Raw genomic sequence first — 68,657 nt, forward strand, 5'->3', positions numbered from 1 at the left:
CCTCATACAACTGAACAGAAATGCAGCAGAATCACAGGCCAAGCCAACACTGTCAGTCACCAGCCTTGATTTGTCAAGGGTTGGGGGGAGGGCTGGATGATCTTGGGATCCTTATACACTTCCTTATTTACTTTCTCCACGCCAGTCACGATTTTATAGACCTCTATCATGTCCCCCCTTAGTCATCTCTTTTCCAAGATGAAAAGCCTGTTTTATTAATCTCTCCTCATATGGAAGCTTTTCCATACCCCTAATCATTTTAGTTGCCCCTTTTTGTGCCTTTTCCAATTCCAATATATCTTTTTTGAGATGGGGCAACCAGATCTGCACGCAGTATTCAAGATGCGGGCATACCATGAATTTATAAAGAAGCAATATGATATTTTCTGTCTTATTTTTTATCCCTTTCCTAATGATCCCCAACATCCTGTTAGATTTTTTGACTGCTGCTGCACATGGAGTGAATGTTTTCAGAGAACTATCCACAATGACTCCAAGATCTCTTTCTTGAATGGTAACAGCTAATTTAGACCCCATCATTTTATATGTGTGGTTGGGATTATGTTTTCCAATGCGTATTACTTTGCATTTATCACCATTGAATTTCATCTGCCATTTTGTTGCCAAGTCACCCAGTTTTGTGAGATCCCTTTGTAACTTTTCACAGGCTGCTTTGGACTTAACTATCCTGAGTATTTTTGTATCTCATTGTTTACCCCTCTTTCCAGATCATTTAGGAATATGTTGAACAGTACTGGTCCCAGTAGAGATCCCTGGGGGACAATGCTATTTACCTCTCTCCATACTGAAAACTGACCATTTATTCCTATCCTTTGTTTCCTATCTTTTAACCAGTTACTGATCCATGAGAGGACCTTGCCTCTTAATCCCATGACATCTTACTTTGCTTAAGAGTCTTTGGTGAGAGACCTTGTCAAAGACTTTCTGAAAATCTAAGTACATTATATCCACTTGATCACCCTTGTCCACATGCTTGTTGACCCCCTTAAAAAATTTTAGTAGATTGGCGAGGCACGATTTCCCATTACAAAAACCATGTTGACTCTTCCCCAACAAGTCATATTAATTTATGTGTCTGGTAATTCTGTTCTTTACTATAGTTTCAACCAATTTTCCTGGTACTGAAGTTAGGCTTACCAGCCTGTAATTGCCAGGATCACCTCTGGAGCCTTTTTTAAAAAATTGGTGTCACATTAGCTATTCTTCAGTTGTCTGGTACAGAAGCTGATTTAAATGATAGGTTACATACCACAATTAGTAGTTCTGCAATTTCACATTTGAGTTCCTTCAGAACTCTTGGGTGGATATCATCTGGTCCTGGTGACTTATTACTGTTTAATTTATCAATGTGTTCCAAAACCTCCTCTACTGACACCTCAAGCTAGGACAGCTCCTCAGATTTGTCACCTAAAAAGAATGGCTCAGATCTGGGAATCTCCCTCACATCCTCAGCCATGAAGACCTATGCAAAGAATTCATTTAGTTTCTCCACAATAGCCTTATTGTCCTTGAATGTTCCTTTAGCTTCTCAATCATCCAGTGGCCCCACTGGTTGTTTAGCAGGCTTCCTGCTTCTGATGTACTTCACGTTTTTTTTTTTGCTGTTACTTTTTGAGTTTTTGGCTAGCTGTTCTTCAAATTCTTTTTTGGCCTTCCTAATTATATGTTTACACTTCACTTGCCCGAGTTTATGCTTCTGTCTATTTTCCTCGATAGGATTTAACTTCCACTTTTTAAAGGATGCCTTTTTGCTTCTAACTTCTTCTTTTACTTTGTTGTTTAGCCACGGAGGCACTTTTTAGTCCTCTTAGTATGTTTTTTAATTTGGGATATACATTTAAATTGAGCATCTATTATGGTGTCTTTAAAAAGTTTCCATGCAGCTTGCAGGGATTTCACTTTTGGCACTGTACCTTTTAATTTCTGTTTAACTAATTTCCTCATTTTTATATAGTTCCCCTTTCTGAAATTAAATGCTACCATGGTGGGCTGCTTTGGTGTCTCCCCCCCGCCCCCAAGGATGTTAAATTTAGCATGTTATGGTCACTACTACCAAGTAGTTCAGCTACATTCACCTCTTGGACCAGATCCTGTGCTCCACTAAATCAAGAATTTCCTCTCCTTTTGTGGGTTCCAGGACTAGCTTCTCCAAGAAGCAGTCATTTCAGGTACCAAGAAACTTTATTTCTGCATCCTATCCTGATGTGACATGTACCCAATCAATATGGGGATAGTTAAACTCCCCCATTATTATTGGAGTATTTTATTTTTGTAGCCTCTCTACTCTCCCTGATCATTTCACAGTCACCATCACCATCCTGGTCAGGAGGTCAGTAGTACTGTACATCCCTACCGCTATATTCTTATTATTCAGTTATGGAATTACTATCCCTAGAGATTCTAAGGCATAGTCTGGTTCATTTATTTTTTATTTCATTTGATTCTTTGCTTTCTTTCCATATAGTGCAACTCCCCCACCAGTACGACCTATTCTGTCCTTCTGAAGTATTTTGTACCCTGGTATTACTGTGTTCCATTGATTATCCTCATTCCACCAAGTTTCTGTGATGTCTATTATATAATATCCTCATTTAGTGAGAGGCACTCAAGTTCACCCATGTTAGTATTTAGACTTCTAGCATTTGCATTTAAGCACTTAAAAATTGTCACTTTTTAGCTGTCTGCCATTATGTGGTGTAATTGAATGGGACTCTTTTTCATTTGACTATTTCTCATCAGCTCCTACCCATATTTTATCCTTTTCCATCCTCTCCTCCTTACTAGGATATAGATAATCTCCATTAATAGATCCTCTCCTAAGGGATGTCTCTGTCCGAATCACATGCTCCTCCACATCTGTTGGCTTTCCCCCAGCCCTTAGTTTAAAAACTGCTCTACAAACATTTTGAATTTTACGTGCCAGCAAGCAGGTTCCATTTTGGCTTAGGTGGAGTCCATCCTTCCTGTATAGGTTCCCCCTTTCCCAAAAGGTTCCCCAGTTCCTAATAAATCTAAACCCCTCCTCCCTACACCATCATTTCATCCATGGACACATTGAGACCCTGCAGTTCTGCCTGTCTAACTAGTCCTGCACATGGAACTGGAAACATTTCAGAGAATGCTACCATGGAGGTCCTGGACTTCAATCTCTTATCTAGCAGCCTAAATTTAGCCTCCAGAACCTCTCTCCTATCCTTCCCTATGTCGCTGATACCTACATGTACCACGACAACCGGCTCCTCCCCAGCACTACACAAGTCTGTCTAGATGTCTCGAGAGATCTGCAAACTTCACATCAAGCAGGCAAGTCACCATGAGGTTCTCCAGATCTTCACAAACCCAGCTATCTATGTTTCTAATGATCGAGTCCCCCATTACTATTACCTGTCTTTTCCTAATAACTGGAGTTCCCTCCCCCATAGAGGTATCCTCAGTGTGAGATGATACCATGACATCATCTGGAAGGAGGGTCCCAACCATGGGGTCGTTACCCTTTTCTCCAGTTTGATGTTCTCCTCTGAGACTTTCATCCTCCTCAACAGCACAGAGGCTGTCATGCCAGGGGTGGGACCATTTCAGTGTGTCCCGGAAAGTCTCATTTGTGTACCTCTGTCTCAATTAGCTCCTCCAGTTCAGCTACCCTGGTCTCCAAAGCCCATATGCAGTCTCTGAGGACCCGGAGCTCCTTGCCCCGAATGCACACATACACCACCCGCCCATAGAGCAGATAATCATACATGTTGCATTCAGCACAAAAAACTGGATAGCCCCCACTCTGTTGCTGGACTTCTGCCTGCATTCTTTTTTTACTCCTTCAGCTCTTTCTTTTGTTCTTGTTTACTTTTTTATTGGGGGGGTATTGTCTTTAGTTTACAGAATGTTAATGAAGTGTATCTGCCCCCCCACCAGTCTTCCACGCCCCCTCTAAACTTCCTTGAAAGCTCCCCTGTTAGCTGCCTCTGGTCGCTTAGGAGTGGGCTTTTTAAGCCTGGTTCTCCATGAGTAGCCCTGCCCCCTGGTTAAGGGTTGATGGATGCTAACCAGAAGTCTACAACAAGATCTACTTGCCTCTACCCTGTTCTAAACCCACACAATTTTGTGGAACATGAAATTGACATGTGGTGGGTTTTTTTTTCTAAATGCCCCTCACTCTTTGGGCCCTTCCACCAGATTGCAACCAGTTTGTAAGCTGTTGGGCTTTCCCACGTGGCCATGAAACTGACTGATCAAGTGGAAGACTGAAGTCCCTGCTGAAGTTTCCACAGAAGGCCAATGGACTTTTTATAGGTGCTAATTGATACTGACCTGTGTGCCTTCTGGGTCTATTGTTCAAGAAGGATGTACTTGTTATGGAGTAACTCACCCATTTGCAGACCCAAAGAGCCAAACTACCTGGAGTAAGCAGGTGAAACTCCCAGTGGTCTCATTCATCCCAGTAAGATTTTGAAGTAAATGAATAAAGTCCAGTCTCCAGCTGTACACTGGTGTAACTGAACAGAATTTGGCCCATTGACCATCATTATCCTCAGACATAACCAGTGTACAATGAGTAATTCTGCTGACTTCAGTAAAGTTACTCTTGATTTACAGCAGTGTAAAATCACACCCACTGACTTCAGTGAGAGTTACACTTGTAGGGACCAAATTCATCCCCCTGGTGTACAACACACCAGATGGTGTAAGTCAGTGGTGCTCCACTAGAGATACACATACCCCTGGGGGTACACAAAGGTCTTCCAGGGGGTACATCAACTCATCTAGATATTAGCCTAGTTTTACAACAGTCTACATAAAAAGCACTAGTGAAGTCAGTACAAACTAAAATTTCATACAGACAATGATTTGTTTATACTGCTCTATATACTGTACTCTGAAATATAAGTACAATATTTATACTACAATTGATTTATTTTATAATTATATGGTAAAAATGAGAAAGTCAGCAATTTTTCAGTTATGTGTTGTGACACTTTTGTATTTTTATGTCTAATTTTGTAAGGAAGTATTTTTTTAAGTGAGGTGGAACTTAGGGGTACACAAGAAAAAACAGACTCCTGAAAGGGGTACAATAGTCTGGAAAGGTTGAGAACAATTGGTGTAAATTACTCATTTTGCACATTCACAAGATGCCAAAGTGATGCAAGTTTCACAGTTTTATTGCTTACAACACAAATTTACATCACTGTTGAATTTGGCCCAGGGATCTCTGCCACAGCAATATTTCCTGAAACAATTACGTCACTTCCACAGCCAGTCGCAGGCACCAGGCTTGTTGGCTTGGAAGCCAGAAAGGAAGAACACATATTTCTTCCGCACAGTACCAGCACATCACTGCTGTAAACCAGGACTAATGCAATTTAAGTCCATTGAACCCATAGAGGGTAAGCCCATGTCTACACTACAGACTTCTGCCGGCATAGCTAGGTTTTTCAGAGATGTGAACATATGTGATCCCTTCAGTATTCAAGCCCCAATCCCAAAGGACAAGTCACTTACAGGTCAGCTACACCTTAGATCTCACACTAAAAATGACACTTGTAGCCAATCCTAAAATAAATTATATACAGATTTATTAAGTAGGAAAAGGAAACAAGAGTTATTTACAAGGTTAAAACAGGTAAACAAATACACAAATAAGTTACAATCTCACATTTCAAAAGGTAATAGAAGCTTCTATAATAAGCAAGCTCTTTATGTCCTTTAGGGCTAACTCAGGCTAAGCAACTGGGTATCCCTTGCTTATGCCTACAGTACCTTGGCCCCAATCAAGGGTCCAATCAATAGAGATACAGTTCCTTCGTTTTTAAGGGTTTTTATTCCCTTCCCCACTGCTGCAAACTCAGAAGATAGAAGGAATCCACTTGCATGACTCATCTTCGTGGGGAAAGCAGAGCAACAAAATCTTTTGTCCTTTTTGAAGTTCCACAATAAGTCCATCTGGTGTCAATGGGCCTTCCTTGCTGGCCAGGACACAAACACATGCCATGGGAGATCAGCACTTTATACTAGCTAATATCTCTCTCTTACGTGATGATTTTCAATGTCACTGAGGCTTACAATAGAAATTCTTAAATATTATCTTACAATAGGAGATACAGATGCTACAAGAAAGATTAATGCACATAGCACTGACCGGCATTCAATAAAGTCTAAACACTAAACACCCTCTTGTAATTCCAATACCTATTTTAACAATAGTAACACACAGGTGAGCCTTCCTGATTGCAGCTATGTTTGTCAATGTTCAGCTGAGACATGGGGCCTTACCATGAACTGATACCAACTCCGCCAGTGTCACAAAAGCAAAGACCTGTAGACTCGCTGTCCCCCACAAACCTTAGTTCATTTCTTGTTTTTCCATCTCCTCTCCAGTCCAAATAGTACGTTCCCCTCATATGGCTGGCACCAAGACAGCTTCCTCCTGCAGGGCCCCCAGGCCGGGAGCCTGAGAGTGACAACGAGTTTGCATGAAATGAGGCAGATTGTTGCCTCCTTCATGTGGGCATGGCTGCAGGCCATGGCTACTACAGAACCCAACATACAGCGCTGTGGCTTGATCTAAGCACGGGCTGCTTAGATCAGAGGAGATGCAGTGTCCAGCGTTCTGCAGAGGCAGCACTGGAGAGCTGAATGCCCATATGTCTCTTAGACCATAGCCTGCACTAGTGCTGGCCAGAGAAACTGCAACAGAACCTAGTGCATCAGAATATGTAGTTCCACCAAAATGCTTCATTAAATTAGGTCCATTTTGCCAGAATTTTGTTTTGGAAGGAAAACATGGGGGGAGGGGGAGAGAGAACGTGTTCTGACAATGTCAAAAACCTCCCTTTTGACATTTTTGCAACAAAATGTTTTGATTTTTCATTTAGAAATGACTTTTCACTTCAAGTTGTTGAAAATGTTGTATGATAATGTGTTGTTATAATACAATACAAAATAAAAGTCAAAATAAAAACAAACATTTTAGATCAACTTCAAATGATTTCTTTCCCCAGCGATTTTCCTTTGTCGAGAATTTTGGAATTTGGGGAGCTTGTTCTGATTAAGAATGAAGCCAAACTTGGAAGAAAAAAAAAAATCTCAAAATCCATTGCAAAATAGAACTTTCATCCTCCACAGAGCTCTGCTTTGGACACCTCCAATATAGATAAACCTCATAGAAATGTAGGGCTGGAAGGGAACTTGAGAATTCATCAAGTCCAGCCCCCTGTGCTGAGGCAGGACCAAGTAAACCTGACAGGTGTTTATCCAACCTGTTCTTCCAAACCTTCAGTTATGGGGATTTCACAACTTCCCTTGGAAGCCTGTCCCAGAGTTTAGCTATTCTTACAGATGGAAAGTTTTTCCTAATATCTAACCTCAATCTCCATTGCTTCAGATTAAGCCCATTATGTCTTGTCCTCTTTCCAGAGGACATAGAAAGCAACTGATCACCATAACAGCCCTTAACACACTTGAGAAGACGGGGTTGGGATGGAACCTGACAACAGTCTTCAGGACTAAACATGCCCTGTTTTTTGTTTTTGTTTTTTTTTAAAACTTTTCTTCATAGAAAACCTGACCTAAACCTTTTATCAATTTTGTTGCTCTCCTGGACTCTCTGCAATTTGTCCACATCTTTCCTAAAGTGAGGCAACCAGACTTGCGGCCTCACCAGTGCTGAGTAGAGTGGACAATTCCCTTCCGTGCCTTACATTCAACATTCCTATTAATACATCCCAGACTGATATTAGCAAAGGCAGATCCCACACAGGGCATTTTTAAAGAGACAGACAATTAAATAACCTTTTCTGCTGTCTGAAAGCTAATGCGTCTCCCTCCCAGTGGGGTGTTAGACCCATAGATTCCTCCTCGTTAGGTTCACCTTCAAAGAGCGTGAAACAGAAAAAATGATCTATGCTTTCCTTGCCTGCATCTATACATTAAGATTTCTCCTTGCTCTTCAAATAGATTGGCAAAAGCTCTTCATTATGAAAGAAAATTGCAGCCACTACTTTTCCTCTTCCACCTCTCTCCCTTGTGCACTGACATGAGCAGACAAACCACAAGCCAGAGTGTTCTCCTCTCTCGCCAGTAAATTGCAGATTTGTCGTCACAACCCTTTCAGCCCATGAATCCGAAGGGCAGCTCATATTTCTGAACTGCGCGCCTTGCCGAGTAACAGAGCAACAGTGCAGATACCCACAATGCACTGGATTGAGAGACTGCAGAGGAAGAAAGTTCATCGAGCCTAAACTCTAGGACATCTTAAGACACGATGATCTTCTCCGGATTCCAGGCTAGTGTGTCTGGAGTTTGTTGGAGAAGGGCCCTAAAGCTACAACATACAGATTTTGAACACTCTCAAGTTTGAGGATGTTTGGAGCCAGGATTTTGACTCAGGCTGCTACAGAGATAGATTTGCAAAATGCAGGCCCAGGTTCAGACTGAGTCTAGAATATGGGGGGAAGGTCTGAGCTGGAGATCCTTGCTGAGGCAAAACCTCCTGCTAAAGCAAACAGGAGCTTTGCTCTATCAGGCCCTTCTGCAGGCCCACTCCTTCCCTCTTTCCTTGAGGCTTATGTTTTCCATAATACCAGCCTCACCCACCTGCATAGCCAGAGACTTCACAGAGAACATAACTCCTTATCTAGCTACTTAACTGTGTGCTCTCCTGAAGTATAGATTGCCCAGCCAGGGGCCCATGCAGCTTTGTCTCTGACCCATTCAGAAGCACCATAGAACACCATCTTTCCGTGACCATATGTCAAAGGAGGGGTAGCTTACCTCAAGGAGGAAATACCTTTTGGGTCCATGTTGGCTGGGGGTTGGATATCATTTGGGGTCTGCTTCCTGGCTTGTCCATCCTTCCTTGTTTCACTCTCACACTCCTAAACTGCTTTACTTCACCCTAAAAAGAGTTTCCATTGAGAGCATTAAGGTCACTGCAGTGGGACTCCAGGAGCCAGAGGAACACAGAGAAGCTGAGCATGCCCAGAAGCTGCTAAATGGAGTTCAGTGGGAATGCTGGGAGGAGGCAGAAAGGGGGTTCTGTGAATACAGTGCCTCCCTAGCAAGGGAAGGATGTTTTTCTGCTTGCTGACTTGCTTGGCAATTTAGCAGCAATCATATCTTTATTCTGCTTCCTTATCATCCCTTTCCAGTTTTTTGCTCCTAAATCTGCTTTCCACTGACTGAACTGTAAATAGAACCACCCCCTTTTGGGTCTGGCCTCCTATATCTGGAGTCTCTTTCTTTGCTTAGCAAATCTCCAGACGGATGGCACAACCTGGGACAGTTTCAGTTCCTCCCCAGTGCTTGTTCCCAGAGCTCCATTGGGGATGTAAAGACACCTGTCCTGAGGAGGAGACGCTGAGAGCAGAAGCCACAAAGGGACTTTGGTGTCACAACATGGGACACCTAACTTTTAGGCACCTAAAAAAATCACAGGAACATCAAGATCCACAAAGCCTCAGACAGGTGCCTAGGTTCCAGGCCCTATACAAGGAATGGGAGACACAGGCACCTTAGCCTGCCATTCACAAAGCCATCAGGCTAGACAGAGAGATGCTAGTGAGAAGGGTGTGTGCTAAACCCCACCCCTCCCTCAGAGATAGGCACCTTGTTCTGCTAGTGATCCACGAATTGGGGCAGATTGGCACTCAGGACCTGAACCAAAACAGCTGCAGGGGAGAGCTCATTAGTGTTCTCACCAAGTATGTGGGTGACTCCCAGTCAAGTCCCTCCGTTTCCTGAGTGGGGGGAGTAGGGATTGCACAAAGAAGTGCCTGAACCATTGGGCTATAAGTCATTCCACCACTGTCTCTGGTCCAATTAATGTAAGTGTTTAATTGTTTAATTAAAGTGGAACAGCTTCAACAGGAGAGATTGAGGGATCCCTTGGGCACTCATCTGGGAAGCAGCTGATCCTTGTACAAATCTCTTTGCCAGCTGTGGAGGAATTGACCAGGGCTAAGTGTGCTCCTCCCCTATGTACTTCTCTGAGGGGCTAGATTTGGGAAGCAAGCTTAGAGGCTATCTACCAGATTGGGCCCCTGCCCATGACTTGGGCAGCTGAACATCTAGCTTTCCCCTTTGGTGAATCACTCTCTCCCTACCATTAATAACTACCATCAAATGTTTTTAGACCTTATGTCTCGCCCTTTATTATTGCTTTGCACTAATGGGCACATTCACCCCTTAAGTCACTCCCTTCCCCCAGTCACTTTTCTGAAGTCCCCGCAGATCATCAGTATCGTCCTGGTAATATGGTGGCCAGAAGTAAACGCAGCTTTCCAGGTGCACTCATCCCTGATCCCTTTAAGGAGGGACTGCCAGCTTCCTGCTCTGGTGTCAATGCCTCTCTTTAGCAGCCCAAGACAACGTCAGCCTCACTGCATTTCATACTCACGGCTGATTTACTGCCCACTCTCACACTCAGATCTCTGTCATGCAGGCCTGCTTTCCAGAGTTCTCCGGCCCACTGAGTCCCCTTAGTTTGTGTTGTTTCCCCCTGTGACGTATGAGGTCATTTTTTCACCAATGAATCTCACCTTACTGGTTTCGCTCAGTTTCTAGTCCCTCTCAGCCTCTTTCTGTTACTCCTCTGTCCTCTCACTGCCTTTCACGATTCCTCCCTATTTAGGATCACCTGCGAAGTTCATTCAGGTGCTGTGTGCTCCATCTTCCAGAACAACATTGGACTGCCCGCTGGTCTTTGTGGCCCCTGCTGGACACCATGCCCAACTTGAGAAGCTCCATTTGGCATCTCTTTTGTTTATTGTCCTTTGACAGTTTTCAGTCCATACAACAGGGTTTCTGCCCCAGTCATTTTCATCACATTTCTGAAGTGAGATCTTGTGAGCTACAGTATCAACACTTTAATAAAACCCAAGTATGTGGCTTCACTGAATCCCCTTCTCCGCTTGGTTTGCATTTCTGTTGAAAAGAAGAGCAACAGTTTGTCTGCCAGGACTGATTCTTCCATCTGTCAGCCACTCCCAGCCTCCGTTACCCTCTAGATGTCCTGAGGACAGAAGTTACATTTGTCAGATACCAATGGCCAGGATTGCGCTTGGTCCCTTTTTCGAAAGGCTCTTGAGAGGCGGTGCTAGCCCATCCCTCCCCACCCCCAACACACCCCCAACACATAATAAAAAGTGACTGGGGGGCTCCCTTGAGCTGCTCGGGGCCCAAAGCAATTGCTTATGCCTAGCACCAGCTCTGGGCTCTTGCAGTGGCAGGCTGCGGAGGATAATGAAAGTTGGATGCAGAGGCATCATAGCTCATCCCCTGCCGGTGCCACAACCTCCCCTCGGGCCACCAAAGGTAGGAGCCAGAACCCACTGCCACCTTGCTGTCCAACAGCATGTTCACTCCTGGAGGGGCAGCTCAGCAGCAGCGGATGCTGGTGCTTCCAGGAACGGCACCGGGGAGAGAACGGTGGCATGGCTTCCCTTCTCCTCCTTCCCACCCTGCATGGGGCATGCGACTGTTTTGTCTCATCTACACTGGGCGAGGTCTGTTTTCCTGAGCTTGTGCAGCACCAGCACAAGGCTGTCCGGTCCTAATCAGGGCCTCCGGGCTCTATGATAATTGCATCGATAGTGCATGGCAGGAAGGGGAAATCACCGCTCAGAAGCTCTGCCTCCCAGAGGGAGGTGATGGCACAGCGCAGCGTTGCCACTGTCACAGTGCCTTGGAACAATCTGGCCACTGGGTACAGCGTGAGCTCTGGGCATCGCCAACCCAGCAGGCCCCGTGAGCTTCCCGCTCCACGTGTTGCTTTTCACAATGGGGACCCGGAGTTGCACATTATATAATATTCAGTGCCACTCAGAGGGGTGGGAGGGGCAGCTGCCAGCCACACTCCTGCCCTCCCCCACTCCTCCTCCCCAGCTGCGAGAGCAGCTCAGCTCTCTTTCTTTGTTCACCACTGAATTCATCTGACAACTCAAAGAGAGCCAGCGAGAGGAGAGAGACCTCGCAGCCCCAGCGGCCTGTGGTTCCCCAGCTCCCCCTCTGCCCTCATTTGCAATGCTTGAGTGGGGATTTCTCTATTTGCTAAGCTAACAATGCAAGTTCCCAGGGCCTGGGATGATGATGACATCACTGCAATGCTGGATGGGGGGGAGAACAGAGGGAGGCTGGGGGGTGGGAAGGGGGAGGGGGTTGCATAAGGCAGAGGCGGGCGTGGGAAACCGAAGCATCTGCTGTACAAGTCTCTGCCAACTGCTTTCAGCCTCGCTCAAAGGAATCCCAGGGAATCAAATGGGGCAGAGAGTGCAGGGAGGGTCATGTGACCAGAGGAGAACCATAGTTAGCCTCACATCCTCTCCCACCAGCCTAGTAGGGCAGGGGATGGGGGGTGGGTGGGGGGGGGGAAAGGAAATCCAGACCTGCCTCAGCTTTCCTTCCCTTTGGTCTCCTGTACTGCACTTTCCCCCATCTGTGTCTCTACCTCTTCCACCACATCCCTTGTTCTCATCATACGCGCTTTGGGCAAAATCATCCCCTCTACAGCAAAAGAGCCCCAGGAGCCTGCTGGAGTACCTGCTGATCCCCAGCACCCCTCGAACCATGCTCAGGCCCTCGGGTGTGCAAAGAGCAGAGTGTCCTGTGAGTAGCATGCCCCATGCCCAGCAAGTGACACAGGCGCAGGACCAGCTATGGCAGAACGAGCCAGCTCAACACAGGCAGCCACCCCCAGGGCCAGGCGCGATGGAGTGGTTAGGTAGGCAGCAGTTGCGGAGGGGGACTGGTGGGGGAGGAGCTGGGCCAGGAGTGGGCAGGTATAACGGCAGTACAAAGACAGGGGCATTGGAGGTGTAGCAATGATCTCCCGCAGCCTTAGAGAAGGCAGAGGTGTAAGCTGGGGACAACGAAAGCAGCTGGAAGCATTTATGGGACACAAACTGTTTTGGCCATAAAGGTGCCCCCATGACGGTATTGCTGCAGTAGGGCGATAGCCATGCCAGAAAGGTGGTACAGCCAGGACAGACTCACCCTTATGGAGAGTGCGAGCAAACCACATGCTAGGGGCACAGGAAGGGCAAACAACAAGGTCTGGGGATACAATTAGTGCCAGAGAGAAGACTAGCTTTCATGACGAGGACCTGGCCACTGAGACCCTCCCAGCAATTTATTTCAGCCATCGGACGGCAACACCTGCCAGTCCCAATAGGACTCGGCTGAAGGAAAACCAGAGACCTGGGAATAGAAACATTATCCCATCCCTGACCCCCTGGGTGAACTACGCCCCCCAGTATCCCCAATAGCTCCCCTCTACCTGCTCCCAGAACACAGGGAAAGGGGGGCTGGTCTCCGCTGACCAGACGCCAGGTGTGGGCCTGCTAGCTGCTCCTTATAGATACAGCAGCAGCAGATCTTGCCCTTCATGTGCAACTCTAGCAAAGCGTTGCTGTTGGTTGCACCCTGACTCTGACCTGCCCCCGCCCTGGGGCCTGTTCATTACAGGGTTAATGTGGAGGTGGCATTTGCAAATCCCTCAATTACATAGGCCAGAAGGCTGCTCAGGAAGAGGCTTTATTAGCAGTTGCCTTGTTCATTAGCTGCTTCTCCTCCACAGCTGCCTAATTATGGCCTCTATTAAACTTTCACTGTCTCCCCCACCACTGTCCTGACCCTTAAACTCCCCTTCCCCCCCATCCATTGACCTTAATTACACCTTCTTCCTTGGGTGAGCTGTGCACGACCACGGGGAGGCGGGTTGCTAACTGTTAGCTTACCCTGGCCCCAGTAGGGTGCAGGGGGTGGAGAAAGGCAAGCCCCAGCCCCCTGTCTTTCAGCCAGCTGCACGCCCTACACCAGATGTTTGCTGCTGAAAGGCTGAGAGCTGCCCTCTCACTGAGCTAAGAGATGGTAATTAGATCACTAGCAGAGCATTGAGGAATGCAGTGAAAGAGGCTCCCACCTGAGCTGATGGGGCTGGGCTGGGCCTGCATCTGAGCTTGCCAATACATGAGAGACAGAAAGGAAGAACAAGGCCCCATGGCCCAGGGAAGCCGCTGGACAGATTTGCACAGCAAGTGTAAGGTGGGGAACGTGAGCCAGCCCATAAAGCACCAGACTGGGACACAGCTGCTCCAGGTTCTATGCCCAGCTGTGATCTTGGGCAGGTCACCTCACTTTTCTGCTTCCTCTCTCTTGTCCTTTAGGCAGCAAATTCTTCAGGGCAGGCATTGTCTCTTACAGCGTATGTACCGTGCCCAGCACAGCAGAGCCCTGCTCTTGGTTAGAGCCGCGAGGCACTCCTGGAACGGAAATAATACATATACTCAACAGAGCACATATATTCCCCGCTAGTCCAGTCCAATCAAACTGGGGAAGATCTTCATCTGCTGCTTGGACTGGCTTGGAGACGCTTTTACCTGTCAGTTTTCCCTTCCCTACTTTCAGCCATCGCCATCACAAATACAAAGAGCTACAGGGGAGATGCAGACATGGTCAGTGACAACATATAGATGTAACAAGCCTGCCTGAATGGTCCCTTCTTGCTCCACACTGGGGCTGGCTACTCCTTATCGCTGCCTTTCCTCAGTCTCCACTCAAAGACGCCAGCCCTCACAGCCACACGAGAATGCAATTCGCATACTCGCTATTAGTTTTAACGCTCATGCCCTCTACCCTTTCTTTGTCTCTTTGCCTCGTGCGTTTGCCTGACGTGCTGTGTAAGTTCGTCAGGGCAGGGACCCTGCCCTAGTTTCCCCTGTAAAACATCATGCAGAGCTATGATGCTGTCTGGACATTTAATAACAATAACACAATATACAGAAGGAAACCTCGCCCTTCCTCTGAGGAGCCATGCTGAGGGATGAGTTAGTCCCTAAGCAAAGTGTAGTCAATAGCTGGACCATGGGCCAAATCCGGACGGCCACATGCTTTTGAAGAGACTGCGGAATCTCTTTATTTACTTGTTATCATCATTATTATTTGTGTATTATTTTCTCTGGAGTCTGGACCTTGACTATACCTTGACCAAGAAATTTGGACCTTGACAAAAATAATCGATTACCCCTGCTAAGCCATCCTGCTGCTACAAACCAGTATAGCTCAAGGCAGATTTCTAGGCACAGATCCATAAAAGTACTTACTATTAGGTAGCTAGCTCCCATTTATTTCAGCAGAAATTAGGAGCCTGAAAACGGTTAAGGATTGGGGCCCTGGCACTTTACAGCTGCTAGGAAAAATAGCAGTGTGTACCCCCATTACTCTTAGCAGGTGTTGGCAGCTGCAGCCTTCCTACACGGCCATGTCCCATTGGGTTTGGGAAAACTGAGGTGCAAATTAGCAGCATCACCTTGTGCCCCTTAAAATTCCTTTCCAGGTGGTTTCTTCTAAATAACAAACATGGGCCTTGTCCCTTGACAGAGACATCCCTATTCCTAAGCAAGGAACAGGGCACTTCATTTCTTCTCCTCCCTTTTGATGAATGTTGCCACTCAAAGGTCCTCAGCTTTCGGGGCGGAGATTGAAATACACAGTCCTAGAGTCCCCCACAGCACCTCTCCGCCTTGCATTTGAAAGATACCAACTTTTCTCCCCACCTCCCCCTTTGGGAAAACCAAAACCAAAACAAAACAAAGGGTAATAAAGTTCTGATTTCCACCACATTTGCCATTTCCTGGTCTAAGTAAAGAGTGTCATAAGAGTGACAGGCTAAAAGCTGCTGATTACTGTGGATTCATGGCATTTATTCTCCCACTGAAAAGAGCAAACATCAGAAATAATGTGGTCCAGCCTGCCTCAGAGCCTAACCCTGCAATTAATCAGCATTCATGTGAAGAAGGTGCAACAGCATCTGATCTGCACAGGGAAAGCGTAATTAAAGTCGGACGCATTCATTGCTTCTCCGAAGCATGGGAAGAGCCACCACAATCCTGACCAGAGATATAGAGCTCAAAACTCGGCTGGTGCTACATTTCTCATACATAACAAGCTCCTCTCAGCTTGGCAAAGGCCTCTCTGTTGCTGCTCCTGTCTGTTCACCCATCCTAGCTGCTCTCAACAGCTCTGCAGGAGACGGATTCTCCAGCTCTGCCTTTTTGCCCATCTGTCCCCCTCCCCATTAGCATCTTCAGCTTGTTTCTGTATAGCCAGCTCAGCCCCCCCGCACAGTGAAGGTCTGTTCCAAACTATTTTAATCTGGCCCCTTCACCCATCCCAGCCATCCTCAGCCCATCTCAAGGGGAAGGCTTTGTTAGCATAACTCCTGTCCAGCGGGCCCTCTTGTCTTTGGCTTAGAGCGGCTACGCTAGAGAGCTTACAGAGGGGCGGCGGCATCAGTGCAGCTGCGCTGCTGTAAGCTATCTAGAGTAGCCATAGCCTCAGTATGAAGAGCTGATCTTAAACAGATGTTATGTCCTTCCCAAAAGGAAAGGTCCATCAATACCAGATGGACTGCTGTAGGACTTCGCAATTGGAATTTCCCTACATGCCATCAACAAGAGAACAAAAAGCGTTTTGTTGTCCTGCTCTCCTTCCTGTGAAGGGGAGTTATGCAAGTGGACTCCTCCCATCAGCTCAGAGCACAGGGCAGGAGGCAGATAAAAACCCCAAACCAAAGGAACTTAGTATTTCTGTGTTGTTTGGACTCCAGGGTGCAAAGTTTTCTAGGCATAAGCAAGAGATCCCCAATTGTTTAGCCCTAAAGGATATATAGAGCTTGTGGATTATAGAAGCTTCTATTACTGTTTGAAACTTGAGATTGTAACTCATTTGTGTACTTATGTTTACCTGCTTTAACATTGTACATAACTCATTTCCTTTTCCTACTTAATACATCTTTATATAGTTTATTATAGGATTGGCTACAAGTGTGGCCTTTGGTGGGAGATCTAAGGTGCAGTTGACCTGTAAGTGACTTGTCCATTGGGACTGGGAGTAACTTGAATATTGCTATGAGTCTTGGTGTAAGGGACCATCTATCACAAAGGTAGGTTCACCTGGCTGGTGAGACAGATCAGAATACCCAAGGGAGCTGTCTGTGACTCCATATTTAGGCTGTCATAGTGCCTGAGGAGCTTACACTTGATAATCGGCTGCTGAAATAAGTACAGAGCTCTCAACCAGGGACGTGCACAAGGGGGGCAAGCAGGGACATGGGCACAAACCATCCTCCATCAAACGTGCACAACAGGACAAAAACACACATACAGACGTGCACCCAGACACATGCAAAGAAGTGCTCTCACATACGAACACACAGACCCGGGCTGACATGCACAAACAGCTCACACCCTTTAATTGTGCACCCCAGAACCAGCACTAGCGGGTGCCCTTTACTGCATTGCAGCAGCCCTGAGGCTGCACAGCCTGGCTTGGGGGCGGGGGAGGGGAGGGCTGCTCTCTTCCCCTGGCTCGAGTCCTATTCCCCACAGGGAAATGGGCCATTTGTTTAGTGAAGTGAGCGAGAGGATTTGGGGAAGCGCTGTTTAGTTTAGCTTCTGTGTCTTGATGTGTCTCAGGGAGGCAGAAAAGGGAGGAGCCCAAGGGTTTTTCGGGAGTTTTTCTTGTCTTTGGGCTGCCCTGGCCTGGCTCTGGCTCAGGCTCACTCCCTCTTGGGGTTGGGCTGCTGCGCTGGCTGGTTTTGTAGAGACCTTTAATCCCCACGGGATGAGTAAATTAATCCACTAAAGCATGAAGGGTTTGGGCTGTGTTTAATCGCTCCCTTTTGTGTGGGGGAATGGCTAAATGATCAGACAAGAGAAAAACCCACACAAGGGTCAGAGGGGATGCAACCCTCCTGACCCCACGTCAGTCTACAGGGAAGGGTCAGACAAAGGGACCTGACCAGCCGCCACAAAACGATCAGAGAAGAAAAGCTCTGGAGACCAAGATCAGGTGAGATGCAAAAATATACCAATTGGCCCAGCTCAGCAGAGACGTCTACTGGCCCCAGCTTCCTCTGAACTGAGGCTGGGCGGTGGGAGCTCAGTGCCTCGCTCTGCATTGGGGAGCAAAGCCATTAACTCCAGTACTGTCTCTGCCAAGAGGCTTTTTCATCCAGCCAGGCAAACGCTGTTCTGGACCTTCCTGGCGGCAGCTGTTCTCGTTGTAGCCCTGTTCAGTTCTAGGTTGATTCCCTGCCTCCTCGTTTAGCAGGATGTGAGCTATTCACGTGCTGGGGTTTTGCTTGTACATGCAAAATGAAGGCAATTTTTAACACTGGCAATGGTTTGAAGAGCCTGTGTGACATGAGTTCTGGAAAGTCTGACACGTGTTCCTAGTGGACGATCATTATTAGCACCAATTAACCTTCTTATTGACAGCCTCAGCAGAGACGCCAAGGAGTGAATGGGTCACATGGACGCTGACCTCCCATTTCACCCCTAAAGGGGGGGGTCCCTTCAGGCCAGGGGTTGAGGCAATGAAGGGGAAGCTTACATTGTCTCTATTCCAGCTGTGTGGTTAAGCAGAGGGCTTCATTCTTCAGGGCAGCACCATTCGCGAGCAGTAAATTCACAAGCACCCTAAAAAAATAAAACTTTTTAAACAAATGACTCTGCCTCCTCCTCCTCCCCAAATCTTCCTGCTCTCAGACCCCCTCCCCAGCAGGAGCTGCAGCACCAGCCCTCCCTCCCTCTGAGATTCCCTGCTCCCCTCCCCCTCCAATTTTCTTTAAAAGTAGAATAACCTGCGATCATTTTTTTTTTTCCTTTCTGGAAACTAATGGACTCCTTAAATAGCAAAAATTGCACCCTGTAATTAAGATCTTGCTTTTTAAATGATTAATCATTCTAACCCCTTCGAGCAGCATCCCACTTACTGCTCCTCTCACATTGAAATGCAGATCTGAGAGGGAGGGAGTGCAGCAGATCTGCCACAGACTAGAGCAGCAATTAAACCTTCCCAGCTGTCGCTTGTCCACTGTCTCCTTCTGGGAGCTGTGGGTGTTTTCTGCTTAGTGTCCCCCTCTGGATCCTGCTTCTGACCCTGTGACCTGCACCCCAATCCCTGTTTTGTTCCATTTTCATTTTTTGTCCCCTGTCCTCTGTTGATTTCTAGATTCTGTGGCCCCTCCCTCACCTGAGGGGGCGGGCCTTCCATTGCTTTGGGGGCTCCAGCCATCAATCCCAGTTATCCAATAGGCTGTGTCTCCGTCTCTCCCAATGGCCAGTTGTCACAGAGACAGGAGTATGAATTCAGGGCCATGGAAATGTCAGATTAGCCTCTGGTAATGTGTGTGTATGTATTCCACTCAGATATCCATTGCTATCTCATGATGTGTGGAAATTCAAACACCAAACTACTCCTAGCCTTAGTGGAAGTCACCGGCACATACATGTTCCCAGGCACGAGGTCTAAAGAACATAAACCCTTAGGTAACACACAAACACAAAATACATACAGCTCAATAAGGACATGCAGCATGCAGACAGCAAATGTGGAATCAGCAAGTGGTCCCCGTCCAGGATATTTATCCCTACCCTCTCTCTGTGGCGCACATAGAATGAGAGTTAGAAATAAAATCGTTTGGCTTTTGAGGTGTTAAAAAACTTAATGAGGGATCTGGCCTCTTCAATGATCTGTGGCTTATTAAAATCAAACACGTATGTTACCCCAGGAATGAAAATGCAGTATTCTATATAAGCTTCTACACATGGACTTGTGAGCTACATTAGGATATATATATGCATACACATCACCCATCAAGTGGTTCCCCAGAGTCCTGGGACATGTCTCCCACCAGTTTCACATTTGCCCTGAGATGTGCCTTATGTAGCTGAAGGATACTGGAAGATTTCATCAAGAAAAATAATATTATTATTTAAGCCATATCCAAAGAAGTGTCCCTCTGGCCTGAAGCCTCCTCTCCCTCTTCCAACCTAAGAACATCTGGGGAAAATACCTTGAATGTTTTCTGAACATGCAGCCTAGGTTCCAGCTCATTGTTGCATGGTAGAACGGCCAAGTGATGCAGCTCAGCCAATCAAAATGCAGCCACTTTTTGTTAATCAGCATAGTGCAATCCTGTTGGTTTAAGAAAGGCCACATCATTCATGGTTAGGGTGTCAGAACCCTGAAATATTGCCCATAATCACTAGAGTAAATGAGATGAGACTTTATTCTCTGTGTAAGTCCCATTAAATCTGCTTCTCTGCATTGTTCCCCCATACTTTGCCCCAATGTCACCCCTCCATTTTTCTCCTCTTTCTAGTGAGCCTCATAACTGAGGCTCCATCAGTGCATGAAAGTCTCTTTCTGGCCAGCACAGGAAGCAGATGGCTTCAAAGGACTTTGGAATTCTAGGGATGAAATTCTGCCCCCACTGAAATCAATGGCAAAACTTCCACTGGTTTCAATGGGGCCAGGATTTCACCATTGTCTCCACAGGCCTAGATTGAGGCCTAGTAGGCACAGAGAGGCCTAGACTTTATAAGGAGAGTCTTGGCAGAGGCTGTTCAACAGAAGGGAATTGAAGAGTTTATATCCCTGAGCATCCTCGGAGTCTACTGAGATGGGACATGGCATGGTGGCGATGCAGGGGAGGGAGAATGGAATTGAAGATAAAGGGGGGAAAGAGAGAGAAGAGGGGACCTTCCCACAGGGTGATGGGGGAGAAGATGAGAGGGGAGCATTTTCCCAAGGAGGGGATGAGTGAGAAGGGGACAGCCAAATTACTTTTACTTTGAAAATGCTTCCAGACTGCATAATTTTTTCCACACATCTTTGGGGGAGGATGATTCCCGGGACCTTGTTGAGAATTTGGGGTCAAAGCTTCCACTGAAATCTAGTTCTTCCCTTTATCTCCATCTTTCCTGCCCACTCTCATTCTGAATGAGTTGCGATGGAACATCTCTGCCTTCAGCTTCCCTACACGTCACATACTAGAGTCCACCAGGGAGTAAGCAGCCAGCCTCCCCCCAAATACCAGAGGAGTTCACGCTTCCAAATTTCCCACTGCAACACTACCCTCTAACTCTACCTCTGAGCCCCAGAATCAGCGATAGCCCAGGCACGTACTGAGTGGAGTCCAGACAATCAAGGGGTGAGAATGCCAAACTCCAGTGCTCTCAGGACTAACCAACATTCTGGGCCCGCAGCAAACTCAAAGCTGAGGCCTGGCTCAGCAACCTGAATCCACGTTACCATGTAGACGCCCCTGTGAACAGCCAGATGGTAAACCCCATCCACACTGTGATGAAAACTGTGCTACTATTGTAGTTAAACATGCTTGTTGTGGCTACTATCAGTCCTGGATTCGGGGCTTCTTTACACTACCACTTCAGCGCTATGGAGCAGACCTGGTTACCATGTGTCTGTTCTCCACCCTGCTTACAATCTAAGACTGCCAGCTGTTCAGGGACACAGTTGGGAGCCATTTGCACTGCCAAGTGGTGCTATATGGCACCCCAGTCTACTGACATGGATCGGGAACTGTAACGAGGATGGGCTCTTTGTCTGAAAGCCATGGCCTCCAAACCACCTGTCCCTTTCTCCTCCACCAAAGTCACTCTCCATGTCCATTGGTCGCCTTCTCCCAGTGCCTTGTGTATGCCTTTTACCAAGCTGGACCCTAGTCCAGGAATGCTCTTCCCAGCCCAGCTCACCAAACCACAATCCTTGCTTCATTCAAGTCCTTATTATACTCTACTCTTTCTGAGAGGCTCACGAGATGTGAGGCTTTTGATTAAAACAAGCAAACGAGACTGCTACGTCCTCCCCTGCACCTGGATTCTCCAGTCTGTCTAGGGGGGTGTCTTTAAGCTGCAAGCAGTTTGGACCAGGGACTGTCTTTTTTTCTGTGCTAAGGCACTTCTCAGCCCAAGGAAGGATGTTATAATGAAACAGCGATAATGCTAACAGCATAGAAGCAGAATAGCTGTTTGCATGGTCCCAACAGCAAAGCAGACAGGTGGACCTTTGTAACTGTATTGTGCTTCTACTGTGAGAAGGGTATAATCTAGGAGGAGATCACAGGGTGCAGGAACTGATCAACTCCTGAATTCATACAGTAAGAGCTATAAGAGCAAAAATCTACCCAGGTGAAGTGGTGGATGGTATAAATGGCCAAGTGGAGGACAGTACAGATGGTCTCTAATGAAACCACATTCCCTGGATAGCAAGATGAGATTCAGAAAAAGTACACTACACTCTATATTTATGAGCCCCATCCCAACTCCCTGTGCATTTGAGTGGCCCCTTTTCTCTTTTCCACTCTCTGTCCTCAAAGTTCCAAGACGCCAGCCTCTCCCAGAGCCCCCTGCACACACACATTTGCATTTTCACCAGCCTTGATTAATGCAAGTGCCTGTTTATAGAGTTACAATCTCCAAATTAGGTTGCCGAAGGCATTCCAGGCCAGCCCTGGAAAAATCTCCCTGGCTGAAAGGAGCCATAACTAAGCCTTAAGCAGACGTCTTTATTCAGCTGTAATTGACGTTTAACAGACATCTGTAACTTCGTCTGGACTTAAAAAAAAACAAAAAACAGTTCTCCCCCTTTCTTTATGTTCCCCCCTTTTATCCAGCAGTAAAAAGTGTAAGAAACCAACACAGAGGCCCCGCTCTGTCACTGTTCAGCAGGGGCCGTGACAATAGTGGGCCTGAAACAAAGAGGCATCCCCACGCTGCACACAGTGGCTGCTTGTATGTCTATTTACCTCCTAGAGTGTTTTATGCTAATCCATTGGCAAGTGGATACCACTTCTGCATACTGATTTGACTCAACTTTGGTCTGAGCTGGGGCCTGTTGTCTGAAGCAAGGACCATGAAGTGCCCCCTTCCTTGGCTCACTAGAAAAGGACATCTATGTTGTTTGCAGCATCGTCATGAAAGGCAAAGTTCCCCATGCACCCCCGTAGAACCGCCATTCTGACTACATTGAGTCTTTTTATTTCAGTCACCTTTGGTCAAGTAATGATGGGGTGAAGTGAACAGACCGGCCCGATGGAACAAGAGCTCCCAGTCTGAGATTCCTCCACTGAGAGGGATTCCCACTGAGGAGCAGACAGCTTCCAATGCAAGGAGAAGTGAAAGGAAATCATTATGCACCACTTGGTTCCAGAGCTCAGTCTATTCATTCACTAAGTTTTGCATGGAAGGTATTCCAGATACTGGACTCATACCATGCTGGATGTTAGCGTGAAGAGTACAGAAGTAGATAGATACAGCAGGCATAGCTACAGACATAGATGAGATCTATATAGAGAGAGTATCAATAGTTATGCAGAGAGAGCGGTAGGTGTAATGATTCTGTTTCTGGTGACATTCGCAGCTATGGGAGAATGGTCTTGATTTGGGGAAATGTTATTAAAAATCACGATGAAATCATTTCCTTGTTTCTTGCTTGGTCATGCTGGATTCTCTTCTTCCTCCCACACAATATTTTATTCAAATAGCTGATGAAAGAATTTCCAATTCAGGTTTCATTGGCTATTCCTTGAAGGAAAGTTTCTCTCCTCTTCTGCAGGGACACAGTACCTCTCCTCTCTTCTGCCTTGGAAATGTTCCCCTTTTTGACCCTGTAGGTGGCCCTCTTCCCAGGAGGATGCTTAACCCTGTCTCAATAGGTCATGATTTTTATTGAATAGCTACCTATCTAAAGATTAGATAAAGCACTATAGCCTCTAAGGACTAGAACATAAAAGCCCAGAACCAAAAAGTGTTTTTCTCTCTCTGTGCTGCAGGAGGCGCTGCTGCCCAAGTGTGACATGAGTCTCACACCAGATCTGTTGGTCAGGGCTCTTAAAGAAGAGCGAGGCAAAAACCATAGCTCCTGATCATCACACATAAACATAAAGCTACCTCCTCGTGTCTACCTATGTCAAGTGTGACCAGCTGTTCTGCATCATTAAGACGAAGCCAACTGAAGCAGCGGTGGGATAAGGAATAGAATCAGGAGGAGCCAGTTTTGGTGCGTGTATCGTGCCAGATGTCGCACATGAAGCTTCTAGAACCATGGTCACCTCTGCGAAGACATAAATATTAGGGTTGGGGAAATTAGCCAGCCGGTGATGGTCAAACCTAAGTGTGCAGTGTCTTTAAGACCATGAAGAAGCCAAGTAGCTGTTGAGCCAGTTGCTTCACAAGATGGAAGGCTGGGAGCTGGAGAAAGTGGGTGGGCGGTGCACTGAGATATCTCTAAAGGATAGAGAGAGAATGAATTAGGGTCCTTTGTGGGTCTAAAACAAACCCATCTTGGCACTAGGACGGGAAGGTCAGAAAACACCTCAGCGATGCTTTCTTCCTGCAGAACAGTGGCTACATTGAGGTTCCCAGGAACCACCCCACGCAGTACTACTGGCCGGCTGGCACCTCAGCCCTTCATGCCTGCTCCCCCAGACATTGGGGAGCCTCCCTGCTGGGCCCTGGCCTGCCACAATTGCTGCCCATCTCCCATACTAACCAACCAGCCAAGCAGCTTGAGCAGATGTTGTAATTGTGGGGAAGCTGCCTACTAAGACAGAGCACCTGCAGTGCAATGGGAAGGCTCTGGTTGCTACAGCTGAGGTTTTAGTTTGGTAACTGGTACACTTAACTGCCTGAAGTAAGCAAGAAGCACAGTCAGGGCCCACACATGGGGGGGGGGGGGGGGGCAAGGTTCACTTTACCAGGCTGCAACCTCATGGGTATGTGTGTGGGAGGGGGCCCCGTGTTACAAGTTTGTACTGGGCCTGAAAAAATTATGCTTGGGCCCTGCACACAGTCCATCATCCGTGAGTTTGGCCCTGCAGTGCCTGCCAGAAGCCCGCACCACTGGGCATATTGATACAGCATGTGGGAGGCTATCCCCATCAATGCTGTCATTTCTGTGCACTGGTAAGCCTAATTTCCCTTCTCCTTCCCTCTTATGTTTGCTGTTGTGTACCCAACTAGAAGAAGATGTGACAGGGTAATGGAAACGCATGCAGGCCCCACAGGAGATCCCTGCAGGTAGCTGTGACCTGCCCTTATAGACCTGTTATGATCTCCTGGAGATTTGACCAAACTCCTAAAAGGAGAAGATCAGAAATAGACAAAAATAAGAGAAGCAGACAGAGAGCAAGTGCGCAGGATGCTGTAGGGTTATAGAAGAACTATCCCCGGGAAAGAGGGGCAGTAAATCTGGGACCTGTTCATTGTTGGTTTGGAAGACAGGCACAAGCAGTGGCTGGAGGGCCTGAGCACCTGAGAGGCTCCTGGCTGTGAAAGACCCATTTTACTGGGAGTGAATGGGAGACGCAGGGAAGAGCAAAGGGAGCTCAGGCCTTGCCTATATGGGAAGGGTTTTTTGGTATAAGTTAAGATATGAATTTAAAGTGATATAGTTATAGTGGTAGAAGCTCCATGGAGAGGCTCTTGTCACAGTAAAAGAGTGGCTTTTTTCACCTTAGCATATGATACTCGGAAAGGGGGCTAAACTAAACCAAAACAAGCTACTCTTATGCTGTAATAAGAATGTCCATGTGGGGGTTATACTGGCATAACTCTACTTATATAATTGTACTGGTATAACTAGTAAAACTTTCCCATGTAGACGTTTTGTTCCTGGCTGGGCACAATGGAGCCTGGGATTATGGACTTAGACAACTAGGAACTTTGGGGACTTTAGCCCTCCCAGAAATGTAGGGTTTGCGCTAAGACATAAAGGACACCCTGGGTTTGGAAGAGACACGTGTTTATCTCACTTTATGAAACCTGAACAAATGTAGGCATGGGATACAATGATGTATTACAATGATGATCCATAGCTATTTGTTTCTTATTTTTAACTCTAAATAACAAAGTTGTCTATGCCCCTGAGCATAGACAAGCGCCCCAGACTGCCAAATCTGTGCCAGTGAAACCCAGTACAAATTCACTCTATGCCCCGGGAGCAGGAGACAAAGCAGCTTCTGTCCTGGGTTCAGTCCGATCTCAGGGCTTCACGGAGTCTTGGGAAAAGAAACTCACCCAGAGCCCAGTGGCGAAATTCTCATTAGTTCGATGGGGCGAAGGGTCAGCCCCTTTATCTCTACAACAAGTGCAACGAATGTAGTGGTTTCAGCTCAGGGCAGGGAATGGGCAAAACCTTGAGGGACCCTGGGCAATAAGTGATGACTGCATGCCAGTGAAAACCTAAAAGAAGCCGGAGACTGATGTTCAAGAGCCCCCCCCTCCTCTCCCCCAATTGTCTCCTCCCTAAGGGTAAGAGGTGGGTAACTAGCACTATGTCTCAGCACATGATATTCACAATGGGGGTTAAATTTATGAGGGCAATAATCCCCTCCCTCCCACCCCACGACAGCTTGCCTGCTGTGGAGAGAGCGCTTTGGGAAAGTGACAGCCCTCTGCTGCGCCTGGGAACTTGACAGCTTCCACACTGCTCTGTGCGCTGGCCCTGACACAAAGGCCCAGCCAGCCATACACACACACACACACACCTGTCTGTCTGTCTGGGAGAAAAGGAAGGAGCTAAGAGTGCTGTGCCTTAGCTTAGGGCGCCTCATGCTGGCAGCTCCAGAAATAGCCTGGAAACCCTTGGTTTTAATTATTTGCCTTTTTCTCTCTTAGGTATGCAGGGAAATGTATCTCCCTCCCTGCTGGGCATGGGCTGACTGCCGTGGGGAGAGGAATGCTTCCATAGCACCACTGGGGCGCATGGAGCTTTACGGACCTTGGGCTCGGACCCTGTACCTGCTTACACCAGGTTTGAGTTTGGCCCAGCCTGCCTTAGCCAGCGACTTCGTTACTGTCCCATAGTTCACATATCAGTGTGATGGGTTGGATGGGAAGCTGCATCGTGGGGGTCGTCGTGAGGCCTTCAGCAAACCTCGCTGTGACCCCAGTTCTTCCCAGTTCCTCCTCAGGAACGGTCCCAAAGCTATGGCTGAGCACAGGGCAGCCCCCGATGTTGATACTTGGGTAAGAGGGGGGAGCAGCACCAGGTGAATATCCTCTGGAGGAAGCCACTGCTGAGAGCAGCGGAGGAGAGAACAGTTCGAGCACAGGGGAAGGCTGGGCGCCCTGCCAGTACAGGGATGGCAGGAAGCTTTCCAGGGGCTCCTCTGGGGGTTTCCAGTGGCCAGGTCTGTCCTTGTTATCAATGCTCCGAGCACCAAAGGGCACGTTCAGGGTAACATCCCACCTGATGAACAGCAAGTAAGGAACATCCATCCATCCCTCTGCTTAACCCTGCTTAACTGCTTAACCTCACAAGAGTCTCTCCCATGCTGCCCCTGGATAGTGCAGAGATGTGGGATGGGTGTAGACTTTGTTTCATTTAGATTGAACGGGTCAGGATTGTGAGAGGGTGGTGGCCCAGGTGCCCTAATGGTCAAACTCCCACTGCCAACGTCTCTCGTGAGGTCAGCCGGGTTCCAGAATACTCAGATACTGTGGCTGCCCAGGGCAGTCTGATATTTCATTACAGCATCCATGCAGAGGAAATGCAAGAGCAATAGAGTTGGCAGGCCATCCCAACTTGGGTATCCCAGGGGGAGATGTCATGGACCATAATGAGACATCATAACGTGACAGGGGGTGGCGTCGGACCATGAAATCTCACAGCTAAAGGTGGACGATGGTGGTTGCAGCAGAACATTCTCAGAGCTGCTGTAACACCTGATGGACAGGAAAGAAATTGGTGAGACCCAGTGTCCAGAGATGCTGAGATGGGAAGCTGAAGGTAGCACTGGTATTTGGTGTCTGAGCGGCTTGATGCCCAAGGAGTGTCAGCAAGATGAAAATCTCCCTGAAAGCGAAGAGTTGTGGTTTATCTCTAGCAGTCCTGGGGCCTCCAGTTTCATTCTTGCAATCCCTCAGTAATAGCACCTGGGACACTCAATTCTCTTTGTGATTAAATGGGGTTTCACTGGTCATGAAAACCAGATCATTTCATAACCCACTGTACCCAGGCTGGGCAGGCATTTCTACATGGGATAGGGATTTCTCAGTGGGGGAGCAGAGAGAGACAGGGCCCCCCAGTTAGATCTTGTTCCCCATCAGAGACATTAGGAATAAATGAATCTTCAGGAGAGACATTTTTAAAACACGCCATTGAAAGGGCTTCCCCCGACGAGCTGGGAGCCATTGGCTGCTGTGTGTACAAATTGGGAAAAGGGATGTGTGTGGGAATGGAGCACAGGGGCCATTCCTGGGGGACAAGCTTTATAAATCAAAGCCAAGCCGTTGAGGCCCAAACTCCACACATCCTGATTCATGGACCTGCTCTGGAAAGGCCTCTGTGGCTGTCTTTTCATGGCCACAAAGTGTCCCACCCTTCCCCCCACCTAGGCTTCTCCCACAAATCCCCCCATTCCCTTCCGTAGCCCATAACTCACCAAAACCCCCGAGGCAACAGGAAACTGCTGGGACTCTCCAGACTGGAATGGCGGGTGAGCTGTTATCTGCCAATCAAATGCCTATGCAAAAAGAAATCCCACAAAACAAGATGTCTGGTGTGAATCTCCTGATCCCGTTAACCCGAGGGCTCTGCCAGACTAGGCCCGGCATTCAATCACGGGCTTCACGCCTCGCCTAGCAACGGGGCACCCAACAGCCTGAGGCCTCGCTGGAGAAAAAAGGCCCATTCTTGTCTGTGAAAGATTCATCGTTTGGGCTGAAAGTGGCCCCTCCCCTCTTTCAAATACTTGTCAACGGGGAGAATAAAGCTTAGATACTGGGCTGATCAGATCATGGCTAATCTGTTATTCGTTGCCACTAAAACTGCCAGAGGACTTTCAAACAACTTTACTGAGAGTGTGTGCGTGTCTGGGAGGAAGCAGGCGGGAGGCAGAGGGACTCTCAGGCCATGGTGCATATCAATGAAGGCTGCTGAAGGCCCAGCCAGACATGCATTTTCCTCTGTCTGTCGTGGGCTGCAGGAGGGGCACTTCCAGGTTGCAGCTCTCTGTAGAGACATACCAAGCAGTTAAATCCATAATGCTGCCGTAGCCTCTGTCCCACCCCAGAAATCATGAAGGATTAACTGCAATCCCCAGCCCTGACTAAAGAGTCAAAGGGGGGAAGAGGATGCAGGCCAGTTTCCAGCCACGTGGGAGAAGCCTGCAGCCTCAGGATGTTAATATCAGGGATTGTGACATCACCCAGGTGAGCCAGCCACAGTGTAAATGCCCCTGGAAGCCTGGTCAAATGGTGGGGCCACTGGCATAAAAACATAGCATGATGGTGCTTCCAGATCTTGCAGCCCAGCAGTGCTTTCATGGAAACTTCCCTGCACGTTTGTGAAGTTTCCCACTTTGAAAGCATTTTAGCTGCCCAGCACCTGGAGCCAAAGCTCACAAAGCAGCTCCAGCCAGTGTACATTTCAGAAAAACACCTTTTATTCGTAACAGGCTGAGCTGTTTGCAAAGGAATAAGAAGATTGACTGACAGTTGGCAGTAAATTCTCAAAGGTTGCAGAGATTTCCCTGATTGGCCCAGTTCTGCTCTCACTTACACCAATTTAAATCAGAAGGGACTTCACTGACATCAGCAGAGCTGCAATGTTGTAAAACTGATGTGAAATCAGACTCTGACTGATTTTTCATTGTAACACTGGGTTCAGGGGATGACACAGAAGAAGCTCATGTGCTAACGAACCTCATATGAGGAATATTAGTGCTAGAGACAGAAAACCTTGGCTGGAATTAAACAATAGAGTTGGCTGGAAAATGTGGCTTGTTTCTATGGAAAATTCTGGCTTTTTGTCAAAAAATTTAAAACCATTCCCACCTCCCAAAAAAACAAAACAAAAAAACCCCCAACTAAATGTTTTCAGTATTTGGCTGAAAATTTTGGGGTCTTGAATTTGAAATTTGAACTTTTCTGTGGAAAGCAGATACTTCTTGCAAAAATCTTTTTTAGTCAACACCCCCAATTTTCCATCAAAACCCAGGTTTTGACTAGCCCTATTGAGCAGAAAGGAGAAGTCCTGGATAATTTCTCATAAAAAAGCTCAGTGTCTGAACCTCAGTCTTCATCCATAGCACCTCTGGTTAAGCCTGTTTTGGGCTCTCTACAGACAACTTTGCCAATACACCTCAATCCTGTCCCATAGCATCTCAACCCTGGTCTGCAGCATAGATAAACTCACAGTCTTACAGTTCTTCCATGCTTGAGATTTGGGGGAGATGGATGATTGGGGCGGGCCAACTTGATGAGAGTCTGGTGAGGATGGAACAAGGGGTTGCCACTTAGCCTGATGCCTGAATTGAATCCTTCCAGGCTCAACAATCTGCTCTTCATCAAGAGTAATTAATGACCTTGTTGAGGATCTCGGCCTCAGCCCTTCCCTGCTCATGTGCCAGCCCAGGGAAGGAGGGGGGAAGAGACGGTGGAGAAGAGGGTAGAGAATTAATTGGATATTGTGGTGAGAATTGGCCTCCTGGTTGCTGTCAATCTTTGAGTGAACAGCCTCTTGTCTCACTCAATGGGAACTTTATATGCTCCTTTTAATCCTCCAGTCTGTATTGTCAGAGCTTCCCCCTCCTCCTGTCTCTTCTACCCAGCCCAGGACTTTTGATGACCCTAGCTGGCAATCTCCTGTCTGATGCAATACAAAGCAGCCCCTGAACTAACACACTGTGATCTATACAGGCAATAAAGGCTCCCCTTTACAAGGGCTCGCAGGCAAAATATATGCAAATGCTCGTCCGTGTGTGGGTGGTTAGGTGTGTCACAAAAGCAGTGACACAGTTCGGTGTGATTCACACTCTCTTCTCTTCGCAGCAGAGGCCCAGGACTGGAGTAGCGGGAAGTGCTGCAAATCCAGGGGGTGGAGGTGTTTGGGCAGAGCTGTGCGTGTGCCCTAAATTAGGGACATCAGGGACTGAGGTGCAGCAGTAGAGTGGTGCATGGGAGACTAGCAGGGAGCGTAGCCACTTAGCACTAAGGATCCTGCGTTGGCAGAGCTGCAGGAGGGTGGGGCACGAGCAGACAGCAGAGGATATTGCCAGTCAGAATGGCACTTATAGGGGGACTCAGAGTGGGGCTGCTGTAGGTCAGGACTGAGCTGCATTGCCCTCTCCCGCTGGCATGTGACTAAAACAAACAGGATCCTGTTCCCTATATTGGTGGATGTGGGGGAGAGGGATGCAATCAAGTACATACATTTTAGACGGACACATGTACACTGGCAAACAGAATTTCCTTGGTTCTTCTGAACAGGTGAAGTGCCAGCTCTCCCCAGCTGCATCTCAGCCCAACCAGCACTTATTGGTGGCTTCCTCAGAGGTGTCACGGCAGAGTGAGACTCCAGAGAAGATGGGGCCTTGAGAGCCAGTTCACAGAGGGCATTCCAAACATAGAGGTAGGTGCAAACATATTTGTGGGAGGAGCTGACAAATGGGAGAGAAGGCTGGCATCGCAGCTGGAGCAGAGGGCAATGTATGGCAGCCCCCATTTGTATCCAGCCCATAGATGGCACACAGATGCCCCGTGAGCATCTGTCCCAGATACAGTTCATGGATGACAATCAAAGACGGCATGAATTCTCCACACTATCCCTTCACAGCAGCTAAATCCAATTCTGCACATTGGCACTTTTCCCTTCATCTGCTTCCCCAGACCATCCAGCCTCCTGCTGTGACCCTCTTCCCTGTTGTTTGATCCTGCCTTCCCACCCTTGCTCCCTGTATTACCAACATTATCAGGAATTGCATCTCTCTCTGGTAATGTTGTCTCTTCTGCAGAATCCCCCTGACCTTCCTCTTGGCTTGTCTCGACCATATAAGCTTGATGCTTCATCACAACTTGCTTTAGCCAAATGTCACGAAGCCAAGAGATGGGCATCTCTAGGGCAAGAGGACTCTCCTCCAATACAACTCCATCTCTTCCCTCTCCCTGCTCAACGCATAGCTTCCATTTGCCTGCATAGTCTGCAATCTTAGTATCATCCTTGACACTGAATTCTGCTCTTTTGGGGTCTGAGACCTGCCTCTGGCTGTCTCTGCAGCCCTGATCCAAGAATAGCATGGCCTCCCTGCAGGAGTCTTCGTGCAGGTCAACATCACTTCCTAGCTAGACTATTGCAACTCCCTTCTCCCAGGCCTCCCCGTCCCACTCCTCCAGATTCCAGCACACTCAGGATACTGCTATTCCCTTCTCACTAATAGCTCAGCATTTCCCTCTTTGTGTTTGCCACCATCTGGCCACCTTTATGGACCTTGTCTTTCAATCTCTCTCCATTTGTCTAGCACTGGCCTCTTGTCCATTCCTTTCCACTCTCTTACCACTATTGGTGCCATTCTTGTTCCTTTGCAACGCCCTGTCTTTGCCTTGCCTTGCTCCCTCTGACAAGTGTGAACAGGATTTCACTCTTTAAAGCACTGTATGAAAGATGCTGTACATAACGTGGTGGCATCTTCCTGCAGCTGAATTCCCCAGTGTCTGTGGTATTCCCTCCAGTGACCATGCAGCCCTGGGGCAGGGAAAAGAACCTCAAAACTCAACCACAGGAAACAAGCATGAAAGTTCAAGCAAACAATATATGGAAGCCAAGCACCCTTTCGGTGACCTGCGCCTGCCCCAGGAGCTGGGCGTTGGAAGGACACTAGCAGCCTGCCTGAGTTTCTTCCCTGCAGGTTCGGGTCCCTGCTCTGGGACTGTGTGTGCTGTAGCTGTTTCTCGGGAGGCCGGCAGCATCTCCTGAAGCCAGGAGACCATGTTCCTTCCCACATTACCACATGAATAGGGCCAGGGGAGGCAAGCCCCCACTGTCCACTCAAGCAAACAATTTGGCTAGCAAATTGACATAATTACAAGGGACAGAGAGAAAAGAAAGGAGCACCCCCTCCCCAGCGCTCCAGAGGGCCCGACCCCTGCCGAGTTACTTAGACCCTTTGTGAGACTCAATGCTAGGTACTGATTAGAAAACGTATGCCCTTTTCAAGGGCTCTAAGTGATTGGCTGCCTTAATCTGATTACAATTTACAGAGCTCCTTCAGAAGGGTCTGAAGAGCTTTTCACACACACATGGACATAGGGGCCGACCCACACACACATACACACACACACACACACACACGGACACACTGAAACCAACACACACACTGAGACCAATACACACACACATGCATGGGCTTACTGAGACCAACACACATACACACAAATGGATACACTGAGACCAACACACAGATACACCGTGGCTGACACACATGCATGCATATGGATACGCCGTGACACTCTCACACACATACATACACACACACACTCATGTACGCACCCATGGACACACAGACCGACCCAGGCACATCACAACTGACACACAAGGACACTCTATGAATGACATGCACACACTTGTGGATCCACAAACTGACACACACGAACATGTGCACAGACACACTGAGACAAACACACATGCATACTGTGACAAACACATGCACACAGAGTCAGACACCCTGCCAGCCAGACACTCCCCTACAGATGCACAGCAGAGTTCCTATTCCAGCCAGGGAAACTAGTGAGCTGAGGACAGGCCTTCCCTGTGGAAGTAGCACTGACGCAGCCTTTTCAGCAGCTGGAGTATGATTTAAACCCAGCTGCCTGCCTATTCTCCACAGAAATAAGTGCTGCTGGTCCCCACCTTGCCCCTTTCCCCCTTCCAGCACCATTTAACATTATCCACCAGGGGAAGCCACCAACTTTACATGAGAATTTCTTTTTTTTTTAAACTCTTCTGCTTCTTGGCCCATTGATCCATCCCAATTAGCTGCTAGGCTGAGTCTTAGAGCCTGCGTGAACGTGGGTTGTTTCATCCAGTCCCCCCCTCTCCCTCCCATGGGAACCTGTCTCAGGATTGCTTTAGTCAATATCTTCATCCTTCCCATCCAATTTGTACCTCATAATCCCCCAGAACCTAGGCCTGAAACCTTCAGTGACTTTTCTCAGAGGCCCTCCTGCCCCCTCTCCAGCAGAGGTCAAACCTGTGCTCTCGACAGCCCCCCGGTGGGAAGCTCCCAGCCCACTAAGAAGGCTGTCACTGAACTTCACACATGCCAGCTTTAGACTGGCATTCTGTGCCAGGGCTCTGCTGAGGGCAGTGGGAAGCAAAAGGGGGCACTCAATCTAGAAAGCCTAGCCCACCATCTCCCAGAGACAGGAATGGGAACTTAGCACTAGGGAGGAATGCAGTCTATTGAAAGAGCAAATGAGTCTGTTGGGGCAGAGGGGCTGAGAAGCGCAGGGCTCTGTCTGCCTGACAGACGCATGCACAGAGGGCAGAGCCGGCTCATAAAGTTCAGCAAAGGTCCCCCGCACAATGTTCTCCCCAAGGGCGACATGAGGTAGTGACCTTCTTAAGGCAATGAGGCTGTTTGAACTTTTGGCCGCTGACTTCCTCTCCCCACACAAGGGCTGCCAGAGAGGGCACGTCCGCACTGCATCTGGGAGCGAGCCGCCCAGCCTCTGGCCCTCTCACAATAGCTGCGCAGACTGTGTGGCTCGGGCTGACCAACTCTGGGATCTGAGCCGTGGGCTTAAGAGACCGAGCTCCAGCCCGAACTGCACCATCGCGAGCTCCGCTAGCCCGAGTCTGGGGCAGGGAACACACAATCCAGCATGATGTAACGCTCCCTACGGCACAGACCTGGGGGATGGTGCCAGGCAGGGTGCAGGGGGACACCAGCACTTCCGTTGCACTGTGATAAGCAGACAGAGATGAGCTGAATAGAAAGGATAGGGACAAAGCTGCACGGCCAGAATAATCTAGAGCCATGACACCGGGCTCCCCCTGGCTCCTAAGGAGTTCTCCCTTTAGCATGTGCAACAGGCACATCAGAAAGACTCACTCAGATATTTTGGGTTGAAAATAAACCTAAACAGGCGGTTCACAAAACCTAAGAGGATCCCCCACAGAGGAAGTTGTGTTCACAGAGGTCTCTGTTTCCTTCCCCGTGAAAACGATTTGCGAGGGGAGGGAGGTGGGACTAAATCTTTTCCCTGCTGGAGCCCAAACACCACAGCACCAAACTAGTGCAGGGAAGCCTGGATGGGCCCCAGTCCTGGCCCTCAGTCACTTTATTCCTGCTCTTGGGGCAGGGGCTTTAAGCACCGTACCAGGCCCTGAAATACCCTGACCTAGCACCCTACTGGGATCACTTACATCTGCCCCACACCAGGCCATCCATGGGAGGCAGGTATTCTCAGGGGGGCATTTCCGCCTCCTTTGAGGCTCCCGGACATTGCCAGAGCTGCATAAAAAGGTGAGCAAAACTGAGAATCAGGCCCCATGAGTCAAAATAGAAAGTGAAACTTGTTAGGCTGGAGCGTAAAGTCCAGCGAACAAAAAGCACCACAGGGAAAAGGCAGTAAGGTCTTTGAGTCCCTGGGGCAGTTAGTTAAGCAGGGAAGGAACTACTTCACAATACTGGAATGGGTTTTTAATCACATTAATACAATTATTAGCACAAAAGAATGAAGCTCCCAAGGTCTCTCCCTGGCTCTCTATGGACCTGGGGGACTAGGATCCCTGGCAATTCAGCCAGCTTGACGCCACAGGCAGGGGCACCTCACCTCCCTTTCTCCAGCTGACCCGGGAGTGGCACTGATTGGTACCAGCCCCGACACAGGGGTTTGAGTCTTCACTGCCATGCCCCTTGTGCCATCACATCCACCAGGGCAAAACCTTGCCACTTGGCTCTGATCCTGTTTCACACTCCCTTTGCACTTGTGTGAGGCCCAGGAAATGGAGTCTCTGACGCAGGGCCTGGGGCGGGGGAGGTGTTCAAGGAGAGCTCCCCTTTAAAACATCCAAGAGCCCAGCCCCTAGGTTTTCCCACTCTACCCAAGCTCATGCCTCTCTCCCTCTGGTACTGGCTTCCTTGCTGCCGTGCTCCAAGCTGCAGCCTTTGGGCCATTACTGCAGAGGACGGCAGTCTTTTTCAGAGCAGGGTCATCTCAGGTCAAACTAACCAAGACAAACCCTAGTTTCTACAAGAGCATCTCCTAAGCGCTGGGTTTCCTCGCCCCACATCGTGCTGGGGGAACATAGCGTTTCGGAGCCTCCTCCTTTGTCACAATGTTTTTCAGTTCCACCAAGCAAACTGTCCAATTAGAGCAGGGCCTCGTCTCTTGCTTCCATCTTTGCCAACACTTAATTAACATGCTGCTGCTGGCAGCTGCTGACAAATTCCAGAAACATTTTGTAAAGGGTTTTTGTCTTTACCCAGCGTGGAAAATGAGGGTGTCACATCCCAAGGCGATGTGAATAGCTACTTTCATCTCCCCCCTCAGGTGTGAGAACTACATAGACAAGAGACCCCATGGCACCTCCCACCACCTTTCTTTCCTTTTCCCTCTCCGTTCCTCATCTGTTACCCCGAGAAATACACTGGCTCCAGAATGGGTTTTCTCCCCTTCTCCAAATTCATCTCTTAATGCCAGTTTTTCCCTCATGTGCTTGATGGATGGGGGAAGGTCGAGTGGCTAGAGCACTAGACTGGGACTCAGGAGACAAGGGGTCTATTCCTGAGTGTGCCACGGCCTGCTGAGTGATCTTGGGCAAATCATTCCCCACTCTGTGCCTCAGTTTCCTCAACTGTAAAGTGGAGATAATGATACTGCCCTCCTTTGTGAAGCACTTTGAGCTCTACTGAGGAAAAGCACTATACAGGAGCTAGGTATTAATATGGGAAAGGCTCTACATTCTGTATATTGGGATCAGGTTCCTCCAACATAACCATCTAGATGGAAGGGAATGATCTGTCCCAGGAGAGGGGTTGGGCCAGGAGGAATGGCCTGAAACCAGCAAAGAGGGGAACGTTCTTAATAGTCCATAACTGGGCAGTGAAACAGCTTCCCCAGGGGAGTGATGGAGGCCTGGTCACTGAAGTCTGGAGAAGACGGGAGTGGGGACCACAGAGGCAGCTGTTCTGCTCAGAGTGGAAGAGTAAAGTGACCCATTTTCACAAAGGATCAATGTGGGGCAAAAATAAGTTTCACCATGCAGCTGGCACATGACACCATTTGGACCCCAAACAGTGGCAGTTTGGAGAAGCAGAGGGGGTACCAACGATCCCCAAGGCAGTCCCAGGCCCAGATCATCAGAACCGTGCAGGTGCAACATCTGCATGTGCGGTTATCATGATTTCACATGCAGCCAGTGCAGCTGTGCACCCAAACGCCCAGCCAGACCTCAAACCAGTCACTCATATGGGCACTGGCTGAAAATGTGAATACAGCAGGGATCGTTGTGCCTACAGTGTATGGGCCTGATTTTCAAGTGCTCAGCATTTGCCATTGGGGCCAGATTTCTAAAAGGGCCCAGCACCCACCATATTGAGCAATTTGGAGAATCTGGCCCTTTATCTTGGTGCCTAAATGGGAGCGGAGCTCTTCAGGAAATCTGACCCCCTGCCGGTGCCTGGCTCTAAGCAGCTGGGCCCTGGTACGTCAGCGCACGATGCTCAACACATGACATGTCTGAAGTCAGTCTGAAACCAGATCATGTGGGCCCGATTCCCTGAGGTGAGGAGCTTCCCAGCTCCCCTGACTTCAGTGGGATTGAGGGGAGGGGGGCTCAGCACCTGGGAAAAGACAGATTGCAATGTATTTCAGGAACATGGTATCGGGCCCACAGGCCAACTGGCTCCCCTCACCCCGTCCTTGGATTTTAGATGCTCTCTCGTGTTCTCACCAGCAGTGTTCCAGCTCCCGGGCTTCACTGTAGTGGCAGGAGGGGGCTGTTGGCCTGCTCAGTCCCCGATTGCCCTGGCTCAGAGAGCAGGCTGGTAGGGTGGCGCTCTGGGCTGTTCGAAGTCTTGTTTTGCAACAAAAACAGAGATCAACCCCCCAAACCTTCCGTTGAGGGTTGAAAGTTTCCCATGAACCAATCACATAGCAAGTGAATCTGTCTCTATCCCAGCATCCTCCCAAAATGGTTCCCTCTCTATTGCTACTGGTGGAAATGGGGCTATGGCCAGAGTTCCACTCGACTCTCACTGCTCATTACCCAGTGGGTGCACAGCGCTGGAAAGAACAACATGGTTGGTGCTTTTTATTCACACATCCCATGAGCAAGAGCTAATCCCAAAGAGGAGGGAGAGAGAAGGGCAGCCGAACTCAGGGTGTCAGGGACCCAGTTGTCAGAGTGAGAAATCAAACATTTGTTTAACTTTTGAGTCAGCGTCACAAAGGAACTGAGAAAGGGGCTAGGCACCCGGACTCCTGAGTTCTAATCCCTTGAGCAAGTCCCTTTATTTCCTTGTTCCCTCTCTGCCAAACGGGGATAAGGATGCTTACCCACCTCAGAGGAGCATTGTGAGGGTTAACTACTAACGATTGCAAGGCGCTGGATACCTGCCAAGTATGATTATCTCCTCTAAGTGTAACAGCCTCCCCCAGCTGCAGGACAGGCTTCTCTTATCTCTGAACTGGATCCCTCATCATTGGCCCTTCATCCTCCACAATCCCCTCAGCATCCAAGGCGTCATGGGGCCCAGTTAACTCAGGGCCCAGGCACAGCACTAGCTGAATTGTCCAGTGTAAAACTCTGGGAATTTGAAGCCTGAGAGAGCCCACCAGACCCCACCCAACAAGCACCTAGCAAAACCACTTTCCTTAGTTGCTAAGCCCTTTCCCGCTGCCCCTGTGGCAGTGCTAAGGGAGACGCGCCAATGTCCGTTTCAAACCTCTGGCCCTGTGCTCTCAGGTAAGCACAGACACTACGGCTTCACTGGTGGTTCTCCAGCGTGCTTAGTGTAAACCAGGCCGATTCCAGGCTATCGCACCAAGGAAGGAAACGTGGGAAAAGAAACAGGGACTTTAGAAGCTTTCAAAGTGTCTGTGTCCAGATGGGGGTTGGCGCTGGGCACCTCCTTTTCCAGAAATACACCATTCGCTTCTCTGGAGACCTAGAGACTGAAAAGGAGTCCGTGCGCCACCTAAAGGAAACCCGGGGGAGAGGCAAGTCAGGGTCTGTCTGTGATCTCCTACCAGCCGGATGATGGAGAGTATCCCTCCCACGGCCACCGTCCACGCTCCCCTGCAAGCTGCGTGGTGCCCTCCCTCCCCAAACTGGCCTAGCACCTGAGCAGTCACCTTTAGGGTAATGTTTCACTAGGCTGGGCATGACCTGAGACACAGGAGCTGTGCCATTTAGCACCCTTCTCCTGGTGAAATCCTGCCCTTACTGCGACCCCGACACCAGGCAGTTAGCACAGTCACACTATGCAGCCATATATACCCACACCCTACCCCCCTCCCCTATCCATGCCCACGCCAAAGAGGTCTTGTGCCCAGCATTTCTGCCATGAGGCAAGCGTGCTGCCATGGATCCTAGCCCCAGGTGGATTAGCCCATGTGTGCGTAGCACTGGGCAGTGCCCTGTGCCTACACGCTACCGCTAGGGCAACTAGCATCCATTAGTCCCTGTCTGTGCAGTGCTTCCAAGTCCTGGTGCTCTCAGGGCGCCCAGGTCCTGGGATCTCCAAGGTCTCCCTTCTCCTGGCCTCCCATGTGTCTCGGCCCTGCCTACCAAGGTGGGTTATGGAGTCACGGGTTTCAGGGTGGGGTCATGCATGTGGTACAGGCCGCTCTCCTCGTCCTCGGGCACCTGCAGAGACAGCAAAATGTCCATCAGGCCCGGTAGCCTTGTCATGGTTTCTCGGCAGAGCCCGCTTTCCTGCCAGTGGGGGGTGCCAGAGCACACAGATGGGGAGGGAAAATACTGTATAAACAGTGATGCCGCCATGTCATAGACAATAGCGCCACCTTGTGACACATTGCCAAGGAGTCCACATAGCTCAGGCCCGAAGCCACAAACCGGAGCCCAACACCTCCCCTGGTCCACTCCCTGACCAAAGCCCATTACCCCAACCCCATGAATCACAAATCACAAATTGCGACCCCTCCCCTTCCTGCAAACACAGGACACCAGTCCTCAAAGCTCTCTGCCCTGGCCAGTGACAAGGACCAGACCCCATAGCCCTCAGTGCTCACCTCCCAGTAGGCATCATCCTCAAAGCAGTTCTCATCAGCAGGGTCCCCCAAGAACGGCAATTTCAAAATAGCACCTTAAAGAAACAAAATGGAGTGAGATGGGAAACGCCTCCGTCAGTGAGAAAGAAGCCCCACTGAGGCGAGCAGCCAGGGCTAGGGATGAGCCTCACTGGGGAAAGAGTTCCTTCCGTCAGGGAAACTATTCCCTCCCCGGGTTGTAGGTGAAGTAAGATTGGGTCAGTTTTGACCATGTCTAGCCCTGGCCCTTCATATTCTCCCTGCCTCGCAGACTGAGAACATCTTCTTTATGGGAACTCGGTGTTAACCAGTGGCGTTCACAGGTTGGGGGTAATTTTAAAGAATGAATTCCGTATCACGTGGTGCATTATAGCAATGTGGGCAACCGTACAGGGAAACAGCTGGGGAACGGACCATTTCCTTTCCCACTATCTGTGAGATGCTGAAAGTAGAAAAGAGCTTCCCAGAATGGAGACCTGCTTGTGAGTGAGCTGCTCTGAAAGAAGCCGAGGTCCCTGGGACACAGTGGGAGAGGTTTGGGCTAGAATTCTGCCAGGCCCCAATCACCCACAGCATGGTAGCAGCAGAAGGTCAAATGGGAAAATGCAGACCATCTGACTTCAGGGACAACACCCTGGGCAGCCAACCAGAGGCAGAGAAAATGAGAACTACAGCTAGGGTGACCAGATGTCCCAATTTTATAGGGCCAGTCCCGACATTCAGGGCTTTTTCTTGTATAGGTGTCCATTACCCCCCATCCCCAGTCCTGATTTTTCTCACTTGCTATTTGGTCACCCTAACTAGAACAGACCCTTAGCTCAGCACAGAACCAAACCAGACTCACGCCAAACCTAACCCAATCCAGCCACATACTGAACCAATCCCAATCTGACACCTCCATACCAGCCAAAGGACTCAGGCTGAACCTGCTGAGAGTCAGGCTTCTACTACATTCTCTGTCTGTTTCCTTTCCCCTTCTGGGCTTGCGGGGTTCAGCTAGAAGCAGAAGCCTCAGGGACCTCACAAGCCCTGGCCTGTTGTCCCTGGAAATGCTCAGCCCTCTTTGGGATACAGAACTGACCCCCTCAAGGCTTTATGTTCCCCGTTCATTGCAGCCTTCCTGGTTCTTGATGGTATTTTTCAGTCCCCCTTTTGGTTCATAAAATGCCTTAAAGTCTCATCCTGCCAGGCCTGCCTGTTAAAAGGGGATGGAGTGGCAGATGTGGCTGCAGAACATCTGGGCAATTCCCCCCACCAAGCTGTCAAAGACATGCTTTACCCCCAGCGTGTCTCGTGGACGATGTGTGAGAGCCAGGATCTACCCATTCTGCTGGGACATGCAGGGCACAGCACAGGCGCAGCCACACTAGGAAGTCCCACCTCCAGAGGGCAGTACTTTTGGAAATGACATCGTAGTTTCAACCAATCAACATTTTCCACATGAGTGACATCATTACATCTGGAAGTGCCACTTTTGGAAGTAGGACTTCCTGCAATATGGGGGTGGGAGAGGTATTAAGGGGTTGTTGTGATAGGGCCAGTTGAGAACAAAACCTTCCCCAGCCATAGTCCTTGATAAGCCACATATTTTCAAAAGCCTTAGGGTTCATCTCAATTTCAGGGTTCTGTGCGGGAGTGAACAGGTTCTTCTAGCCCAGGAGAGGAGCCCTTCCTGTAAGCCAGGGTCTGAGCAATTAGAATGGTTGAGCTGGCCACTCTACAACCACAGCCTGGCCCTCAGCTTCTTTTTCATTCCCTGCACACAGCCCACTCACCCACAATGGCCCCCCCAGCCAAGGCCATGGCCATGGACACAAAAATGCCAGCTGCCTGGAATCCCCCTTGAACCCTGGGCGTCCGATCCTTGTAGTCACCCGTGAAGTCAAAGGCACTGATGAGCCTGTGAGGAAGGGAAACAATGAGACCAGCTGTCAGAGAGACACTCCTGTGAGTCAGGGAGTCTGCGCCGTAGAGAACATGGGAGCTTCATTCACAGCCCCTTCAAACCACCTCCACAGCACTGAGTGGACATGTTCCCATTAAGTGGGGGAGATTGTAGCAACACAGCCCACCCTCTTTGCTTTTATTCCTTCTCTTCCAGCCCCCAGAGGCTGAGTCTGGACCAACAGGCTGCAAAATCCAAGAGCAAAAAGACCCAGGGTGGATTCCAGGCCTTCAGGGTTTAATTGGAGTTTAAAAGCAATAAAAAGATGCCCCTTCATGAACCCAACTGCCCCTGCTCAGCGTCCTCCAGGACCAGAATGAAAGTGGGGTTTGGAGTTATAGGGGCTCCCAACAGGGGACATCAGGGGTCAGCTGGAAGAGGCCCTGACCCAGCCCTCAAGGTAGAGCTACTACCTTTGAAAGACAAGAGGCAGCACCCTCTCCTCCCACAAGGCAACTCCACAACACCCCGCCCCCCAAGAGCCACTCTCTCACACACACGCGGCATGCTTGCATGGTGCTGGGCAGACAGCTCTTGTACGTTCAACCGTTTTGATCCGTTATCACTTCAACTGCGGAAGGGGGAACACTGCAGCATCCTTAACAGAGCACAGAAACTTCTAACACCAGATAACCCCGTGTGCTGTGATAATCATACAGATCTTTAGACCCACGTAAAAAACCCCAACCGATTAAATTATTTTTCTGGCAACTGGCAAATCCATTAAAAAAAACCGGCCACGCTGGTCAAATAGCAGCCAGGTGGTAGCCCGACCTACAGGCCCAGCACCACTCAGGATGCATATCTGTAAGGGGCGCTCAGCTGCTGCCATTGACTCATCTCCCTACCCCTCAACACATAGGCTGTCCCATAACCCACCCCACCACCATGGGAGAGTTTTAAGCCATCTTACCCTTCCTTTCCGTATACTTCTTCAGTGGCTGCGGCTGCGGTGACAGCCCCCACAATACCCCCAATAAGCCCTGGCATGGCATGTAGGTTGTGGATGCCGCAGGTGTCCTGGATGTGCAGCTTGGACTCCAGGAATGGCTGGAGGGAAGGAGGAGAGAGATTATTTGCTCTCCCTAACTAAGAGGCAAGAGATTCCTCTGAGCAACACTTACCATAAAATAGACGAAGCCAATGGTGGACACGATGCCACAGAGGAATCCGACGATGAGGGATCCGTATGGAGTCAGCATCATCTCCGCGCCAGTCCCCACAGCCACGCCTCCAGCCAGCGTTGCATTCTGGATAAGAACCTGCACCAATAATGCTCATGCCTTACCACTTCAGCTTTGTGACAAGAGCGTTTTAAACCCATTAGTGGCAACATTTCAAGCCAACCTGGGAGAAAAGCAGGGGACCTGGCTGAGAAAACGTTCCCAGAGAAGATGAAGATCTGGGCCCATTTTCCTCTGCATTGGGATTGGCTCCCTGCCCATCACAAATTCCCAACTTCTGGATTTACCTGAAGTCAGACATTTTTGACCACCAAAAGTTACATGAAGGGGAGGAGACTGAAGGTGAAATGTGGACAGCTGATGGGCTGGGGCAACATTTTCATGTCATGGAAACAAAAAACTGCACATACACATGCACGTTGCTGCACAACTACTCACAAAGCTTGGGGCTGGCATAAACACAACACTGTACGGGGCCTGCTGTCTCACACATACGCATGCACACACACAGACACACACAGTAAACACTGTATGGGCCCTGCTCTGAAACACACAACACTGTATGGACACCACTCGTTCACAAACACACACACACCTAACACAATACATTTGCAGGACACCATACAGTTCAGCCCTGGTACATGCTCGGCACCACAAGGCCATTCCCACTGGCTCTGCAGCACAGGGGCCTGCATGGCACTGCTGTTGAATGGGACAACTAGCCCACAGGTGATCACGCATCTGCTCCTGCATGTGCCCAAACACTTCCACGCGCCTGCCAATGCGTGGATCCTGCACATGGTTTTCATTTTTGCTTTGCAAAATGATTCATCCCACTAACATGGGAGTTGCCTCCATGAGCTGCTGTTGCATCCAGAGCTCCTAGCCTCAGAGGCTTTGCCTTTTCAGCACCCCATGAAATCCAATGCACTCAGCGAAGGAAGAAGCCCCAATCAGACTGCCTGGCCCTTCTATCATCCATGAGCCATGAATCCTCTTGCCAGCAGAAGGCACAGCAGGCGTCTCCAGCCCGTGCTTACCATGTCAAGCTTGCCCTTCTTCTGCAGCAGGCTGGAGAAGGCAACGGTGGTGAGGACACAGGAGGCCAGGGAGCAGTACGTGTTAATGGCGGCTCGGTGCTGCGCGTCCCCATGGTTTGAAACAGCCGAGTTAAAGCTGGGCCAGAACATCCACAGGAACAGGGTACCTGGGAGAGCAGAGGCAGGAGTGGGACAGTGTGGGGAAGGGGCAGGACAGAGGAGAAGGAAAACAGGGAGCAGCAAGGGGGTGGGAGTGTTGAAAAGACACCAAGAGAGGATAGTTACATGGAGAGGAGGCTAAAGCCAGCTGTGTCCCAAATCCCCAGCTCCACCTCCACCGCCAACCCTTCCTTCTTATCGACACTCCAAACGGCAATAGGACATGGAGCTTTTCATTTCTAGGGCACCCCTTCCAATCGGACCCCAGGCCGGGCGGACTGGCTGGGCCTAGGCGGGTCTGGGAATGGCACATGGAGCCTTACAACTCTAGGGCACCAGTTCTGATCTGATCCAGGGCAGGGGGAAAACTAGCCAGTTCTGGGGTGTCAGGATTTGGAAATGGGGTACAGAATTTTTCACCACTAGGGCACTGGCTCCAGTCTGGCTTCACCACAGTCTGTGGGGTGCAGGAAGGACCCACCACAGCTTTCATGGAGTCTCCAAGTCCACAGTTAACTCACCAATCATAGCAAAAAGGTCGGAGTGGTACACAGAGCCTTGCTTGTCTTTACTCTGTTCCAGGTTGGGCCGGTACAGAATTCTGGTCACTGTCAGGCCAAAATAGGCTCCAAACGTGTGAATGGTCATGGATCCACCAGCATCTTTAACCTGTGGACACAGAGTAGCGGGAGCTTTCCATGCTGGAAGTATTCTGGCCAATCAATTGACCATCTGTCCGTCCAGCCTGTGCTGGGTCACTACAGGAGGGGAACAGAAATGATCCTGGTCTCTCCAACTGGCAGGCAGCACATCCCAGCCACATCCTTCCAGTTAAGGCATCACGGCAAAGTGGCATTTCTGGCCCGTCCATTGTGTGACTCCATGGTGCCTGGGTTCCAACAGTACCCCCAAAGCAGAACTATCCCGAGGTAGCAGTCTCAGCATGGGCAGGTAAAGAGCAGACACAGAACAGGGCCCTTAAATATAGAGTTTATTGCCCCTTGAAGCCTGAGGTTTTAGAACAAATGTTAAAAAGCCACAAAACCCGCAGTAAAGGTCATGAGCAGAGATGGGCAGAACCAGAACCCCAGGCCCAACCTCCTCCCCCTAGAACAATGCTCAGATCTGGAGCCAAACTTTCCCACTGGTCCTTATCTCTCTAAGGGGCTGACACAGGACTTGAGGTGCAAACACCAGAATTTCAGGGGAGTCAGGATCTGGCCACCATGAATAATGAACCCGTCATCTCTTTCCTCCGTTCTTGCTTGGACTTTGCTTCCCCCGACCTTCCCTTCACTGCTGCTGCCTTTCACTCTTGTTCTGGTTGCTTTCCTTCCTTTTCTTCTGCCTCAGGACACACACGCAGCTGCTGAGATTAACTCTCCTGGAAGGGAGCTTTCCAAAGGCATTCTCCCTAGCTAAGTTTACCCAGAGCGCTGGTGGAGGAGGAGAACCTATGCAGACGGCAATAATGGGCAGTCACCCAGAATGAAAAGGGCTGAACTTCTATCCCCCCACACAAGCTCCTGCCTGGACACTTAAATTATTCACGGATGAGGCTGGAGGGAATTCCAGAGATGGGAGTAAAGATAATCATTACATATTCAAACAAGAATCCTCTTCCTGGCTTATAAATTCCTGTTAACAACTCCTGCCCACCCACCATTCTTTCAGTTGGGTTATCAATGCCATGGAGGTAATGAAACAAGGTGGGTGCGGTAATATCTTTTGTTAGGCCAACTTCTGTAGGTGAGAGAGACAAGCGTGCAAGTTTACATGGAGCTCTTCTTCAGTTCTGAAGAAGTGGACCTGAAGAAGAGCTCTGGGTAGCTCAAAAGTTTGTCTCTCTCACCAGCAGAAGTTGGTCCAATAAAAGCTATTACCTCACCCACCTTGCCTCTCTAATATCCTGGGACTGACATGGCTACAACAACGCTGCATACCTAGGTTAATGACATGTAGAGTCCCAAAGAACCCAGTTTCCCTACAGTGACTGATGCTGTATGTTTCATTCAGCTGGGCTAATCAGTTTCACTTCTCCTTCTCTTTCAGATGCCCCAGCGCATTTGGGTTCCCCACAGCGGGGGATTTATCTGCACTGGCATTTTATTTTAAAACATGAAACTGTTGCCCTAGTGGCTGCAGCACTGGCCTGGGACTCTGAAGACCCGGAGTCCTAGGTTCTAGTCACAACTCTGTCACTGGCCTGCTGGGTGTCCTTGGGCCGGCCATGCCACGTCTCTGGGCCTCACTTTCCCCAGCTGTAAAATGGGAATAGTGTTGCTTACCTCCTTTGTAAAGTGCTTTGAGATCTATGGATGGCGAGTGCTATCTAAAAGCTAGGGATTATTGTTTCTCTTCATCTGAGGTGTCCCACCTCCACCCCCACCCCAGTTTCAACCCCACCTGCATTTGGGCTCTAGGTGAATGGGTTCCCCTTTCAGACCAAATCTCTTTTCCTCCAAAAGAGCAAAAATCTCCTGCACACAGACCCTCTGTTCCACTTTAAAGTGTGTTCTGATTTTCTTCAACCAAAGGAATATTACAGCAGGGCAAGGAGCCAAGAGGGAACTATTGTGCAGACATAACAGGTATGGCTACAGCACGCAAAAAAAAAACCCTGGGGCAGCGAGTCTCAGAGCCTAGGTCAACTGACAGGCTTGTGTTACCGGGCTAATAACAGTGTAGAAGTTCCCAATCTGGCTGGAGCTCGTGCTCTGAGATGTTCCCCCTTGCTAGATTTTAGAGCCTAGGCTCCAGCCTGAGTGGGAACATCTACACTGTTATTTTTAGCACCATCGCGTAAGCCCGCAAGCACAAGTAAATTGACCCAGGGCCTGAGACTTGTTGCTGCCGGGGTTTTTTGCAGTGTAGACGTCCCCAAAGAGAGCATCAGACCCTTTGTGTGGAGACTCCCTGGCTGCTTTAGGAAAACTCCACCGGAGGAGATCCCTTGCTCTCAAGTTGCTGCTGCTGCTTGCAGGATCCTGGGATATTTCCCATTCCCAGGCTAAGGTACGAGAGCAGCCAAAGCGCTGGGGCAGTGGCCCCTGCTATTTGCTCATTGACACGTTTTGAATCTTTTTAAATGTCTTGTTAAATTGTTGCTACTGAAATTAACCCAGTGCTTAGTCAAACAAGGAGCTGATGGAACTGACAGGAGCCAGGTGCGGTTACAATAGCCGACAGATAACTCTGCAGCTGCACCTTATTCCTGACCTGCAGCCGCCCTGCTGTTCCAACCATGGGCTCCTCCGCACAGCTCTGCCGATACACCTCACTCCGGACCTGCCTCCCGCCCCCCTGCTGTGACACTCAGTTTGCACTGCCAGAGAGGAAAGGCAGGAGGCTGCTGGTTTTGCTGCGTCAAGGGAAGCCTTACGTGGAGCAGGTTGAGGAGGATGTACTCATTCACTGCAAAGAGCGTGACTTGAACCAACGTCAGGATGAGCAGCTGCACAGGGCTGGTTTTGCCCAAGATGGCCCCGAAGGCAATGCAGACAGAACCCACGCAGAAATCTGCATTGATCAGGCTGGGAAAGGGGGGACAGGGGAGAAAACAACCTGCAGGTTAGTGACGGAGATCTTCCCCCGCCACCACTCCCAAATCTAGAGAGCCTCAACCTTGCCGGGACATGAACCTCAGCCTGGATTCCCAACTGGCACCCCACTCTCTGGGTGTGACCAGGACACTGTCCCTTTAAGGTAAGAGGCGGAGCCTGAACCATTTCTACATCCCCCTCTCGCGCGGCAGAGGTAGCATGGATTCATAGACGGAAGGCCAGAAGAAACCATTGTGATCCTCTGGTCTGACTTCCTGGCACAGGCCACAGAACTTCCCCACAATAACTCCTAGAGCAGATCTGTAGACAAACATCCAATCTTGATTTGAAAATGGCCAGTGATGGAGAACACCCCACAACCCTTGGTAAATTGTGCCAATGGTTAATTACTGTCACTGTGCCCTGCATATGCTCCCCAAAGGAGCTCCCAGTGGGAAGGCAGAAGCCCACTAGGAGTCCACACGCGGAGGAGAATGGCGCGATGAAGTTTCATCAGACATGAAGCTGTCTGACCAAAATGATCTGAGCAATGGAAGTCCCAAAATGAGGGCAAGCAATAGCCCAACGTTTGTAGTTTGGCCAGTGGCCTGTGAGAATTTGGTCTCACCTGGCACCTTTCCTCACCATCCAACAGTGCCAGCAACCTCTGGAGTGGAGGGTGGAACCCAGCCAGAGGTACAAAGCGCCTGGCACAGCTGAGGAGGGGAGGGGGAATTGGGACCAAAGACCTTTTCTTATGAAACCCGCTCCATGGGGGTCTTTAATAGCAGGCAGGGCAGAAGATTTAATATGATCTGGAGTGCCCTTTCTCCACACAGAGTGTGGGCAGGAGTGCCAGCCTTCTTGGTCCCCTCCCTGATTTCCACCGAGATGGCTTCCACCAACCAAAACCCTCTTACTTTTCCACTCCAATGAGTATCTTTCCATTCTCGAAAGAATGGAACCAGCCCTGCATCAGGAGAGCCCACTGGATCCCAAAGGCAGCAATGAGGAAGTTGAAGCCAACAGCTCCAAAGCCATAGCGCTGGAGGAATGTCATCAGGAAGCCAAAACCCACGAAGATCATCACGTGGACATCCTGGAAAGCTGTCAAGGGAAGGAAATTCACCATTAGCATTGAAGGTGGGGTGGCAGCCAAGGGGCTTCTGCAGCCTAGGAATTCAGCACTGGACCTAGCTCAGAAAAAACAATGATTTTTAGGAGAAGTTTTGAAAAAAAAATTAATTTTCATTTTAAATTTTGCACAAAACATTTTTAAAAACTGAAACTGAAAAATGAAAAGCCCTCAATTTTCAGGAACCCTTTTTGGTAAAAAGTTTTTGGCTTTCTGGAAAAACCATCAATGTTTGGAAAGCCCTTTCAGTAAACATGGCTGGCTTTCAGTAAAAAATTTCAGTTTTGAAAACAAAACACTCTGATAAAAATAACCCAAACTAAAACCAAACATCACCAACACGTTTTTTGTTTTCAGTCTCCGTTTTCTAAACAAAATACCCAAAGATTTTAAATCAGAATGAACATTTTTGTGCACACTTTTGCTTTACTAACAAACCAATTTGTCATTAAAAAAAAATTTTTTTTTGACATTTTTCTCTTTGCTAGTTCTGCCCAACAACCTGTTTCTGCTGGGTCAGAAGCCAGTGTCACTGTCTGTTCTCCTCCTTCCTGCTCTGGGAACTATTATTATTGTTATTAGCCATTATTTATATTATCATAGCACATGGAAATAAGCCACAGTCATGGATCAGGACACCATTGTGCAAGGTGCTGTATACCAACGCAGAACAAAAAGACAGTCCCTGCCCATGGGGGCTTACAATTTAACTACAGTAGAACCTCACAGTTATGGACTGACCAGTCAACCATGAACCTCATTTGGAACTGGAAGTATGCAATCAGGCAGCAGCAGAGACACACACGCCAAAAAAAAAAAAAAAAAAGCAAATACAGTACAGTACTAAAAAAACTAGGGAAAATTTAAAAAAAGATTTGACAAGGGGAGGGAAATGTTCTGTGCTTGTTTAATTTAAAATAAGATGGTTAAAAGCAGCATTTTTCTTCTGCATAGTAAAGTTTCAAAGCTGTATTAAGTCAAGGTTCAGTTGCAAACTTCTGAAAGAACAACCCTAACATTTTATTCAGAGTTTTGAACATTTCACATTTACGAACAACATCCGTTCCCAAGGTGTTTGTAGCTCAGAGGTTCTACTGTATAGGGCAAGAGAGAACAGCTGGATAGAAGAAATGACAGAGAGGAGGCAAACATTCTGCTCTCTTCAATGGAGGGCGAAATTCTGGCCCCAGTGAAGTCGATGGCAAATCTCCCATTTACTTTGAAGGAGGCAGGATTTCACTTGGAGACTTTCATTCTTCATTTCATTGTTTTCTTAATTTAAAGTGAACCTCAGTCTGACTGGAGGTCCACAGCTGCTTTATTGGACACTTGTACTAAGTAAGCCTGATGCTCAGGGGATGGCAATTCAGCCACCGCTGTACATTCTTGTAAGCAAATGAGCCTCTAGAGGAGAATTCTTGATGTGATAAACCTGGAGTGGATGTCAGTGCTGCTGGTTTCTTTCAGATAACGATCAGTCCCAACAAAGTAAAGTGAAACTAGGCACAGTTATAAATTAAACCTTAAAAACCACGTGTGCAGAAGCCTCCTAAGCCACGGAGCAGGAAGGGGCTGGTTCCTTCTGCAGTTCCCTGAGGGATCCCACAAGCAAACCAGAATGTGCTGCATTCTGCCACTGTGGAATGGGTAAACATACCATATTGCTCAGATACATCAGCCAATGTTTGTTCTACACACTGTATAAAATATAGCACAACCACAGCATATTTGCTGTTTAAATGCTTGGGTACTGTCAGTTTGGCTTAGAGAATAGGCTAGCTCACAAAAAGGAAAACACGGTGGAGCTAAATCATGTGGCGTCTGGTCTAGGCTCTGACACTTACAATGGATTTTCCAGCCCTTTTTCCGATGCTCGGCGAGAAGGCCGGCTGCGGTTTTGCGGCTAGTTTGCCCTCTAGTGAAAGTGCACATCTTGAGAAGTGTGGAACGAGGGTCCGATCCAGCTCCCACTGAAGCCACTGGGATTCTTTCCATCGGCTGCAGTGGGAGTCGCCTCAGGCCTTGAACGAAGCGTGGTTCTGCAGGAGTCCTGGTTTCAGTTACTGTGCACTTTACAAGCTCTAGCCAAGGTGTGTGGGGAAGCGGGTCTGGATGGGGTCCAGTCACACAGTGTCAGACTGTGGCCTTTATTTATTCTTTTGGAAAAACTGAGGAAAATCCATAGGGACGAGCTACAAAGCCAGACCCGCTTCAACGCAGCTCTGCTGGTTGACACCAGCCAAGAAGCCAGCCATATTGGTCTCAAATGGCAATCTGCATACACCACATTTTACCATAAATACACGCGAAATGCACTTTCCCCTGTTAAGCTACATACAACACTATTCTAAATAATAAATAAATACATGTCAGTTGTTGTTATTTACTGTATTTCCCCATGTATAAGATGCTCCCATGTATAAGACACACCTTAATTTTGGGGCCTGAAATTTGAAAATAAATGTATTACGGTACATCACCGGTAAGTACCACTGTATAAGACGCACCCAGTTTTTAGACCCCAAATTTTTCGAAAAAAGGTGTGTCTTATACATGGGGAAATACGGTAATTGGCAATAGACATTTCCCACTTTAACAAAAATATGTAGATAACAAAAATCAAGATAAGAAGAAACAATACATGAAATAAGATGCAAGATTCAGAAGTAAGTTTGTGGTGTTGAGATATTAATTATTATCAATATTGTCGTAGCATGACAGAGCCCTACTCAGTGGCCAGGATCCTGTTGTGCTAGGTGCTGTACAAACACAGAACACAAAGACCACCCTTGTCCCAAAGAGCTTACAATCTAAGGCAGGGGTGTCAAACTTACTTCCTATGGCGGGCCAGATTGTAATTACATGTAATTAAATGTAATTCATACTCTCGTCCATAGCTCGCAGCGTCTTCCCCGCCACCGAGAAATCTCGCGGCATCCTCACTTTCGGCGGCAGCTCACGGCATCTTCCCTGCCACCGCTGAGAAATCTTGTGCCATCCTACCCTTCGGTGGCGGCCAATAGGGTCCGAACCAAAAAGGATCGTGGCCCGTATCCGGCCACCCACAGGCCGGACAAAAAAGGTTCGCGGGCCGCATCCAGCCTGCATGTTTGACATCCCTGAAGTAGAGCTTTGTATTTTTTTGCACTTGAGAAGAAGAATGTCTCACATTCATGTTTGTGTCTCACATGGGCAGTGTAGGAGTCATAATGCCCTTAAGTTTTCATTACAATGCCTTCCCTGTTTACTGATGAGTAGTGTATGGCATCTGGAAATACTGTCTATGCTGAAGAATCTTTCATCCCTTCTCACCCCGTTCAGAACAGGTGATTCAGCCTCTAGGGAATTTCACCAGCTGATTTTAAATTAAAGTGAATTTTAGTGCTGCTGCTGAACGTGGCTGAATTGACAGCCCTGGAAATGGGCAGCCCTAGAACAGTTGTACACACCTTCCTTCCTGCCCACATTTTTCAACCATGCCCAACAGAAACCATCTCTAGGGCCAGAAGATATATTCCGTTTCCCAGGCCTGTTCACTCTTTGTCTGCTGCTATTTTGTGAGCACTGTCCACCACTGCACAAACCAGGCCAGTTCCACTGTGGTCCCCAGAATGCAAACTCTAATGAAAAGCATCCCTCGGGGTTTCAACCACCTAGACCTGCTCTAAGCAAGATGATACAGAAAAAAATGCCACTGCCCTATCCACACTAGTGTGGTCACCGCTGCCACTATCCCCAGAGCCACACTGGTGCTAGTGCCACCATGGGACATTTTGACAAATAGCTCAGTGTAGACACAATGGCTATACCTACAGTATGAGCTAGGAGTGCAATTCCCAGCTCATGTACATATACTTGCACTAGTGTGCCTAGCTCATAGTGCAGACGTGGCCAACCTTGGACTAACAATGGTTGGACAAATGGTTTTTGTACGCAAATCCTTTTCTGAAAGACATAATCCTTAGAGGCAACTGGACTGCTCTCTGGTTTCTAGGCGCCTTTGTTTTAAAGCTGGTATTTGTAATGGAAATGTTCGACACAGATCTGTGACTCGGTCTCTAATGCAGCCTTGGAAACAATCACCTTTGCATGCACTCTTCCAAGCTGCCACTCAGCAGGGTAACTCCAACCCGATGGCTTACACAGTGGATCAGGCCAGTCATAAAGGGATTAGCTAGCTGAATAATCCCTGTGGCAACGTGAGGCAATGTCCTAAGTGCACTGGGCAGCTGCTGTGAGCCAGGGAGGACTCAGACACCAGAAAGGGATCAGCAATCCAGGAAGCTAGACACACCCATCTGAGAATGGCAGGTATGTTGTGTCCTGTTTGCCCTAGGTAGGGACAAGACGAATTCAGAAGGGATCAGTGCCCTAGCCTTTGGCCTTCAGGACACATCCACTTTATTAAACAAGGCAAAGCGAGTTGGACAGCATCAGCCTCGTCCCTCCCTGGCAGACCCCTACACTCCTCTCAGCTGTGTGTGGCATGGCTGCTCCATGGGTGTTGTGTCCCTGGTGTCCAGAAACTTAACGTAAATCTTGCATGCTCTTGATGACGAGGAATGACATGACCTAGTGAGGAATCTGCCCACCTTAACATACTTCCATGGCTTGGGTGCTGCAAGCCTCTCTGAGGGATTTGTATCTGAAATCCTCAAGGTCAGCTGCAGTTTGTCACACTTACTGCAGGGCAGAGTGATGTACTACTGATATCTCCTGGACAGACTCAGAACAGCTTCATGTGGCATAGGCCCCATACAGCCAACACACATCTTCTCAAATTGCAAGTGGTGGGGGCCTGTGGTTTTGGAGCATGCAGCTCTGAGTCCTAACGCCACTGTCACTGCGTAGTTCCAAGTGTCAGCGTGTGCAGCACAGGGATCCCCGCAAGTTCCTCCTAGGTGCCCACACATTTCTGATGCAATCCCACAAAGGGGTCCTTTTCCCTTTGTCTCACTGAAATACCCTACGTTTCTCAGGCAGTTTGCCTAGAGGCCTTAGAAGATCTTGCCCTCTCCCCCGTGACTTGCTCAAACACCAAAGAGCATGTTGTCTTGATGTCTCCCTGATCTTGTGCCAAACAGAGACGGGTGGCCCCTCCCTCCCTCAGGATCCGTGACCTGGAGTCCTGGCTCCATATTGCAATCCGTGTTCTCACAGGTGGAATTTCCTATTGGCCCATCTTGGAGGAGTCAGCTTTTTCTGGTTATAGATGCTGCTGCCCTGCCCCCGGTTCACCCTCCATGTACCAGTCTCCTTCCTCCACTACACACCACAGCTGGTTTGTTCCGGAGAGATAGCTTATTCCCCAACTGCCTTGCCTATGGGAGGCGCACGGCTTTCCCCTCCCCAAGTGACTCTAAGGATGGTAACACCAGCACCTTTCCTCCCAAACGATCCGCAAAAACTTCTCAAGCTATCCACGTGGAGAGCCTCAGGGAAATGCAGCCATCTCAGGGGTGGAGCGTGGCTTGTGTAAGCAGAGATGCACACACGTGTCCTCTCAGAGCTGAACCCAGAAGGGACAGGCTAGAGAATATTAACCCTGTGTGCCACATACCACATCCCAGCTGCTAGGGACTCATTCACAGTTTCCTCCTCTTCTCCTCACAGTGTTTCAACGGGCCAAGCAGAGAGCTCTTCTGATGTCCTGCAGCCTGCTAAGCAGGGGGGCCCCAGGTTTAAGGATCCCAGTAGCATGACATTCCCACATTCCTCCAGCCCTGCAGTTGCTCCCTCCCAGCATTTGCAGGTAATGCAGAGTCATGGGACTGTGAAATGAGCTCAGTCCATATCAGGCATCTATCCAGATCACAGAACCAGCCAGTTTGACACACAAGAGGTTCAATGTTTGCTGCAGGTGAGGGATGGAGTGCCGTGCCTCAGCACAGCCAGAGAAAGGAGGTAGGACTGGGATAGCAGGAGGTCAGGATTGAGGTGCATTGGGAGGGCTGTGTTGGGACAGAACAGAGAGCTGTGGAGCAAGACTGAGCAGAGCTGGGGGGCAGGGGCAATGGGAGGGCTCAGGGCTGCAATAGCTGGGGGTACTGCAGGCTGGGATGGAGGTGCATGAGCAGAGCTGCCGGAGGAAGTTCCTGCAGTGCGTGCCTGCCTGCACAAGCCTGCCTGCGGCTGGGGCTGCTTGTCTTGGACTGTCATAAGCTCCAGTACTTCAGTCAGAAGGGTCTGGCAAATCGGGGCGACTGGCCCGGCCCCCGCGCTTCATGCCAGGACTGGCCGGGAGGCGGGTGGCTGCAGCCTGCTACCCAGGATAATTTTCCCCAGACCCCGCACCCCTATAGGGATGGCCCTGACTTCAGTGACATCTATCTTATTTGTCTCCCTCCTGGCTGGCCTGTGCAGGATCTGGCATTTACCGGTGCAGAGGCAGGTGTTTGCCGGCTGTACTCACATGGATACCTGAAGTAGAAATCATTCTCTATGTCACTGGTGATGTTCTTCTGGCGCTGCTCCTCCTTCCAGTGCGCGTCAGCTTCTGGGTCAAAGCGCACGAAGACCCCAAAGAGGATGATCATAGCGACCTCCCAGAGGAGGCAGATGAGTGGCAGCCGCCAGCGCATGTCCGTGTTCTTCACCATCCCAGACTGGCTCCCCTGCTAGGATCCCAGAGAACCCGCTGGGGGTGGATGGGGTCCAGGTACCTAGACAGCAGGAGCCCCAGTCCTGATGCCGGGGGAGGCTCAGCCCATTTATACAAGCCTGGCGATGTAGGGTGTGGCGCAGGGAGCTGTCCATCCTCACCGCTGCCTGGGGCAGGCTCACATTTCAGTTCCTGGCAAGTTTAATAGATTTGAACTTTCTCTCTTCTTCCGGTCACAAGAACTGGGAGGGGGCACATCTCCAGCACCTTCTCTCTGAGTAGCTCAGGTACTTTATGAAACCCATCCAGGAGGGTTATATTTATCCCTGCTTTACAGATGGGGAAACTGAGGCACACAAAGACGCAGCAGTCACACAGTGAGGTGGTTGCAGAGCTGGGCATAGAACCCAGGACTCTTGACCCTCCACCTCCTGCTCTTGCTGCCGGACACCACTACCTCCAACAGGCAGGGTGCAGCCAGGGAGTCCTGATCCTCACATCCCTTGCTCTTACCCAGGGGTCCCCAAACTTTCAGTTGCACAGGCCACATCACTCAGTCTTGCTCTTATGGTGGGCCAGAGCGGCTGGGCCCACGTCACGTGGGAGAGGGGTGGGTCAAAGGGGCAGGGCCGGGAGCGGGTAACAGCTACTGCACGGTGCTGCTTGGGGCCTTCCCACCCTTCCTCCAAATCTGGACTCCTGTGACTCTTCCCCTCTCTCTAAAAGACCCGGGGCCTGGGCCCAGTCCCCCACACACCACGCTTTCAGGGGGAGGGGGTCAGGATTTTAACCTATATGCAAATTTCACACCCAGCCATCTCCCTCCAATGGACTGAACTAAACCCCACATGCTTTGAGGGCCTGGTGGTGAAGAGAGCTCAGATCCCAGATCCAGAGCTGAATTTGGGAGCTCAGAACCCCCCTTCCCTGCCAGCTGTGACAACATGAAATACTGTGGCAGGGAATTGAACAGTCCAATTCGGGCAGGCACTAAAACTGAGCCAGCTGAAGTCTGGTGGCCAGGCTCTGACCCTGGGCTCCTCCCCATGCTGCTGCTAGGGTTACCAATACAGGAGCATCCTCAATGATCATTGTTTGGTGTCATTCTTTACTGGAGGATTTATTCAGCACGTTGCAGGCTTGCCCGTGCCTGTTATGGCGCATTGTGTTCTGGATTCTAGCTGACACTAGTTCTCTGTTCCTTGTACTTTCACACCTGAGACACACACACACACCTGGAGCCCCACTGCAGGGCACATAGACCCGGACGGAGTTTACACCTCAGGCCTGCATGATGTCCCAGCCAGTCTTGGCAGGGGCCTGCTCCCTGCATTAGCTAAGGGAATGAGCACTGGTCTGTAGGATTGTTACGCTCCCTGTCAGAGATATGGGGGGGACCAGCCCTTTGCCCTGCTGCCCAATCCAGATGTTTTCTTCTGCTGCCAAAATGACTTCTGGAAGGTCTATGAGAAATGAGCGTGCAGGGTCCAAGGAGCATCTTGTAACACCAGGAACGCTGTCACCGCGGGCTATGCTGCTGTGAGGCATGGCGTGTGGGACTGCCCGCTAGTTGGGTAGGACAGAATTGCTTGTGTGTATCGGTTCTGCCAAGCTGGATCTCTAGCTCACCAGGGAAAGGCCTGCCTCCTCGGGGACCATCCCGCTGCCTCCTGTTACTGACGCTATTGGCTGGGCTCATTAGAGGGTCAGTGGGGAGATTAGCAGAAGCAGGCAGTGCTATAGAATCATCAATATCCTGTGCATATAATGACTGCCATAGTCATCAATTGTTTACCGGGCACCTATGGCAGCCTATGGAATAAGCACCAAGGGGCAGGGCCCTGATTTACAGAGGAGACAAGCGGTGAGGCATTTTTTCATAGAACTGGGCTCCTTCAGTGCCCAAAGATGTCAGTTTCTGAGCGGCAGGTTTGAGTTATGGTTCTGTAGCTGTGCTATGCCTGTGTTCTTTGGCACATGCTGAGCGAGGCTTTCCTGACACCTGCCAGCCATCCCCTGCCCTGGGAGTGAGCCAGGGACATTCCTTTGTGATATTGTCCTACATGGTGGCAGCATCTCACTTCCCTAACCTCCAGTGTCGGCCTGATGCCAGCTGGGCTGGAGTGTCGGTCATTGGCCCAGTATTGTTACTTAACCAATTTTTCCCTGGCACAAGTCCAGCTACATCCACCGAGTGACAGCAAGGGTGAATTTGGCCCATTGCGGTTACAATAAGGACCTGGAAGAAAGAGCTGCACAAGTGTGTGGGGAGAGGGGAAGAGGGAAGAAATCAATGTGATTTTACTACAGCTAACCCTCAGAGGTTTGGCTTAGGGCCCACGGGTGCTTCTCCTTGGAGCAAAACCCTAAAGCATCTCCTACCCCCACTGGAAACTAGACCTAAGAGATCATTAGAAGAAAGTAAAGTGACAGCTTTTCTCACAGTCCAAATGTCCTGACAACCTCCTCAGCCACACAGGGGTACTGGGAACAGGGCAGGGTCAGGAGGGGAGTGAACAGGCTCTGCAGAGCTTCTCTGGGGCCTGGCTGCTGCCCAGAAAGCCCCAATGCCCCAGTTATTCTTCTGGGCATTGGGGTTGAATGGAGCTTTTCTGGAGAGCATTTATTATGATGTGTACTGTAGTAGCACCCAGCAGCCCCAGGCATGGACCTGAACCCCACTGTACCAAGTGCTGAGCGAACACAGAACACTGCCCCCAAGAGCTTACAGTAAAACTTCAGCTAATTATAGGACAGCAGGGGAGAAAGCATCCAACCTGACTTGCATGGAAGATCGTTTCCATATAAAGGCCCCAAGTGGATCTGGGTTCTAGGGGAGGAAATGGTTCATTTCTGCTTCATTTTGCAGGGCTGGGCTTGCATAATTAGAAGGAGCAACTGCTTTTCACACTGACTAGTGTGTGGCACAGGGGCCTGTGCCATTGTATGCATCTGTCCTAGGAGTCTGTGTGCTAGTCTGTATTTGTGCTGGGAGCGAGGCTGCAGAAAGCATAGCCATTTGGGCAATTATGATTGGATTTATCAGGGATCAACCCTGTCCTACAGAACTTCCTGACATTTCAGTCCTGGGTTCCCCCACACATAGCTTGGCTGATGCGCCTCAGCCCTGACCCCAACACCTCATTATTCTTGTCCTGGGCTCCCTATGCTGCCCTCCCATTGCACCTGCACGGAGACCCAACAAACTCATTTCAAATGTGCCCAAATCCACATTTGAAACCAGCTACCCTGACATGGAAGGAATGATGCACTAGGTCAGCTCAGCCCATCTCCAGGACTTTGAACCAAACATCTTTGGCCAGACACTTCACAGAGATTTTCAGTCATTGAAATTACCAGTGATTGAATTAGTGCTTGAATTTCAGTGACTGAATTAGCAACATCCTCTGAAAACCACCCCGAGAGGCTCGCTACCCCTACTGAGATCATTAGATCCATGCAAACAGCCAGAAAGATAACGGCGTTAGCGCCCTCCCGAGACCCTATAAATACCACACTCCGGAATTCCTGGATCACAACAGTTTCATTTACTGACCCCTCTTTCTTTCCCCCCTGCCTCACTGGCCGTTTGAGCACGGAGCTCCCATTATGGGACAGTAGGGCAAAAGGTAATAGCTTTTCTACTGGCCTGATAGTCTCACCTTGCTGCACTGCCCAGCATTCCCACCTTATCAGCCCGCAGATCAGTGCTTTGCCACCAGAGTCCGGTCAGAGTCGGCATGCTCCAATGGCTCCTCTGCACACGTGCTCCCACTTTCACCTGCAAGTGAAAGCAAGTGGCTGCTAAAGGGCCAGCTCCCAGCCTGGGAACAGGGCTGGAGTGGCTGAAAGAGGGGCAGCATTGTTAATTGCGTGTGTGCCACCGAGTGCAAACAGTCCCGAAGAGGAGAGCTTGCGCAGCACACACACCCGGCAGGGGGTACTGAGGAGTGGGGGGTCCCCAGACAGCCCCTTGGAATCCATGTGCTGTTAAAAAAAACCAAACCGGCAGAACTAGGTGGGCCAGGTTGGACTCCCCCTCTCAGGGTCGTCATTCTGTCACTGGCTTAGGAGTTCACTGCGACTACCTTCTGCTGTCAGCAGCAGTTTGGGAGCTCCTAAATATCCTCTCTCTATACCACAGCCTCCCAGCTCACCCAGACCTAGCTGGCCACATTTGGTTGGGGCAGTTCTATCTCCGGAGGGGACACTTGTCTGGCCCCCAGTGCCTCCCCTTTCTGCTGCTCCCGGAGCAGGGCCGAGTGAAAGCTCTGGTTATTGCGTGCTGCAGAGCAGCCTGTTGGCAGGAACCCAAGGCTGCCATAGGTTAGGGCGCTCCCTGGAGCTGCTCCTCTTTACACTGGGAGCTGCACTGGTCCCCAAAGCAGCCAGGATTAGGGAGGTGCTAAGGTGGCATTAAAGTGCCTTTGCCTCATTCCCTAAGCGATCTCCTGGGAGGAGCAGCCCAGAATCCGGTTCCTACTCCTGTTCTGCTTCTCAGCATGGTCTGTGAATTTGCCTTGGAATAAGGTGGCCCAAAGGGGACTCCCTGACCTCACTGATGTGGGAGGTGGAGGATCTCTCTGACCATGGATGAATGCAGGACTCGAAATGGCACAGGAACAGAGGATTCGCCAGAGTGGACTAGACCAACAGTCCACCTTGTCCAAACTCCAGTCTCCAGCTGTGCCTTGATCCCATAATGCACCTGACCGACTGTGTTGCACCATCCCATGCGGGAAGTTTTTCCGTGACCCAGGCTGGACTCAGTCTTAAGCTTTCAGCAACTTTGGGTATGTCTACACTATAATCAGACACCAGTGACTGGCCCATGCCAGCTGACTCGGACTTGCCGGGCTTGGGCTAAAGGGCGTTTAATTGCAGTGTAGACGTTTGGGTTTGGGCTGCAGCCCAAACTCTGGGACCCTTCCACCTCTTCACACATGTGTAAAGCTGCCTGCAGTGACTCACGAGCATGAGTACCAAAACCCAAATTGGTTGTGAGTTCTATACTTAGATTTCACCAACCAATTACAGGCACTACAACAGTCTAAACAGGGAGCCACAGACAGTCCCCTTGGATACTCTGATCTGTCTCACCACCCAGGTAAACTTGCCTTTTTGATAGTCAGTACCTTACACCAACAATCACAATAATATTTAGGTTACTCCCAGTCCCAAAAGGACCAGTCACTTACCCTAGGTCAATTGCATCTTAGCTCTTACACCAGAGATGCTTGTAGCAAATCCTATAATAAACTAGAAAGGATTTATTAACTAGGAAAGGGAAATATGAAAATTATTTACAAGGTTAAAGCAGGTAAACATATATACACACACAAATGAGTTCCAATCTTAAATTTCAAAATGTAATAGAAGCTTCTCTATTAAGCAGGCGCTATATGTCTTTTAAAGCTACCCAGGCTAAGTAGTGAGGATCTTTTGCTTATGCCTAGTAATCCTTGCCCCCTCAGAGTCCCAGCAGCATAAAGAAACTGTTCCTCCTTGCTAGAGGTTTTTATTCCCTTCCCCCACTCTGCTTGGAGATGCAAACTCAGGCCTTGTCTACACTAGCACTTATGCTGGCAAAATGTTTGTCACTCAGGGGTGTGTTTTTTTCACACCTGCGAGCAACGTAAGTTTTACCACCATAAGCGCTTATGTGTACAGTGCTATGGTGGAAGACGCTCTCCGGCCAACGACATAACTACCATTGCTTATTTAGGTGGTTTTATTATGTCGGCGGGAGAGCTCTTTCCCGTCGACATAATGCAGCTACACAAGCGCTCTTACAGCAGCAAGCTGTACCAACACAGCTGCGCCGCTGTAAGTTTTATGTGTAGACTAGCCCTCAGTTTATGGGAGGAATTCACTTGCAAGATTCCTCTTCATGGTTTGGGGAGAGTAAACAACAAAGTCTTTTGTCCTCTATAATGTTCCAATCTAGCCCATCTGGTGTCATAGACCTTCCCTGTTGGGCAGCAGGACGTAACACCTTGGATTGCAGGATCAGCCATTCACACTAGACAATGTCTCTCTCCTGTCTGGTGATTTACTTAGTCACGGAGACTTACAATGCAAACACTCAGATATTACTTTACAGTGTGGGGTACTGATGTTATAAGTCAGATTAATGCAGGCAGCAACTCACAAGCTTTCAATGTCTAAACACTAAACACATTTTTATCAATCTAATACCTATTTTAACAATACTAACCCACAGGTGAGCCAGCCTGATCCCAGGTATCTTTGTCAGGGTTCCCTTGAGGCACAGAGACCTTGGCATGAGCTGGCACCTGGTCTGCCAGCGTCACAATCCAGTATTAGGCTTTTTATGGCAGAGCTGGTCAGCATAGCAGCTGGGCTTGGAGAGGTTATTGAAGCTGTAACAAGGTGCTAAAAGGTGTGGCTTACTGCAGTAGGCTATCGCCTTGCTGTCTGCTCAGGCCTGAACCAGTTCCCTAGAGCCTTTGCACGCACTCCTCTGTGACAGCTTAGGAATAAATCAGCCCTAGGGAGCAAGTAATTCTTGAGGGGAAAGCTCAAGTATTTACTTGTGGCTTCAGGGCAGGAGGGAAGGGCTCAGACAGTTGGAGGACTCCTCAGGCTAAAATTTGCCTTAGCTCTCATGGGGAAATTGGCTGCGGGAGTCGGGCTGACGTTGGTCCATGGCATGGTCCTACCCACCCCGTTTGGACACACTGGTCATTTCCACTCAGGAGAAACAGGCCGGGAATGACAGAGGAGGCTGCGGGTCCGGCCGGAGGGACATTGGCAGAGCCGAGTCAAGAGCTCAGAGCCAGACTAGCAGAGAACGGCGGTGCTGCAGGACAGGCATTGGCAGAGCGGAGGGCGGGGGAGGTCTGCACCGGGCCTGGTCCCAGCTGGATCTCTCCGTCCCCCACTTTTATGAGCGTTAAAAGTATTTTAAAATTGCTTTTAAAAGAAGACAGAACCCCTCCCTGTTTGCCTGGGGCTGATGGGTAGCTGGGGTGGGGGAGAGAAGGGGTGGGGGAGGAAAAGGACTCTTCAGTTGACTGTGAGCTGCCTCAGCATACCCCTTTGCAGTGAACTCACTGCACTGACGCCAAGAGGTGACCCTGAAAGTCTTGTGGCAAGCCACAGCCTGGTTCACCTCGCTGGCATCAATGAGCCGTGAGCTCATGGCCCTGAGGGCTGCAGGCTTCGGAGAAGGGCGGGGTTGTCTTTTGTTTGCCATGTTTGAGGTGAATTTGCTGCTCACGCAAGTGACGAACTGCCTGCGGCAGCCAACAATGCCGAACAGGCGGAGGCCACTGGGGAGCACTTGGAGAGTTAGAGCTGGAAGCACAGTGTCCAAGAGGGATGATCCCTGCGTGGGCACCACAGCCCTGGCCCCAAGGCAGAAGGGGGCATCTCTGCCTGGGCAGCCGCATCCATGGCCCCAAAGCACATCCCTTCCCAGGGAGTCCTGTCCCCGAGGTAGCCAGTGGCATCCCCAACCCTGGCCCTGAGTCAGCCAGAGGCGTCCCTGGCCCAGAGAGCTGGTGGCATCCCTGCCTGTGCAGTCCTTGCCCTGTTTAGGTCTCACTTCTACTTTAATTAGCTTTTGGAAGCTCCCCGGCATCTGCTGGAATGAGGTAAATGCAGTCAAGATCTGAATCTTCTCTGAGCAAGAACACAAGGGCAGATGGGGAAAGAGATAAGGGCAGCATGGCCCACACACAGCGGGGCAGGTTCTTCCTAGGCATAACTCCAGGGACCTCACTGGATTTACACCAGGGATTAATTTGACCCACCGTGTTTTAGTGAGAAGTGAGTGGAGGCAGCTCAAATCCCCTCACTGTCAGCTGGTGCTGAATGACCCCCTGCGGGAGTTCCCCTTCCCTGAACCGGATTGTGACATCTGTCTCGTTTGGGGGGAGGGGGTGCATGTGTGGTCAGGTGTCAGTGAACCAGGGATCTGGTAACATAATCTTCATCTGGCCAGGACAGAGCAATCTCTGGAATCTTAGCGCCAAGGCAGCTTAGTCAAACCTCCACTCACCCAGTGCCCAATTCTCTTCCTGCAGCTAAGTCCCACTACAAAAGGATGGGGTTGATTACTGACTTCCTGCATCTGAAAACTTCCAGGAGCCTCTTGTCCCTCCTGACCCCCTGCCTCCAAACCATGAAGGAGCAGAGACAAAACCCAGCAGCACCCACTAGGGCTTGGCTTTGGGCTTCAAGATGGGGGACCAGATGTGGCCACAGCCCCATGGACTGCAGTACACCGGGGGTGAATGCGGCCCAAAGTGCTGAATGATCTGTCTGAGCTGGGGTCAGTATCCCCTCACGAACACATCTGGGGTCTGGAGCCCCCTACGATTATTGTTTACTCCCAAAAGTGTCTAGGTGCCTCCAGCTATGGATCAAAGGAATGATCCCAACACATGCAATTTGATGACATGATGTCCTCAGGAGGATGTGAGAGCATGGAGCGGCGGGGGGAGAAGTAGGAGGTGACCCCAAGGATATTATTCGGTTGCTCAGTGAATGATGCGTTGGGCTTTGTCCTGCCTTCAAAGGTGCCTCATTCCTGTAGGTCCTGCACAACACATGGGCCTTGGGGAGCATCTGTAAAGAGGAAAGGGCAGTATCCTTTCAGGCCAGAATGGAAAGAGTGAGCGTCTCACAGGGGGCAGCATGAAAGGAGGCACAGACACAGTTGTGGAAGAAGCAGAGCAGGTGCCTCACCAACGGCCCGCTCCAACTCCTCTTCAAGTCAATAGGAGTCTGTCCACTGGCTTCTCTGGGAGTTGACTGAGGCTGTAAAATACACACACAGCTAAGGTGGAAGGGACAGGTGAGGACAAAGAACTTGAACTTAGAGAAGGGGGAGTCAGTAGAGAGATTCAAAGGGGGGGGGGAGGATGTGGTCAGGTCGGTGGCCAAGGGAGATGATATTGATGCTGTGCTTTGTGTGGATGCCAGTCAGGGAAGCCAGACAGGAAGAAGTTAACATGATCAACATGGGAGGCATAGAGAGGCTTCAGTGACGCACCCCAGCAGGATCTCTCTGTTGGAGCAGCCCTGGTTCTGGAGGCCACATGTTAGCAGCTGTGGACTGTGGGAATCAATCCAGGGATTTTGCAAACAGCATCTTTCAAGGAGACATCCATGGGAAACTCGGTGCTGGGCTCAGCTTGTTTTCTGTCCTCAAGCAATCCCCGATAAGGCAGGTTTTGGTCACACCTCGCTAAATGTCCTTCTCAAGTTGTTGGGACAGGATCAGCCTGGAGGGAAACCTGCTAATTGCACACAGGGCACTTTGCTGGACAGGAGCCATCTGGCGTTCCCATGGGTGGGTGAGTGGCGGTTGGTGCAGAGAAAAATTCTGCTCCCTGCTGTGGGGTCCTAACTGGTTATTAATAGAAAGTAAATGCTGGCCCATGAGAAGGCAAACAGAACATCCCACTGAAGACTGAGCAGGGGATGAAGAGCACAAGGAGCTGTAGCATGGCCAGCCAATGACCTCAGCCGTGGCTCTGCTGAGAGTCTGGGGAGTTTCACTGAAAGCCCAGGTTTGAACACAAGTCCCCCTCACCGGGCTGGGTTTATTGCAGAGATTCTCCTTTAGCCCAAACGGACACCCATCCAGCAGAAAACACAAGACACTCAACCCACCCAAGAGTACAAATCAGACAGGGCAGCTCTTAGGGTTCCCCAGGGCTCACTGGCCTGGCTTCTGGCCAACTCCATCCCCCTCATCTGCATTAGAAAAATAAGCCATTGCTGACAACAGGTGCCAACAAGCAGCACAGCTGATCTGATGCTAAACCCGGCTCACCTGGCACTCCAGCCATGGACAAAGCATTTCAGCTGCACCTGTTACTGGCCTCTGCAGCTAGCAATGGGTCACATTCCTGAATGCAACACCCCCTTCTTTTTCAGTGCTCAGCTGCATCTAACTAGCTTCCAGCTGAGTGGTTTGGTTCATCCCGGGACAGCACCACATGGTGTGCAGCCAGACCTGGGTAGCCGACCGTGCACACCCATTCCACCAAAAAGATGTCATGGGGCTGGGGCCTCCTGCAGCCTCCAGCCCCCAAAATGACTGAATATGGGGGCAGGGAATGAAGGGGCCTGAAAGCCATTCCCCTCCAACATCAAGCCAACTTAGGCTGTTCAAGGGTCTGGAGGGGCGCTGAGGAGGCAAACGTTTCCAGTGGGAGGGGTCTCCTGAGAACTCCATAGGACATTCATTCTGCCACGTCAGTTTATTGTCTGACAGTTCTACGGAAGGGGGATTGTGAATCAACATATGAGAACACTGGGACTCTGAGGAAGTAAATTCCAAATCTGGGAATCATCTCACCCCTCCTTATTACCACCCCGTTTTACAGAGCAGGAGAAGCGTTCTGCCCAAGTATAGAGAGTGGGCCTTGCTCTCCATTACCCTGCAACTTGTACAGTCATTTCCGTCAGTGCAAAGCAAATGGCAGACAGCAGTCATTCTGACCGGATAGCATTTGATGCCCACTTTGGGTGGATGTACATGACTACACAAGGTGCAGTACAATGGAGTATCAAGTCCAGTGAGTGAGTGATGGAGCTGGGCACAGAACTCAGGAATCCTGACTCCATGTCCTTTGTTCAGGTCCCTCCTCTGTGGCTGAACTCAGAAAGACCTGGGTACCCAGTTTCATGCTATATAATATCTGATATATTCCATAGGTCTAATACCAGCTGTCATGTCATGGGAGGGATGAGCTTCTTTAGGGAACCACTTTGCTACATGCAGAAGGCTAACAAAGACCTTATGTCCTTGAGTTACTTCTGGCTGGTAGGTTTCTTCTTAGTCCCTGACTGGACCAGCTCCTGGTTCTGGGCCATTAAAACCACTTTCTTCCATGGACAATAATAAATCTGATTGGGCAGTTTACTGCACACTTATCTCTGTTGCTCTATAAATACAATGGATTGCTGGCGACACCGGTTTGAACTGGGGTGTTCAAGCTCTGGAGAGAAGCATGGCATAGACGTGAAAGTGGCTCCAGTCTGCACAGTTACCTCCTCCCCGATGTGCCCCCTAGCCCCTCTGTGTTTTCCCACTGAGAACCATTAGTACCTGGACTGAACCTAAATCTTACTCAAGAGTGAGGCAGTCAGGGTAGGGAGGGGCAATGGAGGTGGAGGACATAGTGTACAGTGGGGAGTCGAGACAGGGAAGGGAGGGCAGACTACAGGGAAGGAAGGAGGAGGGCAGCTATGATCAGGCCATAGTTTGTAGATATCCGCCTATTCTACCCTCTCTGGCTCCAACTCTCCCATTATCCATTTACCCACATTTCCTATCCCTTTCATTCCATTCCTGGCCTCATTCCATCCCCTCCCCCCCCCCCCAATATCTCAGCCCTTCCAGCTCCTTCCTTCTGTGACTCTGTTAATTTGCCCCACTCCCCTTCATCCCACTCCCTCAATTTCTCCAGTATACTCTTTCCTCTGGCTGCATTCATCCTCCCCACTAACTATCCCACTTGCCCTGGCTCTGTTCAGTTAATAGTTTGCCTCTTCAAGCTCCGTTCCCCCTTTCTCCACTGGAGTCCAGCCTCCCTCCCTCCCCTGACTCCACTTACCACTTTATGCTGTCCCCTCCAGCTCCATTCCCCCACTCTGCCAGCATCCCATGCACTCAGATTCAGCCCCCTCCCATTTCCTCAGAGCTTCCTGGGGTCAGCACTGTCATACACCATCCCAGGAGACCTGTCCATCCATCAGATACGAGACTGAGCTCTAGGGAGTGGCTGCTCTCCCGACCATGTTCCCTCCAACACGTACCCCTCACGGGATATGATTCCACCCACTCCGCAGGACCTTTAGAGTAGCTGAGCAGGCCTCCTTTATTCCCAGTCCCTTTCTCTCCTCAGCCTGTGTCAGGGGAGATGGAGTAGATTATTTCCCAGCCAGCTCTGATAGTCTCCTTGTTCATTAATAACACATGAGTCATGCCTCCCCCTGAAGGTGCTTAGGACTGGAGTGATGGAGAAAGCCACCCACCTCCAGGCATAGGACCGGAGGCCTGATTTTTGGGTGTGTAGTGACCTCTAGTGGAAGAACTGTGTATGTTTAAAGTAGTCACATAAGGTGAAAGGCAAAGGGAGTAATAATAGAAGAACTGAAAATGCCAAAGCAACAATAGGGGCGCAATAGTGAGAAGAAAACAGCCAATTGAGAAGAACAGTAAAATCACAAGCCCAGCACAGAGGAATCCACAATCTGCCTGTGCCTCTCTCTAGAATGTTACATGCAATGAAGTCTCATGCCAACCAAAGTCAAATATCTAGTAACTGGGAGAGGGGACTCTTGAGCTCTCATGTCTGCATAGGCTGTTATGATCCACAAACCTTAGCAGCAAACTGCAGGGCTAAAATAAATTCCACAACTGAGACCAGAAGAACTACAGGAGAGCGAGGGAGCATGACTGGATCAGAAGGTGGTTTTACAGGCCTAGAGTGAAGTACCCTGATAGAAGAATGGAGGGCCTGGAACTGGATTAGCAGAGGGTTCTGCAGGTCAGGACAAACAAATGGGTTAGCAGAAGAGTCAGTACAAATACCCCCAAATATTGATTCAAATTAGCCTGGCAGATTCAAGGAATACACACTTAGCAGTGCTAGAATAGCTCAACACACCTCAAAATGCTTGATCGTTCAGACTGTTATGGGCAAAAGAACAAAAAAAAAAAAAAAAAAAAAAACCAAACCCAAACTTACTGGCAACATCTAAGAAGCTTCCTAAGCCAAAGACAACTAACCCTGAAGTAGTTACAAAAAAAAGCTATATGCCAAGAAACCAGAATAAGAGAAATACTATGACATGGCAAGAATGCCCAGCCTCCATCCCTGGTGGGGGAGAACATTAGATTCTAAATATGTAGAAGACTGCTGGCAAACTACACCATCCAAACTGAAGTCATTCATCATAGTTACCTTGAGAGCCATGCCTACAGGAGAACAGAAACATCTAAACAAAACCAAGGAGAACACTAGTTCTCTGCTGAGGAAATCCAGAATCCTGCTGACAGAAGTAACATGCACCCACCCCAGCCACTGACCGGGAATAATATAAGGCATAGCAAACACACATTCCAGGTGGTGGATCCATCTCAGCAGCCAAACAGGGCCCTACTAAAGGAACTGTTCTGAGAATGAC

The 68,657-nt window shown here is 49.4% G+C and overlaps 1 protein-coding gene and 1 long non-coding RNA gene across 6 annotated transcripts; both read right to left on the reverse strand.

Annotated features, from left to right (window-relative positions):
* Positions 1-9,927: 9,927 nt before the first annotated feature.
* LOC137158331 (uncharacterized) lies at positions 9,928-18,921 on the reverse strand. The gene is made up of 3 exons (XR_010921374.1): positions 18,800-18,921; positions 18,406-18,491; positions 9,928-10,938 (listed from the first exon to the last, which is right to left on the reverse strand). It is a non-coding gene; the product is annotated as an uncharacterized lncRNA (long non-coding RNA).
* Positions 18,922-25,310: 6,389 nt separating this feature from the next.
* Positions 25,311-55,548, reverse strand: RHCG (Rh family C glycoprotein). 5 transcript variants are annotated; one of them, XM_067555691.1, is made up of 13 exons: positions 55,296-55,548; positions 48,669-48,855; positions 47,589-47,739; positions 44,728-44,875; positions 44,048-44,214; positions 42,948-43,085; positions 42,737-42,873; positions 41,654-41,778; positions 39,861-39,934; positions 39,397-39,474; positions 30,019-38,803; positions 28,265-28,345; positions 25,311-27,675 (listed from the first exon to the last, which is right to left on the reverse strand). In XM_067555691.1, the coding sequence occupies exons 1-10, from the start codon at positions 55,480-55,482 to the stop codon at positions 39,406-39,408; spliced, it is 1,383 nt and encodes a 460-aa protein (XP_067411792.1). In that variant the 5' UTR covers positions 55,483-55,548; the 3' UTR covers positions 25,311-27,675; positions 28,265-28,345; positions 30,019-38,803; positions 39,397-39,405. The 5 variants fall into 5 exon arrangements, with proteins under 5 accessions (XP_067411792.1, XP_067411790.1, XP_067411791.1 ...); XM_067555689.1 differs by having other exon boundaries at positions 28,265-28,833; XM_067555690.1 differs by having other exon boundaries at positions 25,311-27,545; positions 28,265-28,833; positions 29,894-38,803.
* Positions 55,549-68,657: the final 13,109 nt, after the last annotated feature.

This window comes from Emydura macquarii, unplaced genomic scaffold (genome assembly GCF_026122565.2).
Source record: "Emydura macquarii macquarii isolate MOO-44397 ecotype Brisbane River unplaced genomic scaffold, CSIRO-AGI_Emac_v2 contig_1644, whole genome shotgun sequence".
NCBI lineage: Eukaryota > Metazoa > Chordata > Testudines > Chelidae > Emydura > Emydura macquarii.

Excerpts from the sequence above, each read along its gene's own strand:
- RHCG (XM_067555691.1), bottom strand. The coding sequence starts at position 55,482 with ATGGTGAAGAACACGGACATGCGCTGGCGGCTGCCACTCATCTGCCTC. Across the intron at positions 47,740-48,668 it reads ATACTCATTGGAGTGGAAAA|CCTGATCAATGCAGATTTCT; the intron begins GTAAGAGGGTTT and ends CCCCTTTCCCAG. Across the intron at positions 41,779-42,736 it reads GAAGTATACGGAAAGGAAGG|GCTCATCAGTGCCTTTGACT; the intron begins GTAAGATGGCTT and ends CCTTCCTCACAG.